Raw genomic sequence first — 72,089 nt, 5'->3', positions numbered from 1 at the left:
GATAACAACCAATACAAGTGTACTAGTGATACACTTTTAACTACCTTTAAGTTTTGTTCTGGTAAAATCAGGTTTGTCTAACAGAGGAGGTATGTTTAGTGTCATTATTTAGCTTTTGAAATTGCTCTTCTTTATTAACTGCTAGTGGTCCTTTGTTAATTTATGTATCATTGTCATTTTACTTAGTTTCTTCTTTTAATTATTCTGAAATTGGACTCGTACTTTTTTTAAACTGAAATTTACTGGGCGTATTTCTACGTTTTTCTTTATTCTACATTGGATGGAGGCATAGGGGAGGGTTGATATCTCACACAATATGTTTTATGTTATTTTTTCGCCTGTCCAACGTCAGAAGCCTTTAACCTTTGAAAGTGTTGTATGTTTTTGCATTTCAGTTCATTTATATGTTTTGTACTTTTTTAAGACGTCCATTTTCACTGAACTAGTACACAATTTTATTTAGGAGCCAGCTGAGGACCACACCTGGGTGCGGGATTTTCAAGCTGCGTTGAAGACCCATTGGTTGTATTCGACTGCTGTATTCTATCCTTCGAAAACTACATGTATATTAGTTCTATTGATGAATGAATTTACATCTTTTAGATTTAATCTGAGGTCAACTGGTTATGAGCCAATCTTGTATCAAAAAGATAGTGTATATGTATTATAAACTTGATATAAGACAGCTTGTTGCAAAATATCTTTTTATGGGTAAAGTCTTGGTTGGTATAAGAAAAAATGTAAATGAAACGAGGCTATTTTTAAAGTAATGCTTGAATTGCAAGACATTTAAAAGAAATTAACAGAACACAAAGAAACGACTACAATATGCTGATATTATGGTGGCATATGTCTGCCCCTCCTTGTCACTTAGTTATGTGTTCTTACGTAGATGTATCCTGAAATAAGCCAACTATTGAATAAATAACAGGTAAACAAAAAATGTTTTGCGCTAACAAAGTTTCATGTTATCCCGCTTCCATGTTGTGGCAAGCAGCAATGTGGAGTTTTCTGTTTGCGTAATGTTTCTTTTTCTTTCCGTCCTCTTTGCGGTTCACATTTTGACTAAGTTGATTTCATTCATTTGGATTTTAACAACTAAAGTTTCAAGTGTCAGATTTAAACTGAAGGGTAAAAACTGTACATGTATATTGTCGGTAAATATAAAATATGTTTGTAATAGAAACGAAATATTCGAAAAACTCTGCAATCCTCACTTTTTTTGGTTTTGTATCTAAAGCTCATACGAATACATGATACATTTGCCGATAATGTACACATATGGTAAACTGATAAAGGTAAAAGTACATTTGTAGTAAACCGTTGGTTCTCAATGCTCTTCAACTTTGTATTTGTTTGGGTTTTTAACTATTTTGATCTGAGCGTCACTGATGAGTCTTATGTAGACGAAACGCGCGTCTGGCGTATAAAATTATAATCCTGGTACTTTTGATAACTATTAACATTAATTATTGTATACGGTGTTATCCAGGTTGAAAATGCTATAATTGTACGAAGCCTGATAGAATGAACTATTATTCTTTTAAAAATAACTTTAACATGAGACACACGAAATATTTGTCGTTGCCGTAGCTAGATTGGGACATTTGCTGAAAAAAAGTCAGGAAGACTTTAGGAGAGGCGCAATCAAACATGGAGCATGTAAGCATGTTTATGCTGAAACATCATTTCTCTCTTTTATTTTGTTTTAAAGAGAACGAGGAAATACAGCGGACGGATGTTTTGAGCTATTTATTCCGTACAATTTTGAAATCTTTTTTTTTTCCTGAATAGGTCTAAGGTTAACTTTTCGGTTTCAATAGAGAAAAACCATCTTAACTATTCGAAAAAAAACCAGTTGTCAACGAACTTTTCTATGTCGGAAATATATTTTAGACTGTTCATCAGATTGAAATGTAAGAATATAGTTGTACTAAAATAGTTAAAACTTGCCAATGAGACAACTATCCACAAAAGACCAAAATGACACAAACATTAACAACCATAGGTCACCGTACGGACTTCAACAATGAGCAAAGCCCATACCGCATAGTCAGCTATAAAAGGCCCCAGTAGGACAATGTAAAACAATTTAAACGATAAAACTAACGGCCTTATTTATTTAAAAAATTAACGATAAACAAATATGTAACACATAAACAACCGACAACCACTGAATTACAGGCTCCTGACTTTGGACAGGCACATACATAAATAATGTGGCGGGGTTAAACATGTTAGCGGGATCCCAACCCTCCCCCTAACCTGGGACAGTGGCATAACAGTACAACGTAAGAACGAACTATAAAAATCAGTTGAAAACTATGTTTTCATCAGCAACACACAAAACATCAGAGGCGGATTTATGAGGGGGCGCAGGGGGCCTAGCCCCTCTTTTGAGAACAAAAATTTGGTTGATTATATAGGGAATCACTGAAGCGTGACGGGAGCGGGTCCCTCTTATGCAGCTAGTGGGCCCCACCTTATGTACAGTTTTAGATCCGCTACTGAAAATGACAAACCAGTTCCAAGTTGTTTTTCTTTTTTGCAATTATTATGATAGAGATCATTGGCATCATTGGTAAATTTTTAATTAATTAAAAATACTTAATTCCATCTCGGATGCTTTCGACATTACTCGTTACCTTTCGATATTACTCGTTACCTGTTTGTACAAAAATTTATCGTTCTTAATTTATACGCATTTGATTGGTTAATTGAAATACCTGTTCACTTCAGGTAAATTTTCATAAATATTTCCTGGTCATTTCGAAAAGTTTACTGGTCAATTCAACACGTAAAATGATTGGAAAGCTCTGTTACAGTTCTATGCTGCCTGGATAAGTCGGGTTGAATCTGGTCAAAATAAGTGGTCTGATGATACTGCGGACATTTAGACTCCTTTATTGGCCAGTTCCGTCAGCTCTAGACAGAATAGAACAGGTAACATTAGTAAATCTTCTAGCATTGTAAAAACACCGTCTGTTTGGTTCTGCTCTGATTTTCAGAAAAAGAAATGTTCTTTTTCTAGTGCTCATGATAAGGTCATTAAGGGGGTCACAAGGTATGTGCAACATGTTTGTGCGTCTTGTTTATTGAAAGATAACAAGCAATTGCCACATGCTGAGTTAGATCTATCGTGTCCTCATCATGAGTCATGACTACATGGCAGTAAAATTGAGAAAGCTTGTGCTTTAGATTGTTGCAATATATGTGAAGGGTCAACATGTTTAAAACATATTTTTGGTGAACATGGTATTGAAAATCTTGTGCATTTTCATAATCAAGTTAAGAGTTCAGGCGTGCCAAATGTAATTGGTTGTAAAATCCCTGTTTACTCAAAGCTGAATGTCAATTTTTTTAGGTCTATGTTATCTATGTATCATGATTCAGATATAGCTAATTTTTTAGAGTATGGGTTCCCATTGAGTTGTGAAGGTTCATGTTCAGGTTTGTCTGAAGAAAAAAATCATGCTGGAGCCAGAAGTCATCCAGATGATATGAGAAAAAAGAGTGCACCTACGGTAGCATAATTGGGCCATTTTTTAGTAACCCCTTTAATACGGACATGGTTATTTCTCCATTAAATTCTGTGCCGAAGAAGGATACTATAGATCGTAGAGTGATTTTAGATTTGAGTTTTGGTATTGATGGTGAGGACTCAGTAAACAGTCATATTTCTAAAGATTTGTATTTGGGTAATCCTATCAAGGTTTCTTATCCTTCAGTTGACTCTTTGGTGGAGTTGATAAGGAGAAAAGGTTCTGGTTCGTTGTGTTTTAAGAGGGACTTAAAGCGGGCTTATAGACAAATCCCAATCTGTCCTGGTGACTGGCATTTGGTTGGATTTTCATGGGAAAATCATATCTTTTTTGATCGGGTATTGTCCATGGGTCTAAGGTCAGCTGCATATATTTGTCAAAGGGTGACTAATGCAGTAAGTTTTATATTAGACGCTCACTATGATTTACAAATTGTTAACTATCTTGATGATCTAGCGGGTTGTGATGTTCAAGAGAAGGCCTTTGGCGCTTATGCTATTTTGGGCGAAGTATTGGACAACTGTGGTTTAGAGTAATCTGTAGAAAAGGCCATTCCTCCTTCTACATCTATGGTTTTTCTTGGTATACTCTTTGATACAGTAAGTTGTACTCTATCTACTACTAAGGATAGGTTGGAGGAAATACTTGGTTTGGTTAAAAGTTGGTTGCAAAAGGAGAAATGCTCTTTAAGAGATTTACAATCTTTACTCGGTAAACTTCATTTCGTGAGTTCATGTGTTCGCCCTGGGCGACTTTTTGTTTCAAGGTTATTGGTTTGGTTGCGGACTTTCGGTGGTCAAAATATTACAAAACGTGTACCCAAGTATGTTAAGTTGGATTTAGTTTGGTGGAGCAAGTTTCTAGAAATATATAATGGAGTTTCTATGATGTTTCTTATTGACTGGTCTAGTCCGGATTGTGTGCTTTCTTGCGATTCAACTTTGATTGGTTGTGGAGGTATTTGTAATGGGAGGTATTTTCATACCGTCTTTCCTGCATTTATTCGCAGGCAACAGTTGCATATTAATGCTCTGGAACTACTTTGTGTTATGGTGTGTCTGAAAGTTTGGGCAAGTGTACTTCAAGGTTCTAGGATTATTATTTATTGTGATAATTCTTCATCTGTCACTGTACTAAATTCTGGTGCTTGCAGAAATACGTTCATGCAATCTTGTCTCAGAGAAATCTGTTTTCTGACAGCTAGCCATGAGTTTCAAGTAAAAGGACGGCATTTGAGTGGTGAAGCAAATAGAATTGCTGACATGCTTTCTAGGTGGGATATGGATCCCGGTATTAGTACAGAGTTTTTAAAGCTGGCTCGTGTCAATTCGTGGAAAGAAATTGAATTGGATATTGATCTGTTTCATTTTACTTCACCTTGGTGATTTTTCTTTGATATTGTTTATTGTAGATACTGAGCTATGTAAGTTACAGAAAGACACGGAGTTGTGTAAAAAATCTGCGTTTGCAGAAGGAACTTACAAGAATTTGAAAGTGCAATTTGTTTCTTACTTTTTATTTTGCACATATTTTAATATGTCACCTTTGCCTACTTCTGTAAATACTCTCTGTTTATATGGAAATTTTTTGAGTAGGAGTTTTAAGAGTGTAGCTTCAATTCAAAATTATATTAGTGGTGTGAAGACTTTACATTTGTTATTAGGATTTGAGTTTCCAACGGAAGATTGGTTTTCCATAAAATTATTGTTTAGAGGTTTGTCTCGTCAAAATCATCATATGCCTCGCAGAGCTCTGCCTATTACTCCACAGATTCTTTTGAAAATGTGTGAATTTTTAGATATGTCTAATCCGTCAGATGTCACTATCTGGTGCTGTTTTTTGTTTGCTTTTTTTCTTATGGTTAGAAAGTCTAATTTAGTTCCAACTTCGGCAAAGAATTTTGATCCACACAAACAATTATGCAGAAATAACGTTATTGTTTTTAGTGATTATTTGTTGGTTAAAATGGAATGGTCAAAAACCATTCAATTTGGTAATAGGAAACTTGAGTTACCATTGGTTAAGATAAAAGGGTCTCCACTTTGTCCGTACAATGCGTACAATCGTATGTGCACTCTTATACCAGCCGCTGGTGATAAACCCGCTTTTTTAATTCCACAATCTAAAGGATATAAAATTTTATGTTATTCTTATTTTCAGAAAAGACTACGGGACATTTTAGAAAAGTGTGGTTTAAATTCTTTCAATTTTTCCTCTCATTCTTTTCGCAGAGGAGGGGCTACATGGGCTTTTCACAGTAAAGTTCCTTCCGAGTTGATACAATTTCACGGGGATTGGCGTAGTGACGCATATAAAGTTTATTTAGAATTTGATTTACATGACAAATTGTCTATTTCAAGAGCTATGGCTGGTGAAATTCTGAATTAATATTGTTTGTTTAACTTATCTTATTTTATTTTTTGTAGACATTGTGTCAAAAAATAAGGTTTTGTTGCTGTCAGATTCTACTTGTAAATATGTAAATAACATTAACTGGCTGGAATGCAATGCTATATCTGGTGCTAATATATACACTCTTCATCAATTTGTAAAAGACAACAAATCACTTTTAAGAAAATACACACATTTGTTTTTGCATGTAGGCACAAATGATGTTGGGAATGGTTTATCCAGTAAATTGATTATTCAATATTATAATAATTTAATTGATTTTATTTGCAATGTTTTTCCTTCTTTAAAGATAATAGTTTCAGCAATTTTGCCAAGACCTTTAGATTTTGATGACACGAAACAAACTGTAATAGAATGTAATAAAGCTTTGGCTAAGTTAACTTTAAAGAAAAATATTTTATTTGTCAAAACTTATAAGCAATTTGTTCAGCAACCAGGATCTATTTATAAAAGTAAATGTTTTTGTAAAGATAGATTGCACTTAAGTTATTTTGGTGTTTCAGTTTTAAGAAACTTTTTCATAGGTGTAGTTAATCATTTGTAATTATAGAATATTGTATTTAAATGTATTTTTGGTCAAGATACCTTGTGGTTTTTAATTTTATTTTTCAGAAGATGATGGTCAAGAAAGCTGGGCTAGACCATTACTTCTACATCTGGTTTACATGTGAACCTATATTAGTTTGCAGGATTCCAGAAGTAACTGTTTTTGTTTGTATTATCAGGTATGTTTATATTATAATGTAGTTTTTTCTTTAACACTGCACACTTTATAGTGGCCGTTGGTTTGGTGCATTTATATATTTTGGAAATTAATATTTATCAAGAATATGGACTTTAAATGAGAAATTTATTTATGACATATGTATGATTGTAAATTGTTATTTATGCCAAAATATGATTATCATTACTTATGTGTTGAGTTTTGTTTTATTACATCGAAATTGGAGCGGAGGGAATTAAGTATGGACGGGTTTTTTTCGCAGTTTCGATGATAATCCGCCATGAATAGGGTTGAAACTGGTATGCTCGAAACAGGAGATTTAACTTCTGTTCCGAGACTTGTACTTATTTCATGAAATTGTAATAGAGAGTGCACTGACGACACAGGGGTCGATCCAGCCATCTTCAAACGGGGATTCCAACCCAAGATAAAGGGTGGGGTCCGACCATATGGCTATATTCAAAAGCATTGATCGACAAGAAAAGGGGTGTTTTAACCCTCGGAACAACCCGTGACCTCCCACTTGGACGTTGTTTATTTCAACACAAAGTTTATACGCAAATCTATTTAATTGAATGTTGGGGATAAAAAATGCAGTAGGGTAGTAGAAAAAAGTAAAATCACAAAAAAAGGCGAGAAGAAATAAAAAAATAATCTTTTTAAGTCGACAAGGCAACAGTTGCGAAAACAAAGTTGCAATCGTGTATAACATAAACGACACCAATATTAATATTTCAAATGAAACAGTTTGTAGAGTATCCTCTCAAAGATTTTTTTGCTGGTTTTCTTTCAATAACCATTGCATTAAAGTACCCTGTTTCGAGTGGAAAGTCTTTTGCTTCTGCTTAAAATATATAGCATACATCTATCTACACCTTCTGTCCTTATAAATCCTTATCTTGAACTATTCGGCTTTTAGCGGGTCTTAGGATTAATCCAGAAAAGCGGCGCTTTTTTATGTTATATATAGAAGACAACCTTTTCTATTTTGTATCTGTATGTTTGGTTTGTTTTTGTATTTTAAGATGACCCCCTGTTTGTGTCACCTGTAATCGTAAGTCTATATTGTAATCCTAGGTATAGACCGAGTTTCCGCAAATGTCTAGTAGAGACAGATATATGCAACCACATACGTTTAAAGAAACATGTTTATGAGAATAGGAGGGCATTTTTGTATTCGTTAAAAGATATCTTAAAGCAAGGGATGTATGCATTAAAAATTAATCCGCATATCAAAATAATGAAATATTATCGGCAGAAGATTATAGAACAGTTTCTCTTTTTCATTTCCAGAATTTTATCATTAGTTGATAATGTGCAGAATTTTGATTTGGGTTCATTTGCACCAAATATTCATGCCCTCGTGGTAATTTATAGTTTACTCAGGAGTACATTATGACCTCATGATGATTGTTTTTTTTTTCATTGAGTTTTTGTATTAATCAAATAACAATTTATTTGTCAGACTTTGAAAAATCTTTGTACTTAATTAAATCATGGGAACATTATTAAATTACTGTTTGGTATAAGTGCTTACACAATGTGCAAAATAAATCTTTTCTGTCTCGATACAATAAATATAAAAATCAATGAAATAAAACATGCCTAATCCCTCAAAGACGACCTGCGTGACACACCATTTCCCTTGTGTTTAATACATATTAGTCTAAATGGAACAAGTTAAATAAGATTTTGAGAAGTAAGTTTGGAAAACAGTAGAGGTTCTTTCTCTTTGTCTTGTGAAGTTGTATTACAATGCTGCTCTAAGCAGAAATATTTCGATGTCAATTTATTTCCATGTCAATTCGTCATTACAGGCGATTAAATGAAACGAAGAAGAAAAATGGATAAACGTTTCCATTGAAATTGAAACTTAAATCAATCAACATTCTGTTTTAATTGTTAAAAACCTTGAAATCGCACGTAAATGTGTTTTAACGAAATATGCTAAATGATTGAATGGGGTCTCTATCAGTATGGTTTCTTGTGAGATACAGAGAAGCGAATTTGACATTAATATTGAGATATTTGTATGGGTTGAAAAATGCAGTTTCTTGGTGTTAAATAACAATTATTGATTACTTGTTCAAAATAAATTTCATTAGTTGCATCACAATAACAACAGAGAGACCTATAAGAAATATGAAGTAGTAATAGAAAAGACAAAAAAAGAACGGGTTTTATAATTATTTATATTTTTCTATTTTTTAATTTAGATTTAAGAAACAGTTATCAAAGGTACATACGACTCATCAGTGACGCTCATATCAAAAAATATTGATAAAGCCAAACAAGTTGGAGAGCATTGAGGATACAAAATTCCAAAAAGTTGTGCCAAATACCGCTGAGGTAATCTATGCCTGGAATAAGAAAATCCTTAGTTTTTCTAAAAATTCGAAGTTTTGTAAACAGCAAATTTATAAAAAATAGATAACATTATTGATATTCATGTCAACACCGAAGTGTTGATTACTGGGCTGGTGATACCCTCGGGGACGAATCGTCCACAAGCAGTGGCATCGACCCAGCGGTGTAAACAGTTATCAAAGGTACCAGGATTATAATTTAGTACGCCAGACGAGCGTTTCGTCTACATAAGACTCATCATGGACGCTCATATCAAAATATTAATAAACCCATACAAGTATACAAAGTTGAAGAGCATTGAGGACCCAAAATTCCAAAATGTTGTGCCAAATACGGCTTAGGTAATGTATGCCTGGGATAAAAAAATTCTTTAGAAAAATTGATAAAAGCCGATTTCACCAACTATAACTGTTGTTTGGGAGTATTTGTAAATTATCATTGTATTAATTTTTGTAGCTTTTGATCGATATAATATTTCAAGTTACATGATATATTGTTCTGTCATGATAATTTGAGGATCACTTGGTTCTGAAATATTTTTTTTTCTTTTTCGTTTTTCTCTACGTCTACCGGTACCCTTTTTCTCTAAGGTCAGGAACGGCTTCTTTTTAGTAAGCCATTATCTAATTCAATTACAATCATGATTGTCTTATCAATTCTGGTATTATCTCCTTATTGGACAAACATTTCATCATGACACCAAAATCTTTCGGTCTATTTGGGTTTTTTTTGGGGTTTTTTTTGTCAGGGCTTCAGTTTTTCATTGACTTATGTGTTTTGAAGGTTGATTTGGAGATTTCGCCTATATTTTAATAAAATTGCGTGTTTCTGATGAAATACGTATAATCGGGCCGGGCTACTAGTGAAAAATATCTGATAAAAAAGTGATTGTGTTTACTTCCAGTGATACTTTTCTATTACATTTCTGGGCCATGCTGTTTCACCTTTATGTAGAAAATGAAGATCTAGATTATATTATTTATTATTAAGAGGTAATTAAGTTGTATGAATTGTTCTGTGGTAAGTAGATGATCTGTATACATCATAATTACCTAGTGATGCATTCTTGATGAGGATATAATTTGTTCCTCGATGTGAAATAAATCGAAAATAACATTAAGATATATGTAAACGTTTATGCAAAAGAACTTTAGAATTATAGCATTATATATTTTTTCGGTTAGTTATTGTGGAGTTGATCCAACTGTTCGTCTTAACATCTAGTTTAATACCAGTTGCTTAGATTTAAAATGTTCTTCCTCTATCAATAAAAGGTGTAAAGCTTTTCTAGTTTAATTACAAATATAAAAAAAGAAGATATGGTATGATTTCCAATAAACAATTATCCACAGAAGACCAAAATGACACAGACATTAACAAATATAGGTCCCCGTACGGCTTTCAACAATGAGCAAAGCCCATACCGCAGAGTCAGCTATAAAAGGCCCCAATAAGACAATGTAAAACAATTCAAACGAGAAAACTAACGGCCTTATTTATGTAAACAAATATGCAACACATAAACAAACGACAACCACTGAATTACAGGCTCCTGACTTGGGACAGGCACATACATAAATAATGTGGCGGGGTTAAACATGTTAGCGGGATCCCAACCCTCCCAGAACCTTGAACAGTGGTATAACAGTACAACATAAGAACGAATGTATGAAAAAGAAGGCGTTGGTAAATGTTTAAACGACAATAACCAAACGAAACAAAACGAAACAAAACACTCTAGTCAGCTATTTAGTTTGCTTCGTGTAATTGTATTTCAAAGACATTATTATATAATTGAATAGTTTATAAAATCAATAAGCGATTTATTTCAATTAGATTACATTATGATATTTTGTTAGAATAACGAAATAAGAGAAAAGGTTAAGAATTTGTATAATCTATTTCAATTGGAAATTCATTGAGGTATCATTGTACTTATGTTATTATTCCTGAACCGTTGTTTATAATTTTATATTTCATTTCAGGGTCTTTAGTTACAAACTATTTACACATCGTAATACATAACGATAAGTGTTTTTATTTTTGTTCTATAAAACCAAGAAAATCCCAATGACCTCATATCCAGTATTAGTGTTTATAAAGGTACATAGTCTTGGCATTTTGTTGTCGGACTTAATAAAGTTTATAATTAATGTACTCGATGTAATTTCTTGATTTATAACATGTATTCTTTCCATTCGTTAATCAATTCTTGATTTATAACATGTATTCTTTCCATCCGTTAATCAATTTCTACATTTCTTGATTTATAACATGTATTCTTTCCATCCGTTAATCAATTTCTACATTTCTTGATTTATAACATGTATTCTTTCCATCCGTTAATCAATTTCTACATTTCTTGATTTATAACATGTATTCTTTCCATCCGTTAATCAATTTCTACATTTCTTGATTTATAACATGTATTCTTTCCATTCGTTAATCAATTTCTACATTTCTTGATTTATAACATGTATTCTTTCCATCCGTTAATCAATTTCTACATTTCTTGATTTATAACATGTATTCTTTCCATCCGTTAATCAATTTCTACATTTCTTGATTTATAACATGTATTCTTTCCATTCGTTAATCAATTTCTACATTTCTTGATTTATAACATGTATTCTTTCCATTCGTTAATCAATTTCTACATTTCTTGATTTATAACATGTATTCTTTCCATCCGTTAATCAATTTCTACATTTCTTGATTTATAACATGTATTCTTTCCATCCGTTAATCAATTTCTACATTTCTTGATTTATAACATGTATTCTTTCCATCCGTTAATCAATTTCTACATTTCTTGATTTATAACATGTATTCTTTCCATCCGTTAATCAATTTCTACATTTCTTGATTTATAACATGTATTCTTTCCATTCGTTAATCAATTTCTACATTTCTTGATTTATAACATGTATTCTTTCCATCCGTTAATCAATTTCTACATTTCTTGATTTATAACATGTATTCTTTCCATTCGTTAATCAATTTCTACATTTCTTGATTTATAACATGTATTCTTTCCATTCGTTAATCAATTTCTACATTTCTTGATTTATAACATGTATTCTTTCCATCCGTTAATCAATTTCTACATTTCTTGATTTATAACATGTATTCTTTCTATTCGTTAATCAATTTCTACATTTCTTGATTTATAACATGTATTCTTTCCATCCGTTAATCAATTTCTACATTTCTTGATTTCAAATCAGAAATGTCTGAAGTAATGTAACAAATGAAGAAAATACGTGAACAAATTAAAAAAATGTGTTTACACATTAAGAATTTACATTTCGCAAATCAAGAAATGAAGAAATTCATGTAACAGAGAAAAAAATACATGTTACAAAGTAAAAAATAACATTTTACAAATTAAGAAATTGCATTTCATCAATTAAGAATTGAATAATTATGGTAGATATTCCCTTCCATATAGGACGACATTGTTTTCGGTATCTTAAACTAGCATCAGTATGATGCATAGTGTGGGGATCGCGAGACATATGGATGACGGAACTACATCCACTGGAATGATGACCATCGGGAAGATCGAGTAAAAAATCTGGATGAAGGAACTACATCCACTGGTATGGTACGCAGTGTGATGATCAAGTTAGCTTCTAGATAATGGAACTACATTTTGTACATCCACTGTAATGATGTCCATTGTAAAAATTATGCAAAGTTATTGACGAAAGAATAACATGCCCTAGTATGGTGCCCAGCGGGAGTGGCCGTTCTATCTTTAGAATTTTTGTTCATCAGTATTCCTTTTGGTTGCATATAATAATTATTGTTTGGGAAGCACTTCCTTTCAACCTCATTGTACACTTAGCTACGTATTCTTGTTAACCAGATAATGATAGGATGATAAAAGTTAGAGTTGCCAAACCCACTTCTTCTTTGCCTAACGCATTTTGCAATCTTTCTATAACAACACAGTGAAGAATCTTATGTTTCACAAATTTTAAACTGTTTCGTGTGTGTTCACAATCAAACATTAGAACGGAAGATTTGTTTGCAATTAAAATTCAAAATATTAATAACAATTGGCGTTTTAAAGTCTCACCACCAGGACACAATGTTTTATCAAATAATATTTTTCAAATCATAAAAATTGTTATTTCTCCTTTCATGATTTTCCTATTATTGAGACATTTTGTCATATTATAACTATACTTCAAGGACCATTAATCAGTTTACACATATAATGGTAGGATTTTTGTAATGGTTTGTCAGTTTCTATATAATATTTTGATATTGGTAATGATTTGACAGTTTATGAAAGAGATAACAATATTTAAGGAACTATTGTAAATTAAATAATAAAGTACCTTAAATTAAAATCAGTATTTATTGGTTTTCTGTGCAGAATAATTTTCATTAAGTTGCATTTTCAAGCATCATTAATCACGATATTTTATAATGTTTACTAAGGTTTCCCACAAAATTAATGCACTGAACATTGAATCTGAACCCATTACATTTCTCAATTAAGGAAATAAATATAATAAGTTATGAAAACCATCATTTGAATGTAACACAATTTCAAAAACATATGATAAAAGTAAAATTACAAAATTACCGAACTCCGATGAAAATTCTAACCGGAAATATCCTTATCAAATGGCAAAATCAACAAAACTCATACACATCAAACGAATGGATAACAAATGTCATATTTCTGACTTGGTACTGTAGTTTTTATATGTAGAAAATGGAGGATTGAACCTGGTTTTATAGCTAGCTAAACAACCTCTCATATGCATGACATTCGCATCAAATTCGATTATATTGACATCGATGTGTGAACAAAACAAAACAAACCAGACATAACAGGTTAAAAAGTTTAAAAATAGGGGTACACCATTCACCATTATGTTATAAGCTTAATCTCTATAAAAACAAACAATTTGTTACAAAGAAGCACGAACAGGCAAAAAGACAAAGCATTAAAGCAAACATGAATTTGTTTTGTATGCGGCTGTCTTACAATGAAAAGTTTAGGTAGCTTTAAAACCAGGTTTAAACCACCCTTTTCCACATATGAAAACGCCTAATCTAGTCAGGAGTATGACGGTAGTTATACATTCGATTGATGTGTTTGAGTGTTTTTCATTTTGCCATTTGATAAGGGACTTTTCTGTATGAATTTTTCCAGGTGTTCAGTATTTTTGTGATTGTACGGTTTGCTTGGAAGTCAACTTAAAAAAAATACCTTGACCAAACACTTTAACCTGAAACGGGCGAACGATCGAACGGACTCACAGAGAGAAAACATAATGCCTCTAAGTGGGGCATTCAATTGCAACTTGTGTACATAAAAATGAAGAAATCCCAATTGATGACTAAACCACGTAAAAACATTATTTCCTGGTTCCACCCCTATATATCCTACAAACCTTCGACGCATTCTTACCGAATCTACTCAATCAAACATTAACAGTAATCACTGCACTTTTCCTACCCTAATACCAAAACACTTTGATATAATTTATCTTGTTAACTGTTGTTTACTGTGTATTTACGATCTATTATTATCTTTTAAAAAAAACTACATTTAATGTTATTCGACATTGGTTTTTGTTTTTTTTTCTGTTGGGTTTGTTTTTAATAATATCATACATTTGGTGTGAAACATTAATTTGCATGCCTTCTAGATTGTATTGATGCATGCCCTTTTGCTGTTGATGAACAATATTGATAATAACGTCGATTTCTGTAAAATCTATAAAATATCATTTCCCTTATCAAAGGCCAACATTACATTCACGTTTGTTATACACTAACTAACATACTAAAAATCTAATATTTGTCACTTCTTTATTTTTCTTTTGAGAATACTTAAAAATTATGGTCATAATAATTTTGGTTCATTTCTTATTGTTGCTCTAAATATATTTTACTTGTTTCTCGTTTATTGTTTTACCCTAAAATCAAGCATTTTTTCCTCGTGTTGATAATTTCACATTTGGCCACGAAGGAGTCTGATATAGTTTACCATTCGGTATGGCTTTTGTTCATTTTGCAGTACGTTGACCTATAGTTGTTAACGTTCACGTCATCTGATTTATGATTGATAGTTGTCCCTTTGGCAATCATACAACATCTACCTTTTTTTTTACAAAATTTACTCTATTTTTAAGTTTATTAAACCAAAACAATTTTGTATAGTAAACAATTAAATATAAGCAATATCGAATTAAAAGTATGTAAAATGTTTTCATCAGCTGTTTGATGAGTTGATTAGTTATTGATAACTTTATTTTTGCTAATATTTTTTGAATTATCAAATATTCAAATTTTGTTACAAACTTTCGATTTTATCTACGAAGAGTCTTTGATCCTTTAGTCTTGCTTTTTCATACATTACTTATCTGCTTTGATCATTTAATTTAATGACGCATAACATATTTGTAAATATTTCTTTATTATATTGCAGGTGCACTTGCAGTTGTAAATTACAAGTTCTTTACTTATCAATAAAATATTAACAAACAAATGCTACGCAAAAGAAAACCTTTTTCTCTGTGTAATTTTATGTATTGTCTACGTGTTACTGGTTAACTGGTAATAATCATAATTCAAACGGTATGTCATAATTTTCTCCGAAATGTAAAAAGAAAAAACACCACCATAGCTCGCCGGTCAACATAAGTTTTCCAACGTTATTTTGCTACTGGTATCTATATGCATTGTTTGTGTTTATTTGCTGGTTTATATTTGTCAAATAAATGAGGTGAAACAAGTAATCTCATTTACCAGAAAACATGTATGTATGTAAATCCCTTGTAATCCCCTTAAAGTTCTTTGAGAGTCATTTATGAATAATTCATGACAAACATTCTAATTTTAAAAATATCATGTTTAAGCGCCTTTACAGACATTCTTAAACATTTGCGAAATACAAGAACAGAGCAAAGCGATTACATGCTGAACTTAATTTTTATGTATTGTGACACTTTTCTACGAAAGCCTAGAACGTATTTCGAGATGCTAAATCGAAATTAAATAAATAAATTGTGAACGAAAGGTTTGGATATAGAAAAAACAAACTCGAAGGTTTTACATATATTTAACAGAATCAGAGATATTTCATTGCTATCATATTCGGTAGATGACTGTTAATTTAAAACAAAGGACAAGTGCCAAACATAAAAGAACGTACATTAAGACTAAGTACAAAGAAGCCATTAACCCTGACTATAGTTACGTTTTGATAGATAACAAAAAGAAAGTTTAAACCCGTACATGTACAAAAATGAGAAACAAAACGATAAGCTACGTTATCAAGTACCATTCTCAAATCAGAAACCTCGTAATGTCAATATTTTTATATTTATGTATATGTCCTAAAGTCAGTGAGTGTAAATGGCAGATTCTTAATAGTCCTTGTTGAACTTAGTCAACACTTTTCTAGACCCAGTGCAAACAGAGTTCTTCGAAAGATAAAGATGAAGACGCTATGTTTATTTCTAGAAAATGAGTTTAATCCTTTTGATTCAAAATAATGTAGCTCGAACCTAATGGTCTTGCGCATGCCTATACCACAATAAAATCGACATAGAGTTTACATTGACAAAGAGAGTAGTTTCAGCAATGAGGACTATAGAAGTATAAATCGATGTAAATATTCTCACTAGCAAAACACATCAGGTATTGACTTAATATAAAATATCAGTAGATAATGCTCAAAAAGTGTTGACAATGAAATAATGTTTTACGTAGCATATAAGTATAAATTCATAAACCTGACAATAAAATCATTCCGTCTCGTTTAAAACGTGTAAACAGAGGCATCGTGTTGTGTGCACATACATGATTTTTAACAATCTTGCAGTCAAATCTCGTATTATGACTTTTTGTTATGCTATCAGCATTATATAGTTGTCGTTGTTTTGACCATGGTTTATTGTATCGTCTACTGTCTGTATAAAAATGAGTCCAATGAAATTCGCGTGAGATAAGCGAGTTTAGGTTGGGAAATAAAATAGTTGTGTTTTATTTCAAATGGTTCATTAGGTTTGAAGTTGTATTTATTTATCCATAACCCTTTTCTTAATTAGATTATAGTAATTAATTATATATGCTTTATATTTTATTCTTTGAATTTAATCATAAACGAATATATTGTTTGATTTTCTTTCAACACCTAAAAAGCAGACGCAATCCATCAATTGTCTACCAGATACCGTACTTGTGTTTTATAACTTGGACTTATGGGGTTCTACATAACATCAAATAATATTAGAAGCTTTTTCATAATGAAATTATTCAGTCTTGTATAAATTCATCAGGAAAAATGGATGAATGAAAACAGTGGAAATCTAATAAATCAAAGCATCACACTGAATTGGTGACCACTAAACAAGATACTTTAGTAGATATTCCAGTACACGAGTTTTTTTGTCATAACACAATTTAATTAACGAGGAAATACATGAAGAGCAATTATGTGTCCGTGAAAGTGAGAAAAAATAGCGTAGATTCATTCAAAATAAGGTTATTTGTGCAGGTGATATAGTCTGTTACTCATAAGTCAAGAATGTCACCATAAACTGGCGTCATAAACATGTCAGAATTCAGATCCATATTTCTGACTTCATATGGCTGTTGTAAGTCAAGCTTTTACCAGAAACTCATTCCCATTATTGTTTTACTCTGGTAACTACTAGCACCTTATATAGAGTACAAGAGTTTCTATAACATGAACTTTTTCATCATTGAAGACTTTTAGTTTTTTGCTTTTTATTATGTGTCTTTATTAAAAGCTGAGTAAGAATGAAATTAATATGTTCAACATTTACTTTGCTCATCGACTTCGGTGTAACTGTATTTCATAACGTAAAACTTAACTCAAACAAGAAATTAATTTGAATAACCAGCAGGTGGGAACAGAAACACGAACTTCGTATTAACCAGAAAGTTTATACATATGTCAACATATATCAAGCTCACTCAGTTATGAACGATAACCATAGAGTTTAGTAAATACGATTGATATCTATTGAGGAAACATGTTACAAAATGGGCTGTTATTTAGTCGTTTTATTTCTTATTCATACTTAATTCAATAGAGAGATCAAAAGTGTAGACTTTGTATTAGTATTGATCAGCAAGTGTAATCGCATTCAGTTGTAAAATTGACAAATTCAAACGTTTAAGCAAAAAAATGATCTTTAGTACTATTACAAATAAGAGCTATAATAACTGTGTGTGCACTACAAAGGATTATTCTACTTGAGAACAAACATGACTTCATGTAAAAGTAAGTCTTCATTTACCAAATGTAGTACTTGTTTAATGTATAGGACATAATTATTTGCTAAGAATTTTAGATATTCGATAACATTCAATAAAGGATACATTCAAAACAATAGTAGATATGATTTGATGACTATAATTTTTTACCGCAGGTTACAAAAGGGAAAAAAACGGTACAATCAGTTAACAGTTCATTAGACTTGCACCAATGCCAAAGATGTGAATTACAATTTATATAATTAGTTCAATGAAAATATGACCCAAAATACCCACTCAGATGGATTAATGAAAACCAATGGGGGGTGTATCATGTAAGAATCGATATATAATATTTGCGAAACATTTTGCAAAGATTCATAATAATGCAATTACAATTTCAGTAGTTCGGTTTGAGGGAAATGCTTCCAAAATTGAAATGCTATTATATTCGAAGTTGTGTATGCTAAACTAGTACATATATCAAAACGGTGGAGAAATGTGCACTATATGTAGATTATCGCTATTTCACGAAATTATTCTTTGATCTTACTGGTTGATAATTTCCTTTCTAAGCACATCAGAGTGATAGGGGGAAATTGCTAGAAACTAAGGGCGCACATGTCATTGTCAATGAATTTTACACTGTCATAAAATAGCGTGAAACAGGCTATCATTGGTCATCTCAACATGATTTCTCTTCTCACTTCAACCGTACCGGCTCAAGCAGAAAAATCAATCTCGTTAAGATGATCAACGATAATCTATAGTTCACACTTCACACACTTGTACCAGAGGATTCTCAGATTTATCCAATTAATATAGTTAAGTTATCGAATTTTTAAGTCCGAGCCTTGGCCACGAGATTAGGTTAATCCAATAATGTACGAGTCCTCAAGGTTAATCAACGCACCGAGAGCCTAGAGATGGTCATAGCCCTTAATCAGATATCACCGTCTTAACTTATTAACAAAAATATATTTAACTAAATTCCACAAAACAGTTCTAAATGTGCCAATATCATTATAAGTTAAAACGACACCTCAGGGAAGTCCATCAAAAGCCGTATCAAAACATTGTATATAATCTTAATGGATTTAATAGTGTATTCGACCTTTTAAAGTTCTATTGGGAAATTTATATCTATCACTTTCTAGGATTTTTATGACACAGAGAAATGTAGTTTTTTAACTTTAAATGTATCTAATAAATCAAACGTATTATAGTTAATCCAACGCCTTACATGATAAACAGGTCTCTTGTGTAGACAGAGCTTCTGGTATACCAACAGAGTGTACGTCTTATGTGGATTAAAAAGAAATCATGGATTTTTGGCTGATCTGTAAATTTCTTCTTTGACTTTTTAAAGTTCGAATTCAACAGACAGCTAAATTATATTACACTCAGTCCATAATCTTTGTCATCTAAAAATCAGCTTTTATGTGGCTCTTTGTCTACGATAGATTAACTAATGCATTTGTTAATTTATTTTTTGTTATAATTTTTATCATTTTATTACGACAGCTGCAAGGGAGACGAAGATAAAAATCAGACATCAAATCAAACATACCAATGTATCTTCTCCATAATATCTTTGAACACCCCATGGCTCTGCCCTGATTATATCTAGTATAACCCGACGGCTCTGTCCTCATTAACTCCTTTAAATAATTGTACGTTACTGTGTAAAGTACCAATCTCCTCTAAAGTCTAACCTTGTGTAAGATACTTTGTGATATCATTTGTAGTTTATAATCTAACGATTCTCTCCATGTTAACTCTTTACCGTGACTGTATTCAGCTATTCTGTCTTTGGTGTAAATATGGCTCATTTGTAAGTCACCAATACAGATCGTATCGAATGTATTTATGGAGTATTAATGATATTAACGAATAATTCTAGTCATTTGGCATGACGTGCAAGCAGCTATCGAATAAATCTTGTCGTAAAGATAAAATATTTCTAGTCGTAAGAACGTACAAGTAGCTAACAAAGTATGCAATTCGTATTAATTTTGTCGTAAGAAAGTTCAAGTAGCTAACAAAGTATTCAATTCGTATTATTCTTGTCGTAAGAACGTACAAGTAGCTAACAAAGTATGCAATTCGTATTAGTTTTGTCGTAAGAAAGTTCAAGTAGCTAACAAAGTATTCAATTCGTATTATTCTTGTCGTAAGAACGTACAAGTAGCTAACAAAGTATGCAATTCGTATTAATTTTGTCGTAAGAAAGTTCAATTAGCTAACAAAGTATTCTAGTCGTATTATTCTAGTCGTAAGAATGTACAAGTAGCTAACAAAGTATGCAATTCGTATTAATTTTTTCGTAAGAAAGTACATGAAGCTAACGAAGTTTCTAAGTCGTATTATTCTAGTGGTGAGAACGTTCAAGTAGCTAACAAAGTTTTCAAGTCGTACTATTCTAGTCGTAAGAACGTACAAGTAGCTTAAGAATTATTCAAGTCGTGTTATAATAGTCGTAAAAAGGTACAAGTAGATAACGAAGTTTTCAAGTTGTATTATTCTAGGCATAAGAACACACAAGCAGATAACAAAGTTATCAAGTAGAATTATTCTGGTCGTAAGAACATACAAGTAGCTAAAGAAGCATTCAAGTCGTGTAATATTAGTCGTCAATAAATACAAGTAGATAACGAAGTTTTCAAGTCGAATTATTCCAGTCGTAAGATATAACTTACAAGTAGCAAGCGTATAAATCTTGTTGTGAGATAAAATATTTCTAGTCGTAAGAACGTACAAGTAGCTAAAGAAATATTCAAGTCGTATTATTCTAGTCGTAAGAATGTACCAGTATCTAACGAAGTTTTCAAGTCGTTTCATTCTAGTCGTAAGAAAGTACAAGTAGCTAACGAAGTTTTCAAGCCGAGTCTTCCTAATTGTAAGATATAACGTACACGAAGACATTTGAGTCGTAAGATATATCGAAGTAAATAATCGTTAGCTAAAACGCACAAGAATCCAGGAAGACAGTAGACTCTAAAAACTAACGTTTGTGTACATCTTTGCTGGAAAATGTTTGGCATATTTGTCTATGAATTCTCGTTGACGAATGATCCTACTCCCCCTTTTAATAATAAACCTCATTATGTTTCTAAGTATTTAAACAAGCTTGGATTTCAAATATTCATGTTTGGGCGTTCATAATGATTACTTAGCCAGGAAATATATAAAATGTTATTTTCATTTAAGACTAGGTAGATAACGCTACTGGTTTACTGTTAGATGCGTATGGTATCAACAACTCAGTAATCATGCAGTGATTCTGTATTATCATTTCTGTATACATTTTCAAATTAAATTCCCCATCGATAGATTAAGAAAATATTCAGACAAAAAGAAGTTCGACATCCCTCATTCATATTTACGGTGAATTTTTCACTTTTTGGGAGAGACCAGTCGTGTTAATTTTATCAAAACACGTTGACGAGCCATATCCAGTGTCACTTTAAAAAACATTAAGGCTACATTCATTTATAACGATTGGTACATTCTTAGATCTATAATCCTAAATTCGCCCAATGTGAAAGTGTGCAAACTTATGCTTAATGACTTCTTTTATGTTTCTAATTATTTAGAAATTCTATTTTTTTAAAAGTCATCAAAGATACCAGGCTTACAATTTGATACGCTAGACGCGCGTTTATTATTGCATTAACATTTTATACATATAATCAAAGTTATCAAACACCCTTAATATAAAGGAATAATGCAATTGTTATCCATTCTTACATTCTATGAGGTTGCATAAAATATATACACAAAGTTATAGCTAATTTTATTTCTTTTCTCTGTTTATTCGCCTTGCTTAGTGTTCATATAAATGTCCCGAGTGTAGATCTAACATTTGAAACTTATTTATGTAATATATAAAAGCAAAATATTGTTAACTGGAAATATCAAACTAAAGGCATCAGTAGTTAACATGGGACAATCATGTAAAGCGAGGGATAAAATTGACGAATATCACGGCCCAGGCCATGTGTAAATTGACTACAAATCTATGGCTTCCATGAATTATTTCGATTCTCATAGGACACATAAGTCTATTCAAATACTGAAGCGAGGGTGAGTATGCCGTGTGTGTAGCTGTTCTGTTTTACTCCTTGTTAGATAAAGCACAAATATTCTCATATATCTTTAGCATGCATTGTTTAGTTCGTAAATAACCGCTTGAAAAAAAATATGTCTAATTTTCAGCTAAGATGCATTTAATGCAATAGAATAGAAAACTAGAATTGCCATTGCGAGCAATAGCGGATGTCACCCTGGTCCGCCAATTGCCACTGAGTGGTAGCCATTTTGATTTTTTTTAACATTTAATTAACTTAATTTAGGTCACAATACATATTTGCAAATTTTCTAAAAATTTCAAGAATTTAAAAAAAAAAATGATGTTTGTACTGTTTCTATGGCAACGGTCGCAATTTTGAAAATTCCAAAGATGGATGGCAAGTTTTCGCATGCCAAGTGAACACATTTCCACAAAGATTCATTAATTTCAGAAGACTTCCCGATTTTGATCATTATTTCTGTTTCCATGACAACGGCAGCCATCTTGGAAATGCCAACCCCCAATTGCACATCTGCACATGAGGGTTAACATTATGGTTAAGTTCCATCATCATATGTCCATTCAATTCCGAGAAATAGTCTGGACTAAGAATACAAAAAAGAATGGAACAATGGCACAATTCCAATATGTCACCTCCCTCAGTGTGACATAATAAAATAAAACCTGCCTCACAATTTCATTTTAATACAATATTATACAAACTTCGATGGTTATTCCTTAATGAACCCCTGATTGTGCAGAAAGTGTTCCGTGATTAAATTGGCATTGCACAAAATATAGATGTGTTTCTATATTTAGGAAATAAACACAACTAGTTGCAGCATATTAATTCTTTTTTAAAAGTATGCATCGGATCCGAATAAGAATAAATGTTCTTTTGTTTTTTGTTTTATTACATTTTCTGATACAATAAAATCGTCAACGCGATTGTAAATAAGTTCAAATTCATGTGGATTTACGTGGGAGGTATATTGTAACATCCATTATTATGTATCTCTGAGTCTGGTTGTTTGTCTGTTTGTCTGTTGGTCTTCTGCTGCTACATTTCGTCTAATGCTTATGTCGTTTCTGTGTGTGTTACATTTTAATGTTGTGTCGTTGTTCTCCTCTTATATTTAATGTGTTTCCCTCAGTTTTAGTTTGTTACCCCGTTTTTTTGTTTTTTTCCCCTCATCGATTTACGAGTTTTGAACAGCGGTATACTACTGTTGCCTTTATTAAGCTATTGCGTTGTCAGTTTATTTTCGACTTATGAGTGTGATTGTTTATTTAGTATGAATACCCAGTACTCAACAGACCATTTTCTACCAATTAAACCAGTATTGCCCAGTCAATTTCCTTAAAAAAATCAGTATTTATTGTTTGCTTTTTAGGGTAAATAGTCCTTATTTTAATGCACTTTTTAAAGATGAACTGAACAAATTCTAGATAACTACAAATTTAGCAATAATAAATAGAGATATACAACAGACAGCTTTGTTTAATAAATAATCATACTATAAAACCTATTTGTTTTGTTGAAGAAAAAATTCTGCTATATATTCTGTCCATTTATTAATGCTATAAGGAGGCATTATTGTGCATATGCACCCTGAAATAAAAACAAAGATACCAATACAAAACTACAATCCAGTTCTCCCTACCAGGACACTTTCAAATATCGCATTCATCGCTCCAGAACTTTTTAATACAACAGCAATATCAAACATAAATATTTGAATAGTTTTAGGGACATTTAAAATCACAAGAATTAATATCCCAAACGTAAAAATTTAATATAATACCGTAAAGAGTAATGAATGTCAACAAGAGAACTGTTTGATTTCTGGATAAGGATATCTTAATTACAACAAATCAAATAAATGTAATTGACAATAAATGTAATCAAACATATTGAACATTGATATGTTTATATTCTGATAACTTCATTTGTCAGACATCTATTCTGTAATATGCTATCGGCGTATTTATCTCAATCAGAATTTGGTCATTGCCAGCATAATGGATATTACAACACCATGAATACAGAAGTCATCTGAAGCGAACAATCATCCTTTTAATTTTATCGTATGCGGAAATGGCTTTTGTTTGGACTTGCCTCTCGTGAAATATTTTTTCAAACATTAAGCTAAACACCAGCATGTCTTGATATATATTATTGCAATTAAATGCTCGGTTTGCAGATCCTAATCACTTCATAAATCAATACAGTTTACCTTCCGCGATACTCGACTAAAGCTTCGTCATTGACAGATATAAACACGCCTTTATTACACCTTATCGTCCAAACGCTTTCCTTTGATACTTTCATATTTAATGAAATCTGTTGAATATAGAAAGATACTTGATAGTGGTTAAGTGTTTTGTACTTTGATAAACAGGATTGTTTCCGTTTTCTTCATCAAAGGTACGTACAATTTGTCTTAATTGTTACGCTTTCTGGTAAACTTATAAGATGATCACTCTAATTTTACAATATTGTTTCATATGCATGTATTCTTTTACAATATAATAGTACAGTTTATTTGAATTTTTTATCAAAATTAATGAATTTATATATTTAAAAATATACGCTACAAAAACATACTGTTTTTTACAACATTATATAGTACATACATACATTATACATTTATACTTACTTTCTGAGTGGCAATCATACGGAAGGTTATTTGATTGTGTCTCAGTATCAGGTCTCCGTAAGTTATTTTTGCATTTATAAACAATTTGTAAACGCTGGAAAAAAAAACAAAATTGCATAATTTGAAGTTTCTAAGCTTTAAGTGGCAAACATTTCATATATCAGTGCTAGTAACTGTTGAATAATTTGTGTCGTATGTTAAGAATTCACATTTTAATCAGCATAGGTTCGAATGAGCTGGAATTGGCAACGATATTCCGACTGTTTTATCTGTTGTATACAAGATGTTTAATTGGGGATAACACTGTTTCAAATTTTTGAAGGTAAATCAATGCAATAAAATTTTGAATGAAAATGAGGAATGTGTCAAAGAGACAACAACCTGACCATAGAAAAGACAACAGCAGAAGGTCACCAACAGTGATTAAATGTGGGGAGAAATTCCCGCAGCCGGAGGCGTCCTTCAGCTGGTCCCTAAACAAATATATATACTAGTTCAGTGATTATGAACGCCATACTAAACTCTAAATAAACTCATCATAGATACCAGGATTAAAATTTTATATTTACGCCAGTCACACATTTCGTCTGCAAAAGACTCATCAGTTACGCTCGAATCAAAAGATGTTAAAAAGGCCAAATAAAGTACGAAGCTGACATGTTGAAGAGCATTGAGGACCAAAAATTCCTAAAAGTAGTGCCAAATAAAGCTCAGGTAATCTACACAAGAAACTAAAATTATAAATAATAAAAGACTAACAAAGACCAGAGGCTCCTGACTTTGGACAGGCGCAAAAAAGTATATACCTATGAAGACAAGACGGTATATTCAATCCAAAAAAAAATTAAAACCAATAATGATGGCTTTTTTTTTTAAATCCATAAACATATATATAATAAACTTATGTAATGTTGTTTTCTTTTTCCTTTTTACTTTATAAAAAAAGATTTATAAACTTAAATCTGATTCCATTATTATGAGTTCCTGCCATTACCATTAAATATATTCATAAATTGTTAGAGAAGAAGGAGTCCGAACGATAATGTTTAACATTATGCATAATTCTAATCAGGGTTTTGATGTCGTAATGAAAGTGGAATTGTTATGACCGGAATTTTCAATTACTTGCAACTTCATAATATTGTCCTCCCTAACATATAGTTCATTAACATTTAGTTGACGTTCAATTGTTTGTATGAACCGAAGTCAAGAGTATTAAATGTGTTTTGATTATTGTAAATATTTAGTAGTGCTCTTGTCATTGACAGTGCAGTTTAAGTCATCAAAGAATATCTATTAAGCACTGATAAATTTGAAATACGACTTCAACTTTAAACGACACCATCGCTTTAACGTTAAATACAATCCTTAATTTTATGTCATATTTCATTGGTTTCAACAATTATTAGATTTTAGTATATAAAATATATTTCCAGTTCATAAACTTTAATAATTGTTTGTAAATTAATATTGAAACTCCCCAGGTAAATTTGATTTAAGGTGGTTTTTACTATTTAGTAAATACCCTGTTGGGTAAGTGCACCCATATATTCTATATAACGTATGTGACCTATAATGGTTTACTTTTATAAGTTGTGACTTGGATAGAGAGTTGATATCATACCACATCTTCTTATATCTAATATGTAATACACTGATGTGTTGTTGTTTTTTTAATTTATAAACACAAATTAATGAACTTAAATATCTGATTTAATTATTATGAATTTCTTCCAGTTTCTCGATATATATTCATAGGTTACCAGAGAAGAAGGTCTCCGCAAGATCATGTTCAGTATTATGCATAATTCTAATAAGGATGTTCATGTCGTATTGAAAATAGAATTGTTATGACCGGAAGTTTTAATTGATTACAACTTCATAACACTGTCCTTCTCAACACATAGTTCATTTTCATTTAGTTGACGTTTCATTGTTTGTATGTACCGAAGTCAAGAGTATTATACGTATTAGATTATTGTAAATATTCCGTAGTGCTCTTGGCATTGACTGTACAGTTTAGTCATCAAAGAATATCTATAAAGCATTGATAAGTTTTGAAATACGACTTCAACTTTAAACGACACAATCGCTATAACATTAAATACATCTTTAACTTTATGTCATATTTCAATGATTTCAACTATCATTAGATTTTATTATATTATGTATATGTTTCCAGTCCACAAACTTTGATAATTGTTTTTAAATTAATGTTGAAACTCCCTAGGTAAAGTTAATTTGAGATGTTTTTTACTGTTTAGTAAATACCCTGTTGGGTAAATGCACTCATATATTCTATATAACATATGTTTTGCTTTCTTGATTGATGATTCCGAGAGTACATCATTCAACTCTTATAGCTATTTCCTTTGCGGTGTTGACTTTTTCAGAGAGCTCTGTTTCTTTCCCTATTACGATTTGAGTAAGGTCATCACTGATCTTAGTCGCTCATATAGATAACCCATATTGGATTTGAAGCTTAAACTATGACTGTTGGAACAAAATTTGCTTATCCTTCCGGAGCACCTAAGATCACCCTTCGTTTTGGCGGAGTTCATGTTGATCAGTCTTTAGTTTTTTATGAACTTATTGTCTCATTGGCAATCATACGATTCTACTTATTTTTATATTGTTAGTCTTATCCTCTTTTTTTGTTTTATGAGGTAGTTAATTTCTCCCGACTTGTGCATTTTGTATGTCCCTTGTTATCATCAGTCTCTTTTGTAACGGTATAACTATTCATTTTTTGCTAAAAATCGCTCAGTAATGTGAAGTACTTTGCCTATTTACACAGAATAATGAAAGATAGAAAATCCTCTCCATAAAAACATACTGCTGTTGTTTGTTCCATGGTCGGAATGTTGTCTCTTTGACACATTCCCCATTTCCATTCTCAATTTTATAATATTGCTCTCTTTATATACATATAATTATATATATATGAAAGCAAATGTGTACTCATAATTTTATAAGTTATTATACTAAGGAGTATATATTCAGAGACATAAATAAAAATAAGAAAAAAAGGAAGAAAACAAATGCTAAGAAGTGACGTTTACGTGTGCGCGTGTTTTATTCATCAAGCATTTATCATACAAGATCCTCTAAGTGTCTTTATTATAATCACACACATAACAAAATATTTCTTGATTTTAGTAATATTTTGAAATTCGTTTTAACTTTGGATGCAAGACAGGTAAAAAGTTCAAATTTTAATCTAGATAGTACCATAGTCTGTGTAAAGGGAACCAAAAAAAATGCGTTGACTCCTCTTTTATATTCATATTACATATAACGTGGTTGGTAAAAACTGATAAGGATCTCAGATATGATGATAACAGTTTTTGCTATCTATTTCCAAATTACCTAAGAAAAATCTGACAAGTTAAAAGTTAAGGTCCAATTTTGAAAGTGTATGACACGTTAGACTAGAAATTTGAAATAAAGAGACTAATGCATGTCTACAGAATGTAAATAAATATTTATAACGGTATAAATTGATGCGAAAGTTTAACGTTTAATTTTTGATACATTAGTTTTATATTTATTGTTATTGATTTTGAACAAGCTTTCTGAAGCTCTGAGTTCTCTCAGATCGTTACACTGTGTCTTAATTCTTGGTTATTATTTGTTTGAGTTTTTTGTATTTTACTTTTATTTTTAGTAAATCAGACTGCTAGCTTTCTTGTTTAAATTGTTAACATTTGTCATTCTGATCTTTTATAACTTTCAATGTAGTATGGTGTTTACGTTTGGTTCAAGGCCTTACAGTACCTACAGTAACAGCTACATCTCTTTGTCTCTGATCACCGTGGGCGTTGTCCCATTGACAGGTCTCTTTGTCTCTGATCACCGTGGGCGTTGTCCCATTGACAGGTCTCTTTGTCTCTGATCACCGTGGTCGTTGTCCCATTGACAGGTCTCTTTGTCTCTGATCACCGTGGGCGTTGTCCCATTGACAGGTCTCTTTGTCTCTGATCACCTAGGGCGTTGTCCCATTGACAGGTCTCTTTGTCTCTGATCACCGTGGGCGTTGTCTCTTTGGCAAGTCTACCACACCTTCTTATTTATTTCATAAAAAAGTGTAGGGGATTAAGATGTGTATGAGCAATCTATGAACCTCCTGGTCTAACTGTAACAAACTGAAAACTGGTGTATCAACACACAACATAAAGCATTCTATAGCAATTAGTTTAAATGGACTAATGTCATTTAATCGCCATTGAACACACAGTACACTAATGAAAAGATAATAACCGCGATCTACAGTATACTCATCTATATAAGTATTCGCAATTTTAGCTGCGGAACTGTAGCTCTTCAGTCCTTTTGTTATTTTGTTGCACTCTATAAAACATATGCTCTGGACGTAATCAAAACATATCATAAGAGCATACAATGTAAGAGTTACGGTTTCTCAGTTATTGTAAGCTTGTTCAAAGCAAATTCCAAACTGTATATGTTTTTTTAAGAATAAAAAAGAGAGTGGAAAGATATCAAATGGATATTGAAACTCATTCGATGACAAACTGACAACTTCATGGAAAACATTTTAATCAGTTCAACTCTAATGGATTTTGAATGTTACACAATAAGGGAACTGTAGTACTGTAAATTACACTAAAGATTGAAATGGTTTTTTTAAAATGACCTTTGCGTGAATTATACTAAGGAGAAAGTGTCGTGGTTCCTTGTTAAAATGAAATAGTATTTATTAATATCCATCAACATTAATGGTATTGGTATTACATTGATAATAGTGGAGGTGAAGAAAGTTTATCACCATATTAGAGTGGTATTGGTATTACATTGATAATAGTGGAGGTGAAGAAAGTTTATCACCATATTAGAGTGGTATTGGTATTACATTGATAATAGTGGAGGTGAAGAAAGTTTATCACCATATTAGAGTGGTATTGGTATTACATTGATAATAGTGGAGGTGAAGAAAGTTTATCACCATATTAGAGTGGTATTGGTATTACATTGATAATAGTGGAGGTGAAGAAAGTTTATCACCATATTAGAGTGGTATTGGTATTACATTGATAATAGTGGAGGTGAAGAAAGTTTATCACCATATTAGAGTGGTATTGGTATTACATTGATAATAGTGGAGGTGAAGAAAGTTTATCACCATATTAGAGTGGTATTGGTATTACATTGATAATAGTGGAGGTGAAGAAAGTTTATCACCATATTAGAGTGGTATTGGTATTACATTGATAATAGTGGAGGTGAAGGAAGTTTATCACCATATTAGAGTGGTATTGGTATTACATTGATAATAGTGGAGGTGAAGGAAGTTTATCACCATATTAGAGTGGTATTGGTATTACATTGATAATAGTGGAGGTGAAGAAAGTTTATCACCATATTAGAGTGGTATTGGTATTACATTGATAATAGTGGAGGTGAAGAAAGTTTATCACCATATTAGAGTGGTATTGGTATTACATTGATAATAGTGGAGGTGAAGAAAGTTTATCACCATATTAGAGTGGTATTGGTATTACATTGATAATAGTGGAGGTGAAGAAAGTTTATCACCATATTAGAGTGGTATTGGTATTACATTGATAATAGTGGAGGTGAAGAAAGTTTATCACCATATTAGAGTGGTATTGGTATTACATTGATAATAGTGGAGGTGAAGAAAGTTTATCACCATATTAGAGTGGTATTGGTATTACATTGATAATAGTGGAGGTGAAGAAAGTTTATCACCATATTAGAGTGGTATTGGTATTACATTGATAATAGTGGAGGTGAAGAAAGTTTATCACCATATTAGAGTGGTATTGGTATTACATTGATAATAGTGGAGGTGAAGAAAGTTTATCACCATATTAGAGTGGTATTGGTATTACATTGATAATAGTGGAGGTGAAGAAAGTTTATCACCATATTAGAGTGGTATTGGTATTACATTGATAATAGTGGAGGTGAAGAAAGTTTATCACCATATTAGAGTGGTATTGGTATTACATTGATAATAGTGGAGGTGAAGAAAGTTTATCACCATATTAGAGTGGTATTGGTATTACATTGATAATAGTGGAGGTGAAGAAAGTTTATCACCATATTAGAGTGGTATTGGTATTACATTGATAATAGTGGAGGTGAAGAAAGTTTATCACCATATTAGAGTGGTATTGGTATTACATTGATAATAGTGGAGGTGAAGAAAGTTTATCACCATATTAGAGTGGTATTGGTATTACATTGATAATAGTGGAGGTGAAGAAAGTTTATCACCATATTAGAGTGGTATTGGTATTACATTGATAATAGTGGAGGTGAAGAAAGTTTATCACCATATTAGAGTGGTATTGGTATTACATTGATAATAGTGGAGGTGAAGAAAGTTTATCACCATATTAGAGTGGTATTGGTATTACATTGATAATAGTGGAGGTGAAGAAAGTTTATCACCATATTAGAGTGGTATTGGTATTACATTGATAATAGTGGAGGTGAAGAAAGTTTATCACCATATTAGAGTGGTATTGGTATTACATTGATAATAGTGGAGGTGAAGAAAGTTTATCACCATATTAGAGTGGTATTGGCATTACATTGATAATAGTGGAGGTGGAGACTCTATATCACCATATCAGAGGACTTTTAAATACACTCAGTTTGAAAACTCCTTATTGATGTATGTAAACAATAAAGGATGTAGTATGCTTGTCAATGAGACAAGTCTCCACTGGAAACCAGAAGAAGTACATAGAAACCCAGCAAGAATAAAAAAAAGCACATACCGTCCCAAAGTCTTTTGGCACAGAAATTTACTGAGTGAAGCTGTGTATTGTTGTATGCCAGTATCTGATAATATATCGGGTTGTGCCATATATATATATATATATGACAATATACAATATGACAGTTGTTGTCCATTCGTTTGATGTGTTTGGACTTTTGATTCTGCCTTTTGATTTTTGATTTTCCTTTTTGAATTTTCCTCGGAGTTCGGTATTTTTGTGTTTTTACTTTTTATATATAGAACAAGGTTGTAAGTTTCTAAGTTTGAGTACCATCTTACAATTGAATACAAAAATCAACCAGCCAACTATGCAAACGTATTATTTGAGACAGATCAATCCGCAATACTGAAGTTAGCTTGAAAGCTATAGAAGGGATGCAACAGATTAATTATGCAACATATTTGAAAATGTTTAAGAAAAAAGTAAAAAAACAAAAATACCGAACTCCGAGGAAAATTCGAAACAAAAAATCCCCAAGCAATGGCAAAATCAAAAGCTCAAACATACAAATATAAACTGTCATGTATTCTACAAATAACTCATTCATAATCCACATTTTTAAAGGTGTCATACAAAATGTGATTTAAAAGATTAGTTGAATAATTGGTTGGTATTTTTAAACCACCATTTTCGGCACTGTTGGGCTAATTCTTGGCGGTTATAACATAATCTAAACATGTCATGAATGAATTACCTTTTAGAACAATATCGAGAGAATGTCTGTGAATCGACATACTCAATTAACGATTGACACTCAGTAAACCGTTTTGACGTCAGATTTATAAGACTTAACGTTATGACATTGCAAGTGTGTCATAACATTTGGACGTCGCCAGTGACAAATTCTGTTGACGTCGTCTTTCCAGACGAATTTTATTTTATTGTTTTTAAAACACGTTCCTAAGTGAACTACATTTATCGTTTAAGGAAATGACCAGAAGATACTTCCGATGATAAAAAAAAGTTAACTGATCATTCTTCCCTGTATTCCATGGAAAGTCCCTAATCAAAAGGCAAAATCCAAAGCTCAAACATATCACACGAATGACAACAAATGCAATATTCCTGACTTGGTACAGGTATTTTCTTACTAAGTGACTCTTATTTTCTTTCTATACTGAACTGTATTATTATAAATGAAATTGCAAAATGACCGATTTACAAAGACATCGGATTATGATTTTGTACAAAAAAATATGTGTTTCAATTACAAAAAAATCGTAATGCTTGTATAAAAAAGTTAGAAAACCAAAAAAAGACCCGCATTTTATGAGGGCTTATTGCGCTCATATTAAAACAAGTAGCTACAGTAAACAGATTGATTTATTGATGTATTGATTAGTGTTTAACGCAACTTTCAGTACTATTGTGCTAAAGTGTGCCAGTCACTTTTTATGGGTGCATAGAGAAAACAATCAACCTATATTAAGAGTCAAGTCGAGATCAGCTTCCACGTGCAGTAATCGAACTCACAACTTGGGTGTTGACTGGCTTATGATACGGTTGTTTGACTACGGAGGCCAGAGTTAAAACAAAGATATGGTTGTATTGAGGCAGTTAAACTTTGCAGCGTATTTCAGTTCAGCAAATGTCCTCGGTTGTGTCATTTAGACAGAAAAATTTACTTGTAAAGGTCAACTTGATAACCCCCTTACTACTTTGCGTAATGACTAAATGTATTTGAATTAAGTTTATGATAAATATCATACACTGTTATCGAATCTAACGTTGATGCTTGTTTATATTTCCCAGAATTTTGTGATAAGTCGATGCCTCCTGCGATTCTTCGCCAATTGTGTTGGTTTAACCTTATAATACAGTTGTAATAGCAAAATAATTTTCTATCCAAATCTTATGAATTTCGTCAAGTTGTAATCATCCGATGGAAATAATCCTTCAAATAAATGAATTTATAACCACCGTTTCAGTACGGTATAATTCTGTAATGAATCTTTTTTCCATCTGTTATCAATAAAGAATTAATGTTCTCGTTCGTTCTTTAGCAGAATGGTCTGGAAATTTTTACTAACACTATTACCAATTTCCATTTCTGCCAAATTGTATATATGTTATCTAATAGAACATCGGCCGCATTAGTTTTATCTACCATTCTTCATTCATCTGTTATTGTAAAATACTAACGCAGATGGAAATTCGACAATCAGACGACCCTAAACCACTCATATAAATAAGAAATTCTTGTATATCGAATTCCATCTTCCCGAAATCACTAAAACACGAGCCTTAGGATATTTTTTTAAATGATTTTTTTCCTAAATCTCTTTGCATTGATATAAAAAGGTCATTTTTTTCCTGAGAGAATTAACTTACAAAAGTATAAGGTAGTGAGATAACTAGAGGCTCGCAGAAGTATGCATAGCTAACTTTGTAAATGCTATGTTCATAAATGTATGAGGTTGCTCTGGCGTCTGAAAATCATTTGGGGCTGCTTGCCTAGGAATTAGAGATATTGCCAAACCAGACTTGGGATATGCTTTCTGCCTTTTTCAATTTTTTATTCTACTTTTCATAGATATACATTTGTACCATTTGTTCGCATTTTATCTTATTGAGTGCGGATAACCACACACGAAAGATTCATTAGATGTAAATCAAGAAAATTTATTCAGACGCACAAAGTTATAAAGCTTTATTTTTAGATTCTCTTCTTTATTAATCTTTAGAACCTGTTGATTGTTTTGTTGTTGGTTTGCCGACCAATGTGCATTCGCATTACGTCTAGACATATGCTTCAACTAAAGTTTGATATCTTGAATTTCACGTATTGACATAGCCAAATATTATATCTATCTGGTACATTTATTGGGCTAAATAGAGCAGAGCTTGCTATCTGCTATAGCTCTCCTAGATTTGTGCTTATTAGAGCGATATTTCTTTTGATATAGCTTTCCTAGTCTTGAACTAACTTGGACTATTTGAAAAAAGCACGTATATACTTGAGCTGACTAGCGACTAATACATAATATACATTACTCATCTATACTTGAACTAATTAGAGATTGATGTTCGATATAGTTTAACCTGAGTTGAGCTATATGTAACTTGAGTTAGATATCAGATATAGCTGGTCAAGAATTGGCTAAGCATATGATATAACTGGTCTAGACTCCAGTGAAGTCAGGCTCAATATCTTATATATCATGTTGAGACCAGGGCTACTTATAGTTTGAAAGACGGCCGTCTATTAGTGTTAAATGTCAATTTGTGAGCTATTAATGTATTTTGATATACTTCACATTGTTCTGTTATTGTTTGTTTGAGTCTTTAACTCTATTAGCATTTCATTATATAACCAAAAAAAAAATGAATTATTAAACCGTATCCTGATAATTCGTAACAGGTTTATAAACTACATTTCATATGTATAGATCAAAATTATACCTCAATGTTGACTGCTGTACTCCTAGTTGTGACGTGTGTACCTTTTTCATTCACACATCGTTGTCAATATATTGGAATTTGAAACGACCGACATACCAGTGAGGGGTTTAGCTAGTTATAAAACCAGGTTTATTCCACCATTGTCAACAAAAGAAAATGCTTTTTCCAGTTAGGAATATGACAGTTGTTATCCATTCGTTTTTTTTGTTTGAGCTTTTGCTTTTGCCGTTTGAGTGAGGACTTTCTTTTTGAATTTTCCTACGAGTTCAGTATATTTTTGATTTTACTTTTTTATATTGCAACCAACAAAATGTCTTCTGTTGGCTAAAATTTTAATCTTGCATTTCTGCTTTCATACATTGTAGAAGGGTGTACTTGTGTTTCCTTATGACCAACAGTGTGTTATTTATTAATTGTAAGTGCACTATATATTCATTATTCTAAAGAACCTATGTTTAAGTTATTCAATAATGTACAATATACCAAATGTCCTTCCCTTTTTGTGTTCTTCCTTTAATACTGTCTATAATTGAACCAAGTTTTAAAAAGTTTCTACGCATGAACAGGTCAAATTGTACTTCTAGATCAGTAGTTCTTTCTAAATTTAGTGAAATAAACATGTAAATCCTGTGTTGGGTTTTTTTTAGAATAAATGCTATACACAAGTTGTGAAGAGATCACCGAATAAATATTACTATAACTATTATACCGTTCATCAGGAACAGTCTATATATAGTATAGAAAAAAAGTAAAATCTAAAAAAAATACTGAACTACGAGGAAAATTTAAAACGGAAAGTCCCTAATCAAATGACAAAATCAAAGGATAAAACACTTCAAAAGAATGGAAAACAACTGTTATATTTCTGACTTGATACAGGCATTGTTAAAGGTAGAAAATGGGGGAGTGAACCTGGTTGCATAGCGCTAAACCTCTCACATGTACGACCGTTGTATCAAGTTTAATAATATTGATAATGATGCGTGAACAAAACAAAATGACACAATAGGTAAAAATGTCACAAATGAAGGTAAAAAAGTACAATTCGGTTCACATTCGTGAAAAAAGGAACGGGATAGTCACTGCGTCCATTGTCTCAGATAAAAATTATTACACGGATTTGTTTTCTCTCAATCAATTTACTACTTTTGAACAACGGTATACTACTGTTGCAATTATTTGAGCATACAAGGCAGTACACATTCCATATTGCACTAATCCAAGATATATAACTAAAATGTCTGCTGTAATCCTGTCAATCGGTATATTTGGAGCTATATGAAGCTAGGTCCTTTTATTTATACCTCTGATCGATGCAAGGAGTAAACTAGTTTACATCTGTCCGTCCGTCAGGAGAAGTTTTCGTCGTATATATATATATATTTAGAACTATCAATAAGAGCTTCATAAAAATTGGTATAAAGTCTCATGTCATGTCATTTAAGTGTTTTATATTTGCCGTGTTGTGCCTTTTTACACTCATCAATCAATAATTTCCTATTTACCGATATCCTTATTCGTAATTATGTTCATTAGTAAATCATAACAACTGAAATATATCAGTTATAGCAGTAATATTTGCAACGCCATAACGCACTGGATGTCTTTCGTGGAATAGGATTCGGTGATTTTTTTATTTAGATTTCTGTGTGATGTGGCCTGCTGTTTGCCTGTTGTTTTCTTGTTGTTTTCCTTTTGATTTTTTTTTACTTTTTTGCCATCGTGTTAGATGTTTATAATGGATTTATTGTCTCCTTGGTGAAGTCTGAGGTTTCTTTTTTTTTGTATGTAACACCATGCTGCTTATCGAGCAGTTGTTCTAGGATGTTGCTGTACTAAACGAATATTTATGTTCAGAACCCTTCACTGCTAACTGTTTTGTGAACAGGTTCGAAAAAAACGTTGATCGTATTACCTTCTACACTAAAATATGCGCATACGTTTAAAGTTTTAACAACTCTATGAAATTACAAAATGGCGCATTCAATTTTTCAATAGTAACTTGTTTATGCTGATGCCATTAATATACGAGTTAAACCAAGCCATTCGTGTTCTATTCTTTGGCTATATGTTAAAGTGTATATATTGCATTTTATACGGAAACAACTTTAACCCTATCAAAATTACCGAATCGTATAGCAGTTTTAATTAATATAATTGTTTGAATAAAAATAAAGCAATACAATTGATTTAGATCTGTAACTTGTACAATATTTTGCTGATTGTAGGATACAATAAAAATCAACTTGTTGACATTTAGATAACCAATGCAAGATATAAACGAAATAGACTACGAGTAAAATGACATTATTTTCTACTACATCGTGAGGTCAATGTGGTCGGTTAAGTTTAAGCAGGTCAACATGATGCATATGGAATTGGTTTTAAGACAAAACAACGTTTTTTTTCTATTTCAGCTTAAAAGATGGTACATGAATTAGTATGTGTATTTGTAAATAAACCATTCAAAGATGTATAAGGTTCCTAGCTGGCGATTAATAGAGATCCTGTATGCGTTCCAGGTAAGACATATGATATACAGATATTTTGTCATTTACATCTACATGCATGTAACTGTAACTGATTAGTAAAATTGCTTTTGTCTAAAAACCTTATATTTTACCAAAAGAGTAAACTGTAGATACATGTTTATCGAAAGTTAAATTATGATCAAATGTAATAAAATAAAGTATGATAATATAAAAGAATACTGAAAATGTCTAAGAATCAGAATGGCTAATGTTGAGAAAAAAATATATCTAGAATATATTATAAATACTATTCCAACTTATCTTTTATCAGCACGCATCTTTGCTTTTTTTTAGCTGATGTTCGAGTGTGTTTGTTCTGTAGAAAGAACATGTAATTCTCGTATTGGATTACATAAACAGAAAGAATTTGACTATTTTTCTTGTGCTTGGTGCTATGATTATTTGTTCCAGACAACACACAAAACTTTAATTGCATCGGAGATAGTTCATTATCTGTATCATCCAATAGAAAACAGGATAATATTACCTGATATCAATAATCAGACTGACGTGAATGACATATGCTCAACTCTTGACAAGGATGAATGTCATAGATGGCAAACATGTTGCAGTGCAGCTTCTGCATGTTGTCAGAAACAATTGTCTAGTCCGTTAGGTGATTTAAATAACACATGTGATCGAACATGGGATGGATGGATATGTTGGGACGACACAAATCCAGGACAACAGGTTTACCAGTCGTGTCCACTCTATCTCCCATTTTCAGTGCCTTCTCGTAAGTTTACTTATGAAATTAGATATATAAAAAACTTTTATGATGCTTCACTCACTTACTTGTGGTACATTTGTCTAAACTGATTTAAATACTAGGAACTTGCTCATGCATGTTATAGTATTTGTCGCAATCAACATTGGAAAATTCAACAGAATCAGAAGTTACATTGTAAAAAGCACAAAAATAAGGAAGGTATCACCAGAAACACAATATAACAAGTTTTCTGAGTTACATTCCCCCCCCCCCCCCTATTTTTTTAAATACTCAATAAAATGTCAAAGTAATGCTGTGTTAACCAGCATAATGTTCATGTTATTTAACACTAAACAGTTGCCATACTATTCGCTAGAATGAGATAATATTTCAAAGAGAAAATTTTCTATAGTTTTACAAAAAAATACATTTCAAGATAAGTTAAAATCCATAGATTTTTTTTAATAATTTGTCAAAACTATGTTTATGTCATGCTTTTTCAAAAATATCATACAAAGTATGGGTCGCATGTCTTCTTTTCAAGTTGTAGGATGCAGAAAACTGTCAGATGGTGTGTAGATTATCAATGGAAAAATCAATCTTAAGTGAAATTAGGAAAAACACACCCTAGAACTTTATATAAAAATATGAGAAGATACATGTAGCTCTTATAATATAATATGCTTTTACAGAAGACAAAGAAAAAAAATATTGCTACATAATAAAATAGGTAAATTCACAATACATTCTATTATAAAATTACTGTATTTGAGTTATTTACATTATGTTCTAATAGTAAGGCTAAGCTGTTGGAACCTGTCTATCAAATGTTACTTGGGTACAGAGAAAGTAAAATAATAAAATACCGAAATCCTAGGAAAATTCAGGACGGAAAGCACTAAATCAAATGTCAAAACAAAAAGCTCACTAAACGAATGGTAACAACCTGACTTAATACATGCATTTTCTTATGCAGATAGTAGTGGATTGAAGCTGGTTTTAAAATAAAATTGAAAATGGAAATGGGGAATATGTCAAAGAGACAACAACCCGACCTAAGAAAAAACAGCAGCACAACAGGTCTTTAATGTAGCGAGCAATTCCCGCACCAAGAGGCGTCCTTCAGCTGGCCCCTAAACAAATGTATACTAGTTCAGTGACAATGAACGCCATACGTGTTTCCTTATTGTACACAAAAAACTAAAATTAAATTATACAAGTCTAACAAAGTCCAGATGCTCCTGACTTGAGACCGGCGCGTAAATGCGGTGCGGTTAATCAAGTTTATGAGATGTCAACCCTCATCATATACCTCTAGCCAATGTAGAAGAGTAAACGCATAATAATACGCACATTAAAGTTCAGTTCAAGAGAAGTCCGAGTCTGCTGTCAGAAGATGTAACCAAAGAAAATCAACAAAATGACAATCATACATAAATAACAACTACTAGCAGTTATCTGACATGCCAGCTCCAGACTTCAGGTAAACTGATTGAAAGTTTATGATTTCATCATATGAATATCAGGCACAATCCTTCCCGTTAGGGCTTTAGTATCATACCATCATAACATATATGAGAAAAACCTAACCCGTGTCATGCCAACAACTTGTTTTTGAATAAATGTGTTTAGTTCTGAAGACCGTATAAGTGAATCAATATTAACGACAAATATGCAGTCTTTAATGGCCTGACAACAGTATCGTAACTATATTCCTTCTTAAGTCTATTTAAATGTTGTGTTAGTTTCTGAGGTGAGTACAGACATTTCTGTGCTTTTTAAAGAATATTTCCATAAAAAATTGGATGTAAAATACATGAACGTATAGCTTGCTAACCTCTCTTTCGTATGAGTTTAAATGTTTTAAAGATCAGATTGTATCGCTTAGTCTATTAATCGTGAGTACATCGTGTTCTCTTTTTAGGTCAAGCTGTTAAGACCTGCCTATCAAACGCAACATGGAAACGAAGAGACGGTTCTGAATGGACCGATTATCAAACATGTCTTTTTGTTGATGTAAGCGATTTATTTATTATTAAAACCATACATTTTTACTTAAATATGTCTACAGGAAACTGATAGAAAAAGTTTGTTTTTGTTTGTGTCAAAAGGTAATATCACAAAATATCGAACCCAGGAAGAGATCCAAAACGGAAAGTCCCAAATCAAATGAAAAAATCAATAATACAACAAACGAATAGCTGTCATATTATTACTTGGTACAGGCCATTTCCTATGTAGAAAATGTGTGTGCATGTATTTATTGAGATATATATATATTATCTGAACCATAGAACGCCTTTCTCTTCACTTTTCTTCAAAAAATGACAAAGCTTGTCTTCCTACAACTCAGATTCACAATGTTCCCTTAATATCTTATCTTATTTAAGACAATTATGATTTAGGTAAAATCATATATGGGGTTTTATTTAAATTACTGTGGTCACATAAGGTACCAGTCTTGTATTACAGCTCCAGTTTCCGGTGCATGTCAAAACATGAAGGGAAACAAAATAGTGAATCTTTTTCTGAATTTTTTTCTGAACTCCATTTTTTCTGTTTGATTATAGGTTTATGCTGAATTGAAACATATATATAGACTTTAAAAAAAATCTTGCATCTTTTGGGGATATAAATCCTGGAAAGAGGAAGGATATCATGTTTACTGGAAGTATTGCGACCTAGTAAAAATAGCAAATAGAAAAAAACTGTTTCGATTTCAGGATTGCGTAATTTTTTATTCTTCGTGGCAAGACCCCCTTTTTTTCGAATAAATCACAATTTCACATTTGTACATACATGATATGAACCTAAATTTTTTTTTCTATGTAGCGTTTTTTATTTTTTTTATTTTCAAAGATCAGCTGTTTTGCATGTAAGCCTATGGAGCAGTCAATTACAAGACTGCAACCATAATAGAATATCTTTATAAATGTACCAATGATTGTCGCTACCAAGCATGTTCGAATACAAAATTACATCTTAAGTAATAGCTATATATTATTAAATTCCGATTATAAGTCTAATAAACCCATTTATTCATTATGTAACTACCATTTTAGGATCTGAAGACATCTATATATATAGGATTTGCGTGTAGTCTTGTCAGCATTGCAGCTTTATTTCCTGCTGTTGTTATTCTTATACGATATCAGTAAGTGATTTAATAGTTTGTCTTAATATATTAAGATTTGCTGCATGCTTCGGCTTTTATTCTTGTAGTATTTACAACTGAAATGTGATTTCGCGAGTAATGTACCAATATTCTATCAAGTTAATAAGACAATAACAATCAAAACAAAGGAGTAAACAAAGACTCACAAAACCAAAAGACATTTACATCAACAGTATAAATAATAGATAAGAAACAACACGAAAACCGGGAGTGAAATCAGGTGCTCCGTAAGGGTAAGCATTTCTTGCATCGTATACGGCACCCGTCGTGTTATTTTTTTGATTATTTCTGTAATATGACCGAGAAAGAATATCAGATATGACTTCTGACACACTTTTGTCATAATCAGCTCATGATGGCGACCGTAAAATTTCTTGAGTGATGACCTTAATTTGATTGGTGCATAGCCCTGTCTTAGCAACTTTTGAGAAAGCATTATTCCTCGTTCAACAAAATCAACGTACTATAAGCTAGCTCTAAAGTAACGTATCAATTGAGACATATATACTCCATATGCTTGTGCCGCTGGGATGTTGCTACACAGAAATGGAAAGTTGACTAAGGAAAAATTAAAATCATCGCGTTTGTCATAAATGTTGGTATTCAACCTACCATCAGTAGTCATTTCGGGAAAAAAAGTATAAATATGAAGCAGATTTATCTGTGTCGGTAACATCTCTAATTTCAAGTTCACTTTGATATATTGAATGTAAGTTATCACTGCATCTATTATTAAGAGACAGTACATCATCATTATACCAAAAGGTGAAATTAAAAGATTGGGCTAATTTTGTTCTCCTTTCTGTACAATAATAATAAAATCACAATGTATGAAATGTACCAAAAACCGTGTACTACGATAGCTTATAGCGAATTAAACAATATAAATCATACCGTGCACCGAGTTCTACACGTGGTGAATATATGCCACTTTTGTTACATAGATCATTAAACTAAATGATACTTTACTTCATTAGACTGTCCTTTTCTGCAAGTCTGAAGGGTTAATTAAGATACAAAATATTCCTTAGACCGACTCAAATCAAGTTTATTACATTGATATAAAGACATGAATAATAATAGAACCTATTCATTGATTTAATCAGTTTACTGATATGAAAATGTTCATGCTTTTAATTCTAAAATAATATTTTAACTCAGATTTAAGATTTTGTAAGGGAATATTGATTTATCTCCTAAATTTTCAAATCAAAATACATTTTCTTTTCTGTTTTCGTTGGGTTTTAGTAGCCTGTCATTCAGTGGTTGTTGTTTGTTGATGTGATACATATTTGTTTTTGGTTCATTTTTATACAAATAAGGCCGTTAGTTTGTCGTTTGAATTGTTTTATATTGTCATATCGGGCTTTTTATAGCTGACTCTGCGGTATGGGCTTTGCTCATTGTTGAAGGCCGTACAGTGACCTATAGTTGTTTTAATGTCTGTTTCATTTTGGTCTCTTGTGGACAGTTGTCTCATTGGCAATCATAGCACATCTCCTTTTTTATATGTACAAACTATAACCACAACATTGTTGTTTTTTTTATATATATCGCGAAAACATTAATTCTCATCTCAAAAATGTTATCAAATAATTTTTTCAGATGTTCAAGTTTTATTAATATCACAAGTGTATGAAAAAAAACTAAGATGTAGACTTCATTATAACATATAACATTTAAAAACTTCAGATGCAGTGATTGTATAAAAAACATAATACATTAATGGTAAATCAGATTCTTTCTCATGTAACTGTATATGAAAACTATACTTTAAATACTGATGCGTTCACATTTCATTGTAGAGCACTCCGCAAACAACACAGAATTCGTCTACATATCAATTTTTTTCTCTCACTATTGCTCAAGGAAAGTGCTGTTGCATTATGGGACATGTTGGTGACGTATGAACGCATAACTAACAGCGACAGCAGCAGCACTGTTCTTGCTCAGAATGGAGTAAGAGTTTATTTGTAACAATTATTAAGATAAGATAATTATAGAATACATTTTACTTTTTACTCAGCAATATTAGTGCATACATATCAGTTCCGTAAATTATCCACATGCAAAACAGGAACGTAATGCTTTTACATATTTTTACATATTATTTAGACTCTTTATACCAATAATGGTTCTGGAATGCAGCGATAAAATCCCGTACCTCATTTTGCTGGTGCACATGTTCAGTGCTTTCCCAAGATAATCTGCCCTACTGTAAATTGTTTGATTTCTTTTTTAATCAGTTTCAGGGTTAAAATGTAAATTGTTTTCACCGTTCCTTTAATTTTTATTTTTTTTGCATTTTAATTAAATTCAATACTGTTGTACACGTACCTTTAATTCTTAACACAATCAATAATGTTGTCTAGCATTAAGGAAAAATGAACAGCATTAAAAATCCGATTTTGTTATAATAAATTAATCTTTTTTTTTTTTTTAAAAAGGGAGTTCAAAACAAATATAAAGACGTTAGAACATTTTATATATTCATTATTACAGATTTTGTTATTTTAAAATCTTCTGTTCATGAAATTTTAAAGAAAACCAGCAATCAAGCGATTTCAATGCTTGTTATTTTATTGAGAAATAAGCTGATTAAAGTCTCGTAGCCTTCAATTATTCAAAAATAGTCCTTTGAAACAGATTCAATTCATCACACTTCAAAGACGCTGTATTAGGATAGAAATAGAACTAATACATAATATGTATATATTTCAAAATAACGAATAACTTACTTTATGAAAGAATTCTTCTGTTGTTTATTTTTTTAAGTGATTCAATATAGGATAAATACACAGTTCCCAATAGTTATAGCATTGGATTTGAAGTGCATTCCTAGATTTCAACCATGTGGTACCACCGAAGTGAAAAGTCTTGACCCTATCCCCTCCACCCCCCCCCCCCCCCCCCCCCACCCCCCGATAGAAAAAAAGAAAAGATAGATAAACCTTATAACTATATAAACAGATCTAAATAGAGCACCCATAAAACTAAATAAAAAATTATTCTATTTGAACAGGCTGGATGTAAAATACTGTCCTTTCTTAAAATATATGCTAAAGCCGCCAGTTTTACTTGGATGTTTTGTGAAGGTTATTATTTACACCGACTGATGAGTGATGCCTTCTCTCCACCTCGTTCACTTATACCTATATTTGTTGCAGGATGGGGTGAGTCATTAACGTATTATTATGATTGTATCCGAGAACTGTCAAATATTGTATGAATAAACGAATTATGTACTTTTTTTTACATCAAAAAGTAAATGTAGTTTATTAATTCAATGTATATGAAAAAAAGAAATAATAAATAATAAATGCTTTAATCATTTTGTTCATGGAAACGGACTTACACATTTACATTAACATATTTCTGTTTGATTAATTTAGAACAATTACATTTAGCAAGTCCGTTCAAAATAAAATTATGATTGTTGGTATAGTTGCCAATGAGACACACCTCCAATAGACGCAGGCCAATGACGATAAGGTTATGCTTATTATTACGTAAAGACAAAAAACTATGCTCTTTCCGTTGAAAGATAGGATTTAACATGGAAACTAATTTTCAGTGAGTCGATGAGTTTCTGTTCATGAATGAAAAGAGTAAAGCAATTAAATACCTACTAAAAATTCGTCCCGAAGATCTCTGTGTATTTGTTTGCTGAATAGTATCAGCACGTACATGTAACTTTTAATATGTTTTGAGAAAAAAATTATAGCACATGGACTAGCTGCTAAAAAACTTGTTGTTTATCATTCTATATAAGATACAAATCATAACAAATAGTGCAAGGAAACTAGCTATGGACATTGTAAATTTTCACGGCATTCAGCTGTGACTAATGATTCTTTTTTATTTTGTGAAATTTCAATAATCTATATTTTATTAAAGTTTAAATACTTTTCGTAACCTTGATATCTTTTCAGCCTTTCCTTTCGTGTCAACATTAATTTATGCAGTACTACGGATTGTGTATGCAAATGAAAGGTAGGACTTAGTTTTACTTATACTAGGTTACTTTAAAAGTTTGTATTTTAATTTCTTAAATATAAACCGACTTTCACTAAACATTTCAAATATTAAAATGACGTGGACAACGCTTATAAAAATGAGTTATGTTTCTGATCTTTTATTTACAATTTCATTATATTGTCATGTTATATTGTTTTGTAGCAAAATGTAGGTTGCAAAAATTATCAATAAATATATATGTAATGTTATGGCATTTTTATTTTAGCTGTTGGTCAACCAGTTATGGTAATTTTGAGTGGATCTTTGATGCTCCTAATCTGGCATGCCTTCTTGTGAGTATAAAAGCTGGAATTTTTACTTGTATTGCTCATATTTGTAAGGTTGAGTTATCATTATAAAGTAAAAAATTACAAAGTACAATGTTGAATGTATATTTTTGTCTTAACAAAACTTAAATTTAGAACCTATGCTTACATCACTCTTTGTGCATGCCGTAATCTTTTTTATCTTGCCTTGTAGGTGAACTTAATATTTCTGTGCAATATATTACGTATTTTGCTGACACAGATTCAGTCTCATCCAAATGAACCGAGTCACTTCAGGTAACACCATTGCTTTAATAATACTAGCATATTTTAAACAATTCTATTTACTAGAGGTGTATTATAACAAATAACATTTTGTCGATGTATATTTAAATAAAAAATCACAAAAATAAAAGTTATATTTCAAGAAAAAAGTATGATTGTTTTCTTTGTGCAGGAACTCTTACATGTCACTCCGGTATCTTTCACTTTGGTTTTACAACTATTCCAAAATATATATTTTTAAGTTAAACCCTACCCTTTTGAATTAATATCAGACAATGTATACACATATTCCATGAGCTGTAAAAATGACGCAAATAAATCTCGTAAGTTTAGATTTGCATCAGCGATATTATAAATAGGAAAATGAAAAGATGTAGTGTGTTACAATTGTCAATGAGACAATTATTTAAACAAAAGATGAAAGGGCAAGGAATTACATCAGAACAGGTTCACATATTGCCGGCAACTATATAAGGTCACGAATACCGAAATGCGAAACAATACTACTAACGGCCTGAGCGAGACAAGCGTTTTTAACATGTATAACAGAATCATTAAAATTGTTAAAACAAAATTTTAAAATCTGTCATACCGTAGGTAATAAAATAACCTCTTGAACAATTTTTTTCAGACAGGTCTACTTTTTCATCCAAGCTTGGACTGTTACACTCAATATATTAGTCTAACTTTACTGCTGACAATGGGTATACTATTGGTTCTCTACCTTTGTTCTTGATGTGATGTCTTTTAAGCGAAAACGAAATTATACGAATAATTTCGAGTAATTTATAGCTTAAATCTTTTTGACAGATTATTAGACAAATGTAATGTCTACATCTTTCATTTTTTTATAACATAATATTATATATTACAGACGGGCAGTTAAAGCGACATTTGTGTTGATTCCACTGTTCGGGGTTCAGTTATTTGTTACTATATATAGAATTCCTACATCATCCCCTGGTGGTCTGGAATACGAGAGATTTTCAATTGTTACTAATAATCTTCAGGTGAGATATTAGAAACGGCTGTACGATAACGTCCGGGATAAGCCATTATACAGTAAAAGTATAATGTTTACTATAATTATTTTATTAGAAATTATAAACAAACGTTCTATACTATTGTAATATGGTACTCGAGAATTGTCAGAGAAGAAATGTTAGCACCCATTACTGAAATGGCATGAAATAGGTATCCATTGGATCTATTTGACAGATATTGATACTGGTACGAAATGTTATAGATACATAATAATTTTATCATCAACTGCAAACTGCTACCCAAGAGTTCAAATTTAAATGCATAATTAACCAATATGTATGAGACATTTTCTGCACATATTCTTTGCAACACCTTTTGTGTACGTTTTATCCTTAATGCAGTATTTTAAGGTTTACAACTTTATCAATAGTATTAGACATCAAAGATCGAATAATATACTCACTTCATGTAATAAATGATAATATTCATGTATGGATGGAAAATACAGGATTTATTTTTATGATACCTTAAATCAGTTTGATAATTCTACTTCTGTGCATGCATACATTGTTCGAATGTTTTCTTAAGATACATGACATGCACACACAGTTTGACATATGTATACATACTCTGTTCAATCATTAAGTTTATATAGTTTCGCAATATAGTCCCAGTAAAATATACTAACACGATATTTGATCTATTTTCTGTTTTACATAAGTATAAGCCAAATACAAGTTTCATACGATATTAACATTTTTTATTGAAACATATTTTTATTTCAGGGGTTCTTTGTAGCGTTGATATTTTGCTTCCTTAATAATGAGGTAAGCAGCCATATACAACTTCAAAGATGTTTTAATAAACTAGTAAGTTTTCTTTCCCTTCATTTAACATTCTTTTAAAAGCAGCATATGATCCATCAATAACCTAAGCATTATGTAATGATAACGCCACTTCATTAAAGTATAATTATCATTTGCGACGTATATTGGCGGACGTAACGTGTCTACTTATCAAGTCGACGAATTCAATCACAAGACTGATTCACACCATAATAGTTACCAGGATTATAATTTAGTACGTCAGACGCGCGTTTCGTCTACATAAGACTTATCATATTCATAAAGCCAAACAAGTACAAAGTAGAAGAGCATTGAGGATCCAAAATTCCAAAAAGTTATGCCAAATACGACGTAGATGTAGCCACATATAGGCTATCAAATGTCAACGCCCATACCTACAGTCAGCTAAACATGAAAAAATGTGAAAAAAAATTAAACGACAAAAAAAAACTGCAGACTTAAAAAAGTACGTATCAATCTTAAAGAGGGGCGAAAGGTACCAGAGGGACATTCAAACGCATACAAGCCATGGCTAAGTGTAGTAGCAGTAAAATGTAGTCAAACAGAGAAATACCAAATACCTAAGCGTCACACAAAAGAAAATTGGTTGATATAAACAGCCGGGACCACCGAGAAAGATGACAAACGAAAAATGTAAAACAACTTTTATTAACCTTATCATATATTTCTAATAGTTTCCCGATATATTCACATATTTTCAAGCTTGAAAAGGTTACCTATTCCAGCAGCACGTCATATCTCCTTGTGACGTGCCCTCAATCATCAATCCACCGAAGTTTCTTGTTTGATAACTATGAGTTGTAAGGTCATGAAATTGATTATCTCCATTGCATTTAATCAAAACAATAAACACTTTTTAAAACGTAAACATTGTTGAAAAAACATTCTTTGATTTCAGGTGATTTCAAATATTCGACGGTCATGGCGCCGAAGGGTACGTGATAGAGGAGCATCACATTCCAGGAGGACAGACATGACATCAGTTAATATGTCCTTGACATCAAGAACTGACGCAGACTTTCATTGTGTTAATAAACCCTTATGTGACATTAAGAATGAAAACGGAGGCAGCAGTCCCGATAAAGGGGACAATATGTTTTGTCCTTATGATGAGAATTCTGTAAAAAGCGTACCTAAAACAGACATGTCAAACTTATAAAAGTCCAATGTGATGTGAATCGATACTTGTTTTGTTTTCTTTCATTGCATTTTTTATTCTCTATATTTATGATACGACGATGAGGAAGTTAATTATGTTCTTTGTAACTTTTACTGCGAATCACTGATGTTTATAATTAAAACTTGTTTATAAGTGTTGCAATTTTATTTCCATCAAAAACTTTTATTTTATTCAAACCCCTTCAACGTGAATTTTTTAAAACAATCTTTTTAGCACGTAAAATATATATTGAACAAAATCACAAGAAAGGTTTAAAAATGATAGATTAATTTCGGTCGCTGCGCTTTTCTGGATTTTCTTTCCTCGAAAAGGCTCTAATCAAACTAAAACCTTTGAAATAAAAAAAATAAAAATAAAACAGAAATACCAAACTCCAAGGAAAATTGAAATGGAAAGTCCTTTATCAAATGACAAAATCAAAAGCTCAAATACTTCAATCAAATGGAAAACGCTTTTAAAAATAACTTGAGTGGATAACAACAGGGAAGTAAAAAGAAAAGGCAAAACCACATCCACATCAGGTGCGTTTTACTATAGATAGAGTAAATGTTCTCGTGAGAGAAAAATCCATTGGCACTTTTCAAGTATTCTAATGTTTAGATGCTGTTATGAAATGTAAAAACACTATTTCATAAACTTCCAGTCCAACGATTTTTTCAGTCTCTCAAGAACGGTATTATAAACATGTAGAAGTCCGAGATGACCACACACTCAGGAACAGACATTCCATATTTGTGGCATCGACTCTATGCCTCCGATGCCTTTTATTTTGTAATTATCTTAAACATTAAAGCTCAAAAATGTTGGCTTTCAAATGATACTTTACAGTCCAGTATGTATAATAGATACGAACTATTAAATAACATCCTCCATATTCCTGACTTCGTACAGGACATTATACAACACAACTGGTGCGTTTTGTGGCAAGCCGACCGCACTTTATATTGCAATGTTAAATATACCGCTAAAATGACAACATAACATGACGGGAATACAGTACAAATAAATACAAGAACACTCAGGACAGAGAAATACATAAATAAATATTAAATATAGTACATTTTCACATGATAACCACAAATTAACCACGCATACATAAAATTAGATAAGTACACCGGTACACCAAAACAGCATAATTGATTACGAACTGCAGTCACACAAATGTATCAACGCAACAAAAGTGACGTCATAGGTAAATTTTAAACAATTGGATATGAATCGCATTTGGTTTAATTTGTTATCATGTTATTTGGTGTATTTCATAATGTTTTATAACCTCTTTTAAACTGTTCGATTGTCGCATGCAATTCCATTTTATTGACAACGATATGTTAAGAGAAAAAACAGATACATGTATATAAATAGACATGTCAAAAAATAAAGGTGCAGCAATATACAGACCCAGAAAGATGAAGTTTAACCTTATTCACAAAAATTAATCGAAAAAAAATAATATGTGCAATACATCTTGTCAGTACCACAGCACTGACTACTGGGCAAATGTTACAATCGACTCATTGATAGTTTATGCAACTGTATACTCATGAATTATATAAGACTTAACCGTTGCGTTGGTCTATCAAATTAGTAAGAAGGGCAAAGAGTGCGTTTTTCATAAAATTAACAAAATAAAACATAGACTTTTATTATTCGGAATCAGTAATATAATAGTCTCGTTACCTGCTATGTATACAAAGAAAAGAAGATTTTGTCGGTAATTAAAAGGAAATGGAAGAAGAAATCAAACTATGTGATCGGATTGTTAAGTTTATATTTTTTAACCAATAAAAATATTTTTGCGAAATTTAGTCTGGTTATTGTACACAAAGCACTGAATAAAGGTTAATATAACATGTTAAGTTTAAATGATATAGAATTAAAAGTACGGAACTCGTCTATTAGTACTATAAGTAATGTAATTTGCGTGATGACATTTCCAAGTATAAAAAAAGGACGTACAAAGTTCGGATAATTTGAAGACACGAGATTGATAATCTAATAATAGACCTGTTTCTGTTTTAATGAGTTTTATCTATTTGAAACCTACATACCTTCATTATCATTTCTAGGGATAAGACTAGTTTAAATGATCGTTATTCTTTCTAAGGAACATACTAACACTATTTATAGAGTAAGAGCCTATTTATTAAAAATGGTATTCATTTCCCTGAGCCGTTATTGTTTCGAAGTTTATCGATGGTATACCTGCCTAGATTACCATGCATGAATAAATCGTATATCAGGATATAAATATATATGTAAACGTAGTTTCTAATAATTTGTTTCTTCTTATCCACGTGCATTGTTACGTCATAATTATCGTTTAAAACGCAGGCATACTACAAATTCATATCAAGTACGAAAACATGATCTGAACAAAACATTGGATGAATAAATAAACATACTTAAAAACGCAGTCCCGTCAATCTAATGTAGATACTGTTGACAGTACATTGGAGTGATATTAGTTTACCGATATTCAAATCTAGTTTATGAATTAGGAAGAGACTAATCCTCATAGCAAACAATTCCGAAACCAAAATAAGAAACAGTGTATCGTCATGTTGAGTATCTTCTGAGATATGCATGAGTCATCCACTGTGTGATTTCACACTCGGTTAAAAGGTCACAATTATAAATACTACATAATCAGTTAACATACAGATCAGTATTCTGCTATTCAATTATTCAAGTCCGGCAAGAAAAGGGCCAACATACAAAATGTCAAACAATGAAAATTCAAAAACTAACGACATAAGTAATAAAACAAGGTCCGGACGAGGGACATACACATTACGAATTTAGTGGAGGTAAACCTGTGAAGGTTGTGTTACGGTAGAACATCAGAACAAATGATTATAATCAGTGGCCATTTGCTTAACTCAAAAGATCGATACAAGGCACAAAACAACCAAAATAAAAGCAATAGCGTCAATCACAAAAAGAGTACTCGCAGTAACTGATAGATAGTTTACAGCCAATTACAACTTCCAAATACATTATGTTCCGTTAGACTAAAGTATCAATTAGTTCACAAACATGTCGTTCAGAAACTTGTTGAATAGAGGGATTGGTTTACTTATGGTATAGTGAAAATCATCTTACCAAACCCCCTTTTGACTTTCTTTAACGTTGCGTAGTATCTATGTCTAAGCGAGCGAGAATTATGTCTGTAGTTGATAGTCAAAGGCGACGTATTACTGGATTTATACCTGTCATCAGTCGGTACTAGTATTCTTTATTTCTTACTCAGAAAAAAGACTTATAACAAAATGTTGCAGACAGTATTTGAATTCACATTTTGTTATTATAAAACTAAGATTATGTTTAAACAAAAGCAACGTTCTTCTGGATTATTATGTGACATATCTATTTTGATTATGACCTAATGTCAATCTTTCATATTAATAAGATACCGGTAACTGTCCCTCTGGTATCTTTCGTCCCTCCTTTAGTGAAACAATTAACATTCATTATTGAACTGAACGATATACATTTTCTGACTGACGAAAGCCCACAGCTTATTATGTAAACATCCTTAAACAATTGCAGAAGTTTCACAGTTGGATTCTTAAAACATTCTTCGAAATAAATAATCTAAATACATCAGAATCAAAGACAAATACTGTACTTAAAAGAGGAAAAGATAAATTTCATCACATCTCATCACATGCACTTTGTGATATTAATTGTTTTTCCCGTGCACCGTGATAATCTGTTTAATGATTTATATCTATGTTAATTGTAACCTGCAGTCAGAGTATCGACACATCGCTTTGTCATCTAATTGCCTAAAGTACATCCAATTGATTGAAATATGTCTTCTGTAAGACTGTAATTATTTAAGCTAACTCTCAAAGCAAAAATTTTCCTTCAGAAAATAGCATGTCACTTGAAAAAAGCAAATTATGTAGTAATATATTGCACATGAAGTTCGTACCGTGCATTTTGATTGAACATATTAATATTTGAAAGAGTAAAATCCAGATGAAAAGCTTAATATTGACTGACGTACATACAGTAATTAATTTCAAAGTAAGATGCACGCTTTCAAGTTTTATTGGTAAATATTACAGTTTTTTGGATATTAATGTTATTAAGCTTTGTTTTTGATTCACCTTTTTAACTATTTTGATAAGTGCACCACTGTTGAGTCTTATGTATATGAAACGCGTGTTTCACTAACCATATAATAAGCCTGGTATCTTTGGTGCGTCTTTTAGTAAAAAAACAACAATATACAAACCTATTGGTCTAAATGTGCATGAAATTTTTCTTTAATCCCCCATCACAGCTTACAATTGATAATACGAACATTCAAATAGAGACTTTCACTTGGGATCTGTATCTTCTTGGGTAAATGCATCGGTATTTAGATTTAATATCCGTCTTGAAAATGTGATGTTTTGTATATATGTTCCGGACCATATGAGTATTTGGACCATACGCGTATGGTCATGACCATATGCGTATACTCATATGGTCCGACCATACGCGTATGGTCCGACCGTACGCGTATGGTCGGACCATATGAGTATTAAGTATAGAAATAAAGAATAGAAAAAAATAAAGAAACATACAATTTTAATATTTTACTTATAAAAAATGTCTTAAAAAATATCTTGATCTTTAAAAACTATAATGAACATTGCCGATGATATCACCTACTTTAAACAATAACATTCCTTTTACAATATGTTTTGACATCTTCTTATAATTGTACTTACAAATAGTAAGTAATATTAACTGTGTAAAAATGTTTTTTATAAGTTTTTTTTAATATATGAAAAAATGACATTTTAGTGACGTAACATCCAGTAGAGTCACACCTAATGAAGAGTTTAAAAGTATACGTGTTGATTACCCCGACCATACGCGTACGGTCCGACCATACGCGTATGGTCGGACCATATGAGTATATACCCATATGGTCATGACCATACGCGTATGGTCCAGATACTCATATGGTTCGGAACATATATAATATACGGTTGGCTACGTTACTGATCGTAAAACTTGTTCAAAGTTTGTCGGGTCTTTTTTTTTTTTGCCTCTTTTAAAAGTGTCCTGCTGGTTGTAGTTTTGTTTCAATTTATTTGAGGGTAACAACGTATCGTTTAACTTTGCAACGATCATGCTTCCAACAATATTGCATGATAAATATTCCCTCAATACATTTGTAAAACGTTTACCCTTATTATTTACAGCGTAAACATTTTGCGGTTGATAGAATCGTGTAGGGTAAAACCACGTAGAGGTTCGGGAGTAGAAATTGAACGACACACACAACCATGAGCTCAAGTAGTGCCTACGTTCATGTTCGCATTTTTAGAAGAAATTGTTGTAAGCCTTTTCTAGACAGTCGTTTATCACTTTGTCCTTCTCCTTTGTTCGCATGTTTTGTATCTTTCTTTTATTAACCTTTTCTGACTGACTTAGTATTTAGTAGGAGTATTTTCCCAAACATACAAAGAGAATAAAACTGACATTTTACAGTCTTGTATTTCTGATTTTATCTTTTATCATTTATCAACTAGTCAGTAAACACGTTGATGACCATATGTTTTCTAGCCCGCCATTCCGTTTATATCTATTAAAGGGGTATGAGAAATAATCTATTGTTTAATGATAAATTATTTCAAAATGTCTGTATCCGAAGTAATGAACTGTGTAAAAAAGTGATATATCTATGTACATTGTCTTTAAAAAGAATACGGTAAAAAAAAACAGATTTACAATGTACTCACCGACAATTATGCATAGCTACATGTAAACTCGGACAGTTTAATGATTTACCTACAATATAACACTGCTTACGTGGTGGTTTAAGACCGAATTTTGATCTTTATCATGTATTGTTCTCCTTTTTATTTAAAAAAAAACATTTTTTTTATTTGACAAGTTAGAAGACTGTTGTTCATCGGTTTTCGTTTGTTGATAAAGTCGCCAAGTTTTCACTTTTGCTCGTTTTTTAGATAAATGAGACAGCTGTTGGTTTTCCTGTTTGATTATTTTACACTAGTTATTTTGAGGCTATATAAAGCTTGTTAGGTTGAAGGCCGTACTTTGAGTATAGTATTGTTAACTTTTTACTCATTGAGACATGATCGAGACTTGCCTCATTAGCACTCATACTACACCTTCCTATTTCTATGGCTAACTTTCGGACAAAACAGGACGAAATAAGTCTCAAGATATAGTCGTTGTACTGCATATTAATTATATGTTTGTGCTTGTGACACGGGACACTGTTGACCATATGTAGTCGATTTCTTCACCATTATGTTAGAATATAAAAATGAATCATGTTCTACTAATAAATTTGATTTTGTTATTGCTTTTGTAAACCGTCAAACACATGTTAACAATGGAACCAACTTCATATATGTACATTATTTGAAGTATTCATGTATTTTACTATTTTGCATACGAATCGTAAAGGTAAACCTGAACTATACAACCGCAGCTAGATCTACATTTCTCGCATTCGATAGCATTTGTCGCAGACGAAACAAAACACATGGTGTTCAATCAACTACCGTTTTGTTTGCTTAAACTGTATTGAAATTTATATTGTACGTTCGATAGAGAAGAAATTATGTGTTTATCATACAAGACAAGACTTTAGCATTAGTATTTTATTATATGATTTTACTTATCTCTAAACATTTAGTGAATATGTTGTCGATAACATTTTGTGATAACTTAAACATTTCAATCATCTAAAAACAGCTTATCATGTCTTTTTAATGATACGCTAACATCGTTTTTGTAATCTGCTTGTGTTATGTAAACAAATTATTATCTTTGATACTACAACATGCTGTTCAAAGAAAACAAATTACAGAACGTAATCTGTCTGTAAACCAATTTGATATGTTATAGTAATGTAAAATCACTGCGTTGATCTGCTTCTTTCAACATATGTATACAAACCGACAAAGTGTTGATACATACTGAATGATACATTCCAACAAATTTGTTCAAAAGAAAGTAGTTAAAACATACATACAAATATAAGCAGGGTAAAAAATGAAGAATATACATCATGTTAATGAATAAAAAAGACACTAACTGTGCATTTAAAGCAGATAGAAAAAAAACTGTTAACATTCTAGAAGATACTGTACTACTACATGTCGATGTAGTGACAGCCAACTTGTACGTTGGTGATCTTCAATCAGCAAGCTGTAAAGGACCCCAAAATAAATACTAGTGTAAAACCATTCAAAAGGGAAAACCAACGGTCTTATCTATGTAAAATAAAAAAACGAGTAACCAACAACCGACAACTATTGAATATCAGATTCCTGAATAAGACAGGTGCAAATTATTGCATCTTCATTTCAATTTTATCGATCATCAATATAATCAATTGAAATCTAGTAATGAATGCTTCGTTTGTACTGTTACCATCCTTCCTAGTTCATTCGTTTTATGCAAGTTTAATTCAATTTGTTGGTAACTTATTCTCAAATCTAATCCCTTAGTAAGCTATTTTTCAAAGGCAGACAAGTTGTGCTTAATTACAGGCCGTAGCTTAAATTAATGAATTTACGATTCCAATGTCCAATATATCTTTTTAAATGTGTTCAGACAATTACGGCAAAATACATTGCTTTCTTTTAAAAACTAGGTTCTTTCCATGCCTATAACACTAATGAAATTTAACTCGATTTAGTTTAATTTAGATGGCATTGGTACAAATAAATCAGACAAACAGACGTTTTGAACTTCTGATATTTAAACGTCAGAATCTTATCTGAATGCCAATTTGTAATACATTTAACAGTTTTACTATGCTAACCCCTCCCCCTCAAAACAACAAAACGCTAAAAACAGGTATACTTTTACATTGAAGAAAAAACCAAGATCGATATAGAATATATATATGAAGATGCTATGACATTTGAACTTTGGTGTCCGTTTTTGAATTCAGACCCAATGATTCGTCTTTGAAAGAGTGGCGAAAGATATAAAAAGGACATTCGTACTCGTAGATCAAAAATAAACGTACAAAGCCATGGCCAAAGAAAAAAATACAAACATACAAATAACAGCACTATCGACACAACAAAGAGAAACGATGAATACAGTAGGCCTATTAATGCTAATATTATATCGTTCGGACTTCCAAAAATCACGATTTCAATCTTAAAATGTTCTTATCACAAATAAGTGCCTTTCCAAAATTTATTTTGTATATTTAAATGATGTATGAATCTGTTTGTGAATTTCTTTATTCAAAGAACCTTATTTATTGAATCATCAGTGATTGATTCAAGCCATGGACCATATATTTAACAGTCAATAAACTGAATTTATTAACCGACAGACGAGATATTGACAATTCACTTTAGAATCGTAATGCCAAAGTTCATGTAATATATCAAAACATATATTCTGTAAAAACAATAATGATTGATATTACATGTCGATTGGAACTCTAGATTTAACAGAAGTCATGTGTCGATATAAAATCCATATAATCGTTACGTAAGATTCAAACATTATGGTATCTCAACAACAGAAAAGCCAATGCCATCCTAAGATGGGTCGTTGAATTTCAACGATCACTTATTATTATCCAATACTAAACCCAACATAATTGATTGTAAAATTATAAATTTCATAACCGGATATTAATTTTCAGCTTTTGAAAATTCAGGCAGTTGAAACGAAGATAGTTGGTGTGTGGTGTGGGTGTCATCCTGGTTTGCCCACTTTTAATTACATGTATATGTAAACATAGAGGTATTTGTTGTTTTAACAATTATAGTTTATTTCTGAATTAAATGTCCTAAAATTTAGGCGCTCAAATGTCCTATACTTTGTCGCTCAAATGTCCTGTCAATGCGCTCAAATGTCCATTGCCGTCTGAATTATAGTCCTATTTTTTACCTTTTATTTTACCTGTAAATGTTTAAAAGATCATTATATTCTGCTATTAAATTAAGAAAAATGTGCAAAACGTTTCTAAATTTTATGTATTTTTGGCTGGAAAATGTACTTTTATTCATGCAGACTAGGAAAAATGTACACTTGAAATGAATTATTATTCCAATTTATCAACAAATAGTTTTAATTATTGGTACATTCTGGGGGGAAAAAAGATAAAAAGTAAAAGATTGAAATTTAGAATAAATCTCATTGAATATCTTTGACTTTATTTAACTTATTTTTTTTTAAATTTTAATAAAATACACCGTTCTTAAATCTAATATAAAACATATCCAGTTAATTTCTAACAACTAGAATATAAATGCAACTGTTCGGTATTTAAGCTATAATAAATATGACACAGTTTGAACAGAAGTCTGTAATCATATACATATATATTTTAACTAGTTTTTTTTATAGAAATTGTTTTACAGTCTCTCATAATTCTTAATAGAATGGTATTTGTATTTCATATTTGTGTATTGTCTGTTTTATATTGTGTATATACTCTGTATGTACTGTATATTTATGTATTGCAAGTAGTAAGACTTTAATAAAATATTGAATCTGAATCTGCATCCAAGCTAGCATTTTCTTAAAAAAAAACCAACAACGATTAAATAGTTTTCAGTTAATAATCATTATTACTAACGACACCAGTTAGAACTTCAACCAAAAAGACTATTTATTGACTATGAGACAGCAACCAATAACGCAGGACGAATAGTGTGGCCAGGGGTTAATGTGGCTGCTACTTCCACTTCACCCAGTGTATTTGGCAATAATCACAGAAATATGGACTGCAATCCTATTATAAAGAAAATGAAGACATAACTCAACTGATACGAGGGGCCGCAGTACTACCTCTTGTTCCACCCCACCTTGTTGGCTAAACACTAAAGAATACATTTGAGAAACTGAAACATACCCGCTACAACTTCATTTACAGAATACATGACAGAGTTCTGGGTTGAAAGCTACCGTTTTCTATGGAATCACTATTACACAGAAGGATCCCGCACCACAAATCATCTAGAAGGGTTGCACAAACAATTTTAAGAAGAGACTCAAACATGCCCACGCAAACATCTACGAGATCATTGAGCTACTGAAGAAGACACAGTCACTAACAAAATGCAACATTATCCAGTATGCAGCAGGAGGAGCCCGCCCACCAAAAAGATGACGATACAGAGAAATAGACCAAGACTCCAACTACTGAAAAAAGATTCCAACATGGACTAATCAGCGTGGTAGATTACTCTGACGCAGCCGATGATCGATCCCATCTTCTCCATTTGAACTGGACAATGAAGTGAATACTTTGTAAATATAATGTGTTGTGACTTTTGATGTAATTATAAAATATTGTATTTCTCCTCATTTTACACATTTCCTTATACAATGCATTTATAAAATTGATTAATTTATTAAATTATGTTTGCAATTAAAAAGATCTTTTATTACTGTAAATTCAGAAATTAATGCGAGGTTTTTATTATTGCGAAAAATGCGACTGAGTTGTAAACGCAATAATTTAAACTCTCAATTTGAAATAATTTATATGAATTTAACAGGATTTTTCTCAAAATCGTAAAAATTAAAATCGCATTTAAGTCTAAAATGACAAAATCGCAATAATAAGTGCACGCAATAATTTCTGAATTTACAGTACTGTATTTTTATCATGAAAACCATTCAGAAACTAATGAACTATAGAGACACTTTTGTAACTATGTATCATTTTTTGTTATTTATTTTGTACATGCATGTTTATTGAATGAATTTATATTAAGTTAAAGAGAAAAAATAATTGAATTTTTAATAATTTTTCTATACAAAAGAACAACTTGAATATGTAGAAAACACTTACAAACTATATACCTGACCATACCTAAGTTGGAACAGACTATACAAGTGTATGCTCATTAAACCTTTTGTCTTTTTTGTTTTCTTTACTAATAGATAATAGGTAGAATTAAAAGTGGGCAAACCAGGAGTAAACCGTGGTTGATGGTTAAAAAAAAAGTAAAAACACGAATTTAAATAAAACGTTGTCAAATCATGTCATGAATTAAGTAACACATTAAATAACTACACTTTAATTTTATTTGTATTGTACTGTTGGTGTGAAACGTATTTTCAGATAATATTTTAAATAAATACTAGCACTAATTTGACAAGTTTTCTGAAATTTCTATTATTTAATAATGTAATGAGATTTTCCAAATTATGGCACAATGTTGATAATATCTCAGGAACATACGTGAAAATGTGAAAATTTAAAGTACTAAATTAATAAACTTTATACGATGCGTTAAGTTCTCGTTAATAAACTGCTGCAATTTCTATCCGTAATGTTTATTTCCTGATCAAAGAGGCCATTTCATGTTGAAAATTTAATACAGCTGCAATTGAGAAGTATTACTTTAATGATGAATGCGTTCAATATAGATTGTATAAACAGTAAAGGTTTAATGAGAAAAGCGATTCCATTCTGGTGTCTTGTTTTTCTCTCTTTTTTTCCTCTTGAAACAAATTTTATAACTAAGCATCTAGAACTCACAAGACGATATGATGGATAGGTTGAGAAAATTTGTACAACTTTTGCTCATTTTGTTATATTTAAATATACCAACTATATCATTATGATAAAATACAAGTCGAAATGAGTGACCATGCAATGGGAGCTCTAGCATCCTTTTTAAGTTTATTCATTCATTCAACATTTGTCATGCTGTCGAGACATTTATCCAGTGACAAGACTACTCGGACACTTATACAGACTGGGATAACATGATTTCTTTATTATTTATATTGGCTTTGATCAAGTTGCTTACACCGCGAGTACAGAAAGGACGATACTTTTGGTCTTTGCTCTTTGGATTCGTTATTTACTGTGTTAAGTGCATATGATAGGTTTCATCTATACGTATGGTGTGTTTGAGCTTTTGATACTGCAATTTAATTGGGGACTTTCCGTTCTTAATTTTCCTCGAAGTTTGTGATTTTACTATTATCTGACAAGTCAAGTTATTTCCAAATGGTTTAGACCGGTTTGTTCTTATGTTGTGAAGTAACAGCACTGTTTCAGAACAGAGGTAGCTTTTAGTGTTCACAAACATATTTAACCCCGCCACTCTGTTGTTGTGCCTGTCCAAATTCGTTGGTGATGGCTGTTATATTTAGACTATTATCATGTTACATTTTTAATAAGGTGATGTGTTTTTGGCGTAGAGTTTCTTTTTTTCACACAATAAATAAATTTATCAAATATTTGGCATTTAACATAGTATGGTTATCTCCAGGGTTAACGATAGAGGTAATCAGCAAAGTAAATAGTAGGATTATTCGGTTCATACGCCAGTGTACCAATAAGTAAATGATCACTACTGTCAAAAGCTAAACTCCATGGTATGTCGGCTATTCCAATCGATTTAGATGTAATGGTTTCCATTAGTTCTCCCTTGATATCATAATATAAATTTCTTCAATTGCAACATTACAAACTACAATATCGCCCGCTTTGGATATTGTCAGTCCACTTCCACGAACAGATATACCAGGGCTTAAGTTTGTAACTCTTTTTTCAAATTTACTTTGCCCTTCAGAACCAAAACTGAGTAGCACTTCCCCATTCATGTCGTTAACTACTATTAGTACTGCAACCAGAGGTCATTTTTTTAAACTTTAATGGTCCGGAAGAACACACACCTAAATTATATATCGATGGAAAGAGGAAAACGTGTACAATAAGAAAAGTTGGGTCGTAAAAATCCAGAGTGGTCACAATTTTGTGAAATTGAGGTCAAAGGTCAGACCTAAAAATATCAATATTTCAACCACAAGGATAAAAAGGAGAAATATTCTGATATTTATTCAATAGAATGCTACAAAATCAATTCAATCATAAGCATATGCTATAAACGATGACTTAAAACGACAAATTTGACTACTTATATGAAGAGCTGTCATTTCAAAATGATTTGGAACCTTCTGATTTTTTTCCATTTAAGACATAGCAAAAGAAGAAGTGGCCTTGTCCTTTTCACATCCATACAATTTCATATTGTGTATAGTGTTTCACTATAGTATATTACAGAATTATTTTCTAAACTATAAAACACCAGTTAAAAAAAACAAAATTCAAGCGGTGAAACAGTGTTTTTCATTTTGCTTCTTAAAGGTTGTGTACTTTGTGAAAAATAGTATCTAGTTATAGATAAATACATATTGTGTATTTGCAAAGTCTGAACAGAGCAGTTATAACACAACATATACTAAAGTCACCCGAGGCGAATGCGAGGTTTAAAATAAAATGAGTGTGCAGTTTGGTGCATGAACATTTTTTTTAGTAGGATAATCCTGGTAAAAAAGATAAATTATTAATTTTTAATTTTTTAAGGGAAGGATTAAAAATTATAGTACAAATGCTATCTGGAGCGTAAATACTGTCATGATTCTGTCAAACTCGTCAGATGTAGTCTTACCTTTGAATAGGAAACACAAAAGCAATGTGAGTACAAAGTTTCGATCAATGTTCGTGACCCATATTCCCATATGCATATGCATGATATATCTGCACTGCCAATCCCAAAGGTAATGGGGCGAATGTTGCTACAGAAACGATTGATTTTGTAATAGCCATGCCTTTACGAATTGTTGTTATCTTTAGGGACAATATACGGTTCAGAAGCGCCTTTGTGTTATTTTTCATCAATTATTTAACAAATCACTTTTTGAGCATAGACTCCGTGTTGAAAACCGGACCGTGACCTATATTGTTTTAATTTTATAAATTGGGACTTGGATGGTGTGTTGTATCATTTGAACTCATACCACATCTTCCTGTATCTATTAAGAAGCCATGCAGGCATCATTTTCATAGAAATACCAAAACGAGGACAAAGCTCAAAAGAGTACTGGTGGCAGGGTGAAGTAGTTGTATCCTTGATATTTTCAGACACACTTTGGTTTAATTCTGAAAGTCCTGATTTTCCTTCAGCAGATATGGCATCCCCTATATGACATCCCCTATATTGAGTTCAGAGCTAAACTCTATATTTCACGTCCCTTGGACCCACTGTGTCTGAATTGTAAGACCTGTGTCACAATATTTAGTTAGTTCTGGAGTTTGGCAGTTTGGAAAGCATCAGAGACAATCTTGGGTTAAAGTGATCGGTATATGTATTGGGTCGTGCTACATGAAAAAGGCTTTTTCTTATGGAAGAACAAATCAATTCACTTACAATCGTTATTAATGAACTGACAGCAAGTTCAAATTCTATTTTTTTCAGTTACTGTTTTACTAAATTGCACAGGTGTTGACTTCAATAAGTACTTGGTTATGCATGGACAAATGATTACTCACATTAATAAGCACACTGATTTAAAAGACTGTCAACACGTCTAGAGGACTCAGTTTTGTTTAGTTTTCTGGGTTTTTTTTAAGGTTTTTTCTTTTACACAAAAACCGTGTTTTCATATCCAAACTACAAGGAAGAAACTGAGCGCGAGATCGTATAAAAGGTTTAGGTTGTGAGGACACATGTCGATCAGTTTGGTCACATATATGTATTTCTGTTGTTTCTAATTTAAAGTTCCCTTGGTGACTGGGGAAACGAAATATGGTCACTTAGTCTTCTCCCGACCGGTTGTAAAACTAAGTGGGACGTCCGTTTGGCTGTGCGGGTATGTATCAAGTTCGCAGTCACGTCCAGTCAGAATGGGTGCCTCGTGTAAAGGGAGTGCAACGTTCTTTGCACGTTAAAAACCCGTAGGTAGCCTGTTGCAATCGCAAATTCTGTCCAAATGAATCAATCCAATGTACCATCATTTTCCAGTGTCAATTTTCCCCGACCATCGTCCCGAATGACCTCTATTATGACAAAACCTACCTATTGTTTATAAATGTTAACTTGTTCTCGTTCTGCACTGAACATGCATGAAATATTTACCACTGGACGTTAAGCAACAAACAATCAATCAATCTAATTTATTTTGCCTTCTGGTGCAAGTCTCATACCATCACTGATGATTCGCCAAAGGAAAGCAGAATATCAAGAGAAGTTAGTTGTAGCATCACCTTGTCACACACCAAATCTCTGCGAAACTTCAATAGTATTTTTCCCCCGACCACTTGCATGCATATTAATTGCTCTGAGGTTAAACATTGACATACAATGTATTTTGAATCATATGTTATTCGTTTTCAAAGAAAAACGCGTTAAATTTCTATCTAAAAAACAGCCAACTTTAAGTTTGAAAGTTTTACATGGAGATGGTATTATATTTATGTCTTCATCATTCCGATGATCCTTGATGATATGTGCATAGAAAATATTTACGAAAATAGCAGGAAATTTAACCAAAAACTATATTTTTGGGTTTTAAGGTAACTACCCAAAACCGTAAATTGAGGGGTACTCCCATTAAAGGGATAAAATACAAAAATGTGACCATAGAAACTTTTTACGACCCGACGGAAATTAAAATATAGATATTATTCTATCATTTATTCCGGACCATTAAACTCGTTAACTACGCGTCTTTTTCGATGTCAGTTGCAGTACTATATATCATTGTTAGGATGAATATCTATTCGGTGGGGCATAGTTAAACGTACAAGATTGTCTTGAATTGATGGTATTCGCATGATGACTGTCCCATTTTTTGCCATTTTCACGATTTCCCTGTTTGGATATGTTCGATATGTATACTCATCAACAAGGCCAAAGAAAATAAGGACATCCGGATAAATTGTTATACATGTTGGTTTCAGCGGTTTCACACATTTGAACTTTGTCAGCTTATAGTTTGAGGAAATATACATTATGCTGTTGTTCTTTCTATCCGTATATCTGTGTTCCGATCATAGCAAAAGTCATAAAAATCACACTGCTTAAGTTCTTTTACGATGGTAAGTGTATTTTGGTCAACACAACATATATTGGACACAAGAAGTGGAAGATTTGTATCTAAACTCAAGTATGGGGGAATGAACGACGTTTTCTTCGTAGTCTCTTTGATCTTATCAATCTAATATTCCTTTGACGGCAATCTCTAACGTCTTCTTTTGTTTGGAGGTTTTGTTATTACAAGTTTCTCAGTCTGTAGGTTTCTTTTCTCCGTTCATGTTTCAATTTTTAAATCAAATGCTTTTGGTCTTTTCCTTTTTAACATTCTATAATTACTTGTTAAAGAAGCTACTTTCAAATGTGTCCGTTGTGGTCGTCTTACCTTTGTAGCTTGGTTTTTCATTGGTTTCATCGAGTCAGATTTAATATCTTTGGAATCAAATTCTTCGGTTTTTCTTGTACGGTGTTGTTGGAGGGACTACAGTCTTCCCTTTCCTCTTTTTCCAGTCCTTGGTGTTGAAGAATCCTTTGTTTTTGTAGATGGCACTGATGCTCTAGCTTCCTTTGTTTTTGTAGATGGCACTGATGCTCTAGCTTCCTTTGTTTTTGTAGATGACACTGATGCTCTAGATACCTTTGTTGTAGCAGATGGTAGTGATGCCTTAGCTACCTTTGTTTTTTGTAGATGGCACTGATACCTTAGCTACCTTTGGTTTTGGTTCGTTTATTCTCTGGTCACACTTTCGTTTTCGTGGCGGTAATGCTGAAACCATTGAACTTTGTAATGAAGCGTTCGATACATTTTTCTTACTTTTCTTTTCTTTGCTAATGATTTTGCCTTTTTCTTGTTGTGGTCATTCAGCTACAGTATGTTGCCTTTTGATTTTTCTTTAATGGTTTGCCGAGTAATTCGTTGTTCCATTTGAATAGAAGGACTAGTAATGATTTTTATTATTGTTTAAATCCAAATTCAGAACTGTCAATCTTCCACAACAACTCATTCCTTCTTATTTAAATATAGATTCATCTGAAAAGTTTATTGATACCGTTTTGTTAATATATGAAAATAAGATGCAGTATGATAGCCAATGAGACATTTCTCCACCATCGACAAAATGACACAGAAATTGATAACTATAGGTTACCGTAAGCCTCGGTCACACCTTACCGGATAGCTCGAACGGACGCCTAACGGATAACTTTTTTTCAATCCGTTCATGTCCGTTAGATGTCCGTTCTTATCCGTTAGGCGTCCGTTAAGCGTCCGTTTTATCCGTTGACGTCCGTTCTGTCAGGTGGAAAATTTTGAGCATGTTCAAAACTTTGAACGGACGTTCAACGGATAAAATGTCCGTTGAACATCCGTTAGGCGTCCGTTAGACGTCCGTTTTGTACGGTACTCGTCCGTTTTGTATCCGTTACGTGTCCGTTATGCATCCGTTGGAGATCCGGTAGACCAATTCACCAACGGACGTCTACCGGACGCCTAACGGACGCCTAACGGATAAAACGGATGTGAAACGGACAATAACGGAAGGATAACGGATAAAACGGATGCCTACCGGATGTCAAACGGAAACATGCCAATTGAAATTTCTCATGGTTTATTGCCTTTAATTTTTAGATGGTTTATTGCCTTTAATTTTCAGAATATTTTGTTCATCCGTTTTATCCGTTACGCTTCCGTTAGGTGTCCGTTTTATCCGGTACTCGTCCGTTTGATGTACGTTCGACGTCCGTTCTATCCGGTACATATCCGTTTCACGTACGTTCAATGTCCGTTGTGTGTCCGTTAGACATTCGTTATATGTCCGTTAGTACACCAACGGACTCCCAACGGATAAAATTTTTGTCAACGGATAACTTTTTTTTTATCCGTTAGGCGTCCGTTCGAGCTATCCGGTAAGGTGTGACCGAGGCTGTACGGTCTACAGCAATGACCAAAAGGCTTTACTACATAGTCAGCTATAAAAAGGACGAGAAACCAAACTTACGATCTAAAGTACGTACACAATTATTAACAAAAAACACCGAAAAACACCGATTTATAGGTTGCTGACTTTGCACATTTTATTATCGTTTTATTATTATTAAGAATCTCTATCTTTAGATGGTTTTTTATATCATGAACTGGCTGGTATTCGACATTATGTAAAACTAACGACTATAACACCGAGCTGTATATAAGGAGAACACTAGTCTGCTGTACTGTGAAATCGACTTGTCTTATATCGTGACAGAAATTCCCAAAATAAACAGCTGAACCATAGAAACTTAACAATAAGACATACCTTCTGATTCAAATCGTTGTTTATATTTACCTGTATGTAAACCAAGTATCTTCATATGATATGTGTGTTTCTCATAGATAAATAGTTTTGCATCGGGTGTAACAAGTTGAAACTCAAAGTTTTGTAAAGGGATTTAATCTAACACAATCTAACACTTATTATGTTTCTATTATCTTATAAATATTGTATGTAAAAATATTACCACACTTAATAATGCACAATTTTTACTTAAAACATTTATTTTTTGGAGCCTTAGTATTCAAACGTTAACATATAGCCAGTTGGTTTACTCCTGGTTTGCCCACTTTTAATTCTACCAATTATCTATTAGTAAAGAAAACAAAAAAGACAAAAGGTTTAATGAGCATACAATTGTATAGTCTGTTCCAACTTAGGTATGGTCAGGTATATAGTTAGTAAGTGTTTTCTGCATATTCAGGTTGTTTTTTGTATAGAAAAAATTATTAAAAAAATCAAATATTTTTTCTCATTATTTTAATATAAATTCATTCAACTTCGATACATGTACACATCAAATAACAAAAAAAGATATTCAGTTACAAAAGTGTCTATATTATTCATTAGTTTCTGAATTATTTTCATGATAAAAATTTATTAATAAAAAATCTCTTTTATTGCAAACATAATTTAATAAATTAATCAATTTTATAAATGCATTGCATAAGGAAATATGTAAAATGAGGATAAATACAATCTTTTATATTTACACCAAAAGTCAGAAAACATGATATTTACAAATCTTCACTTCATTGTCCAGTTCAAATGGAGAAGATGGGATCGATCATCGGCTGCGTCACAGTAATCTACCACGCTTATTAGTAATTGTTGGAGTCTTTCTTTCAATAGTTGGAGTCTGGTTCTTATACTCTGTATCGTCATTTTTTTGTGGGCGGGCTCCTCCTGTTCACTTGGATAATATTGCATTCTGTTAGTGCCTGTGTCTTTTTCAGTAGCTCAATGATCTCATGGCCATGTTTGAGTCTCTTTTTAAGTTTGTTGTGCAATCCTTCCAAGTGATTTGTGATGGTGGTCCTTCTGTGTAATAGTGATTTCATAGAAAACGGTTGCTTTCAATCCTGAACTCTGTCATATATTCTGTAAATGAAGTTGTAGCCAGTATGTTTTCAGTTTCTCAAATATCTTCTTTAGTTTTTAGCCAAACTTCCCCAACAAGGTGGGGTGGAACAAGAGGTAGTACTGCGGCCCCTCGTTTCAGTTGAGTTATGTCTTCATTTTCTTTATAATAGGACTGTAGTCCATATTTCTGTGACTATTGCCAAATACACTGGGTGGAGTGGAAGTAGCAGCCTTTCACACTGTTCGTGTTGCGTTGTTGGTTGCTGCTTCATTGTCAGTAAATAGCCTTTTTGGTTGAAGTTTTAACTTGTGTTGTTAGCAATCATGATTATTAATCGAAAAATATTTCATTGTTGTTATTTGTTTTTTTTTTTAAAAAATGCTAGCTTGGATGCAGATTACTGTGTAAATTGTGTTATATTTATAGCTTGGCTATTGAACAGTTGCATTTATATTCTAGTTGTTAGAATAAATTGGATATTTTTATATTAAGTTTCAGAACAGTGTATTTTATTAAAATTTAAAAAAAATTAAGTTAAATAAAGTTAAAGATATTCAATGAGATTTATTCTAATAAATCTTTAGTTTCATTCTTTTACTTTTTACCTTTTTTCAGAATGTACCAATAATTAAAACTACTTGTTGATAAATTGGAAAAATAGTTCATTTCAAGAGCACATTTTCCCTATCTTTTGTATGAATAAAAATACATTTTCCTGCCAAAAATATATTAAAATTTAGAAAATTTTGCACACTTTCCTTGATTTAATAACAGAATATAATGTTCTTTTGAACATTTACAGGTAAAATAAAAGGTAAAAAATATGACTATAATTCCGAAATAAACTATAATTGTTAAAACAACAATTCCCTCTATGTTTACATATACATGTAATTAAAAGTGGGCAGACCAGGATGACACCAGCCAGTTAAAGTTCATGTGGACCCTTTGGCTAAAATGGCTGCATTTTCACCTAAAAATTTACTCTGATTACAGACAAATCGTGCATCATGAAAAATTTTAGAGCATAGCATGCCCTAGATATCTAGAATTCAAATGCATTTGATGATTTCCTGTGAACCTGTTGGGAAGATCTCAAACCTCTTTCCCAATTTAGTTTATTTACGTACCTTCTAAAGGAATGAAAAAAAGTTCACTGCAAAATCCTGTTAAGTTTTTATTTTTCTACAACATAAAACATATTTGAAATTTCTTTTTCTAGGGTATGATATGCCTTAACACTTTCCCAAATGCACATGTATGTCTGCACTCAAAGTAAATTTTGAGGTGAAAATACGGCCATTTTAGCCAAAGGGTCCACTTGACTGTCCCTTTGGTATCTGTGTCCCTCTTTTAAAGATCGAATGACGGTGTCAGGACAATCATATAAGAATTTATATAAAATTATGACAAACAGTTTCACTAAAGTTTGTTTGGGTTTCACCCATTCTCCCAACATAACGTTTCCTTGATAAGTGTCATTTATAGGTTAGACAATACTTGCTCATGTTTTATGAACCACATAGTCAGCTATACAGATAGGTCCCGAAATCACAAATGTAAAACAATTCAAACGAGAAAACTTACGGCCTAATTGATGTACAAAATAAAGTGAACGGAAAAAAGGTAACACAGCAAAAAGTGACAACCACTGACTTACAAACTCCTGACTTTAGACAGCCATATACATACAGAATATGTCACAGGGTTAAACTTATTAGAGGGATCACAACTATCCCCTAAACGGCGACAGTGATTTGACAGTATACCAACTTGTTTAAGACTCATCGGTGACGCTTAGATCTACATATTTATAAAGCCAAACAAGTACAAAGTTGAAGAGCATTGAAGATCCAAAATTCTAAAAATCTAATTAATAATCTTGCTTCAGGTTCTATTATTTTTATATATAGACAGTCTGCCAAAAGTTAAGCACCACCTATTTTGATTGCATCGAGAAAAAAAATCATTTAAGAAATCAGTTTATCCTTGAAAAATAGAAAATATTCATATAGCAATATTGCAAACAGATACAATTAACAAACCATAAACTTAAGTTTTGTAACTTATGCAGGTTCTATGCATTTGAATTTTGCGTTCATGGAAATAGTGAAAAGTAAAAACACAAAAATACTGAACTCAGATGAAAATTCAAAAAGGAAAGTCCAAAATCAAAAGGCAAAATCAAATGTCCAAACACATCACACGAATGGATAACAACTGTCATATTCCTGACTTGGTACAGGCATTTTCTAATGTAGAAAATGGTGGATTGAACCTGGTTTGATAGCTAGCTAAACCTCTCACGTGTATGACAGTTGCATCAAATTCCATAACATTGTCAACGATGCATGAACAAAACAAACATACTCAAAGAGTAAAAATGTCAAAAATAGGGGTGCAGCAGTCAATATTGCGTTAGCATCCTAATCACTATAAAAACAACAAATGAAACGAAGAAGCACAAAAAGGCATACATCAAATTTAACATACTGATTTTGCTCATCTTAAACGACTTTATTTATCTATGTAAAGTCTACCCGGAAAGGATGGAAGGTTTTCAGTACTGGTGTAAAAGTGCGCGTTTGAAATTCGCACACTCAGGTAGACATAAAACAATTTTGTCGTTCGAAGTATGACGGCATACATAAATGCAGAGTCACGTAAAGTAGATATAATAAAAAACAGACTTAAGAGTAAAAGTAATAATCATAAATTAAATAATAGTGTGGTTCAAAGTATGACTGGATACATAATATAAAAAAGAAGATGTGGTATGATTGCCAATGAGACAACTATCCACAAAACACCAAAATGACACAAACATTGACAATTATAGGTCACTGTACGGCCTTCAACAATGAACAAAGCCCATACCGCATATAGTCAGCTATAAAAGGCCCCGATAAGACAATGTAAAACAATTCAAACGAGAAAACTAACGGCCTTATTTATGTAAATAAAAAATGAACGAAAAACAAATATGTAACACATAAACAAACGACAACCACTAAATTACAGGCTCCTGACTTGGGACAGGCACATATATAAATAATGTGGCGGGGTTAAACATGTTAGCGGGATCCCAACCCTCCCCCTAACGTGGGACAGTGGTATAACAGTACAACATAAGAACGAACTATAAAAATCAGTTGAAAAAGGCTTAACTCATCAGATAGACAAAAAAAAGGGGACAGTTTCACGTCAAATGTATATCATAGAAAACAGACTAAACCGAAAAAGTATTATTATTGAATAGAATAGTTTTGTCATTCAAGTATGCCAAGATCCATAGTAAATGTTATATTGATAAATGAAATAATTTTGTCGCTCAAAGTATGATGTTTTACATAAGCACAGAGTCACAAATCAGAAACGGAATTAAAGTTTCACTTTGATTTTATTTGTATACAACAATTAATCCCCAATATCATTACAAGTTTTTTAGAATAATCTTTGGTATGTTCGGCAAATAAATTCAATGTCAATATTTGAGTCAATAGGATGTGTAATCATCTCTCTTCCTGTACAGTTCCATAACGCGGCGTATAACACTCTGTAATAGCCTAATGAATTTTAGTTGAGCAAATTAATTCCATTCAGTAACAATTGCCTCTCTTAAATCACTAAGATGTTGCAAAGGTGTATCTCTGCGATTGAGCTCTCTGTCAATGGCATCCCA

General features: G+C 31.9%; 1 protein-coding gene across 4 annotated transcripts; it reads left to right on the top strand.

The window, feature by feature from the left end:
• Positions 1 to 24,608: 24,608 nt before the first annotated feature.
• Positions 24,609 to 49,352, top strand: LOC134706461 (calcitonin gene-related peptide type 1 receptor-like). Of its 4 annotated transcripts, none has more exons than XM_063565423.1 (13): positions 24,609 to 24,800; positions 37,625 to 37,729; positions 38,033 to 38,474; positions 40,372 to 40,463; positions 41,510 to 41,601; positions 43,428 to 43,581; positions 44,645 to 44,795; positions 45,555 to 45,615; positions 45,866 to 45,932; positions 46,120 to 46,202; positions 47,065 to 47,200; positions 47,960 to 48,001; positions 48,939 to 49,352. In XM_063565423.1, the coding sequence occupies exons 2-13, from the start codon at positions 37,679 to 37,681 to the stop codon at positions 49,197 to 49,199; spliced, it is 1,632 nt and encodes a 543-aa protein (XP_063421493.1). In that variant the 5' UTR covers positions 24,609 to 24,800; positions 37,625 to 37,678; the 3' UTR covers positions 49,200 to 49,352. The 4 variants fall into 4 exon arrangements, with proteins under 4 accessions (XP_063421493.1, XP_063421489.1, XP_063421490.1 ...); XM_063565419.1 differs by having other exon boundaries at positions 47,960 to 48,043; XM_063565420.1 differs by lacking the exon at positions 24,609 to 24,800 and adding an exon at positions 25,237 to 25,354 and having other exon boundaries at positions 47,960 to 48,043.
• The last annotated feature ends 22,737 nt before the right edge of the window (positions 49,353 to 72,089 follow it).

The sequence above is a fragment of the Mytilus trossulus genome, chromosome 2 (assembly GCF_036588685.1).
Source record: "Mytilus trossulus isolate FHL-02 chromosome 2, PNRI_Mtr1.1.1.hap1, whole genome shotgun sequence".
Classification (NCBI taxonomy): domain Eukaryota; kingdom Metazoa; phylum Mollusca; class Bivalvia; order Mytilida; family Mytilidae; genus Mytilus; species Mytilus trossulus.
Note: the sequence above shows the minus strand (reverse complement) of the source record. Positions and strands in the feature narration are given on the sequence as shown.

Bases quoted from the DNA above. Each gene is read 5' to 3' on its own strand.
- LOC134706461 (XM_063565419.1), top strand. From the start codon at position 37,679: ATGTATAAGGTTCCTAGCTGGCGATTAATAGAGATCCTGTATGCGTTC. The intron at 38,475-40,371 runs GTAAGTTTACTT...TTCTCTTTTTAG, and splicing joins CCCATTTTCAGTGCCTTCTC to GTCAAGCTGTTAAGACCTGC. The intron at 48,044-48,938 runs GTAAGTTTTCTT...CTTTGATTTCAG, and splicing joins AAAGATGTTTTAATAAACTA to GTGATTTCAAATATTCGACG.